This window comes from Crassostrea angulata, chromosome 5 (assembly GCF_025612915.1).
Source record: "Crassostrea angulata isolate pt1a10 chromosome 5, ASM2561291v2, whole genome shotgun sequence".
Lineage (NCBI taxonomy): Eukaryota > Metazoa > Mollusca > Bivalvia > Ostreida > Ostreidae > Magallana > Magallana angulata.
This window is the reverse complement of record NC_069115.1, coordinates 21,066,084-21,127,031: the sequence shown is the minus strand read 5'-3', so window position 1 is coordinate 21,127,031 and position 60,948 is coordinate 21,066,084. Positions and strand designations below refer to the sequence as shown.

Here is a 60,948-nt window from a genome sequence, read left to right as displayed (position 1 = left end):
AACAGAATATTTATTTCTAAAAATAGCAAATAGCCCAATTTTGGTATAAAACAACTTGTTTTCAAGCAGTTTTTCTTTCAGAAAACAGAGCGCATGCTTTAACAAACAAAATATTTTAATCAGAGATGTATCTAGCCAAGGCTAATAAGTGACAAAAAATTTTTCCTTGTTCAAGCATGTGCTCTATATTTCCCATTCATAAAAAGATAAGAAAAATATCAATTTTTGACTGATTTTGATTGAAAAAAAAAGAAATAGCGTCACTTCTGATGTCATATACATGTACTGCCAGTGAGTACAAATAAATCAATCAATAGGAGAAAAATATATTTTACGTCAACTCTTCTAAAATATAACATTATATAAATAGTGCCTGTTTGGGAGGGTAGGAATTGAAATTGACACCACGAGAAAACCATTGTCAACCGACGCGAAGCGGAGGTTGACTATGGTTTTCGAGGGGTGTTAATTTTAACTCTTACCCTCCCAAACAGGCACTATTTATTTTATTATACTGAATGTCTTAATTTCAAAGAAAACTTTACTGCTTTTATATAGGAATGACATGAATTCTATGGCGAACCGTACGCGCATAATTTACGCGCATGTAACAATTCGTTGCGATACCCGTTGCCAAGTGTGTTGCTAACACTGAGGGTAATAGAACGGATATTCAACCGCGTCTTAACCAATCAGATTTCAGTATTTAACATGAAAGTATAATAAAACATTTTATTGTACCAGAAACACTTAAAAAATGGCGAATTATGGGGGCCAAATTTCATATCTTACACAGTTCTTTAAAATTTTTAATTGGACAATAGCCATTCATAAAATAAAAGAATGATTAAATACATTTTTCGGTTTTTTACAAAGCTATTTGTCATTGTTAATACAAAAGAAAGAGATAAAAATGGTAGTGCCAATTAGGATTTAGATCTGCCTTTATTGCTTGTTCTCTAATAATTATTATAATAAGAAGTCTCGAACAATGCACCTCCACACATGGTTAACTCATAATATTTATAAAAAAAATCCTTTTCTTTTAATGTAAAAAGCAGTCAGTATTTTTTTAACAATCACCACTCCAAGCTTTAGGCAATGTACATATAAAAAAATAAGCAAGAAAAGTTTTACATCAATAACAAAAACAAGATCATAACAAAAAAGAAATAATATGCACTTTGAACTGACAAATGTTAACAATATTACAATCCAATCCACGTTTTTTACTTTGGAAATGTTCATTTATGTGGACCAAGATTTTGTATGGTTCTTTGTCCCAGTTTTAGACATTCATATCGACAAATACTAACACACTTAAAATACCAAACACGGATAATTTTTATTGCACAACCCCTTACATTTACTATTCAATAAACATAAAACGTGTCTAGTTGTTGGAAATGTAAAAGTATCATTATAGGCATGTATAAATAAAACAAAAATATGTATTATTTTAATTGTAAACAGCATCATTATTAAGAATACAATGCTCCCAAAAAATTGTATAACATACAGTTATATATGTTAAAAGAAAGAATGCAAGGTTAATTTAAATGAATGATCCTGAAAACAGGTGCCAATAAAAAAGTGAATAAGATATTGATGGAGAAAATACATTTACCTGCATCTATTTACAGGTTTATATAACTTCTTATTAAATCTCTCTATATTAAAAACAAACCCCAATTAATGTATAGCATCATGAGTATCATTATACAAAAGACAAACAACAGGTATCAGCACCATCTAACTCTAAAACAGATATTAAACTCTTACAGACAAAACAATGTAGTGACCCAATGCTCAATTTCTAAATTTGTTCCTTGTCTCAGGGTTGGGTTCATTAAAATAAATTGCCAATTACTGTAAATTTCTTATTTTACACACGTACTACTGTTTTGCATCAAATCACAAGAATACAAATTCGCGATTATCAATTTTTCGTAATGATTTCATATAGCTCAAAACTGTCAGAAAAAAGGGCGAGAATTTGAAATCCGCGATGACTACTTCTCGCAATTTTAGGCAGAAATTCATTCCTAGTGATTAATAAGAAATTTACAGTATCACCTTACCTGACCATTCTAAAGCTAATTTTGCCCACATCACAAGTCTAGCTTGCCTCTTCCCTTGAGCTACAGAATACTATAAGTGTACTATATTTGACTGTGTATTCTTTTAGAGCTTTTGGCTGAATGCGGCTTCTGCTAAATCAAGTACATCGTCAAATGCCATGCATATATGTATAAGATTAGTCATATTCTTGAATACGCTTTTTCAAATCTATGTCAAATTGTTCAAAAACTAATTTCCGCCAGATATCGTACACGCCAAATACAATAAGTTTACAGTAACTTGCCAATCACAAATGAATGTAGAGCATCACTACTCAAGTTCAGCAGTAAAATTGCCCATTATCTGTTTTCTTCCCCATTTTAAAGTTAATGTTTGCCCATACAATAAGTATACTTCAACAGCCCCCTGACAGGATGGATCAATTACTTGCTAATTGCAGAACTACTTGTCCAACAGGCAGATAAATCTAAAGATTCAATAAATATTCAGATTCAGCAGTAAAATTTGCCTATCATTTGGTTTCTTGTTAATTTTTAAGATAATTTTGACTGTACAATAGAGCAACTTTGCCCATTGCTATGAACAATCACTTGCAAATAAACTTAACAAATTTCCGCATTATCTGGTTTCTTAACCATTCAGAAGTGAACAGGCCCAGATAAAAAGTATACTTTACCCATTGCCATGAACAATCAGTTGCAATAACCTACCCAACGAACAGATATATATATAGTGATCAAATGCCTTGGTCAGGTATATACCGGTACATTAAATTTGCCCATTATCTGGTTTCTTGCTTATTCAAAAGTTGATATTGACCAGATACCCAAGGACATCAACATTGCTTGCAAATTAAACAATAACTGGCAAACAGATAGATGTAGAGATTAAATGCTCTGATCTAGTACTAAATATGCCCATATACTGGATTCTTTCTAATTAAAATGTTAATTTTGCCCATTCAACAATGTGAACAAACATTTGCTTAATAGCAATAACAATAAAATGCCCACTTTAAACATATACATATATGACTATAATGTCTACACATAGTTATCCTCAGCACTTTTGTCCATGTACACAGGGTTATTGATGGTGGCCGAGTGGGTGACAGTTCTGTAGGAGGGAGGGGAGTACATCTGTCCCCCTGTGGCCTCTGTGTAAGACAGTCTGTGACCCACGCGGGGAGGGGGGTGGTCGACAGGCAGGTTGTAGCCATTGCCCTGCCCCACAGGCCCTCGCCCCGGGGCACTGCCATTGCCCTCCACCCCAGGCTTCTTTTGTGTGGCCAGTCGTGCCAGTCTTTCCTGTTCTTCTCTCTGTCTCTGTAACGTCTGCCTTAATGTTCTTCTTTTCTAAATGAGAGGAAAAACAGCAAAGTGAGTTCAAAAGATATTAAGTACTAACACAATTTATATCATATATATTAAGTAGTGATGAAAATATTTTTCAAATAACTTTTGCACATGTTGTTCATATCTTTCTAAAAATGCACCCCCTCCCAAAAAAAACCCAGAAAACAAAAACAAAAATCACCCATTGCCAATTACACATCAAAACTTACAAAGAAAATTTGAACTTCCGTATTTTTTTTTTCAAATTTAATAGCACAATTGTTATCCTTTTTTATCTTCAAGTTGAAAACCAAAGGATTCTACTTTTATTCAAGGAAATGCCTTCAAAAATACTTTTTCAAATTGGTAAATACTCATTTGCAAAACCAACTTTAAAAGTTTCATCTATGTTTTTCCTAAAACTACATTAAACTCATTATCAAATTGATATCATTATCAAATTGATATATAGTGTCACTAAAGAGAGGAGATATATTTAAATAAGAATCAATATTCTTAAACTACAGTGACAGCAGTTGATTTTGTAAGTAAACTAAGATTTAGAAGCTTCAGATGTGCTTCATTTTGCCAATGGCTTTATGATCGGTTTGTTATCATTCAACCCTAGCTACTTCAAAAGTGTCAGGTAATATCTTCACCCTAGGCCTACACATTTATATGATTTCACCTTTTTCTGACTGAGAAGTTGTCATGTACAGCACACATCAAACACGTCTATACACATAAAAATCAACAATACAGGTACAGTAAACACACCTTAACAAGGCCTTTCAAAATATAGCATCAGCTAGGTACTTAATATTATTTGTTCTAAATATATGCTTAATGAATTTAATATTTTTTGAAGAATATGTAATGAGTAACTAGATGATCAATAGAGATCCTAAATGATAAATCCGTGCATGAAAAGATTTCTTTGCATCATGTAGAGATTCTCTGTTTTATATAAATATGTAAAAATGCTGTTACAAGGGGAATAACTCTCTCATAGTATTGAAATATTATGTATATTTTATGTAAATTGTATGCCTGTGAAATTAATTTTAATATTGTGAATTGGTCATATGTAACTGAATCATATTTATGTATATAATATAATAATTATACATAATTGTATATTTACAGGGTGATTTATTTTTAAATCATAAATAAATCATACCACAGCGAACCCTCTGGTGTCCGTTATTTATACTCCAACCATAAGGACCCCTCTTTCATTACTCCTCATGATAGTCTTATTATTGCTAATTTAGGCTTATTCTTCAATGCATAAGAAAAACTCTGAATACAGATATCTATGTATCATAGAATTTTATTCTGACATTGAACGTCATTATAATTGGTTTACATTTACAACAATCGGGAATGAACAACACCATCACAATGTAAACAAATAAATAAAAAAGGGAGTACATTACATGGGACACAGTTCACACCTTGACCTGATATATTTCAAATTGGAATTAATGCTGGATTGACACCATTTCAATGTTAACAAATAAATTAGGGAGTACATTACATGGGACACAATTCACATCCTGACCTGATCAATTCCAACAAAGAATTAATGCTGGCTTATTGTACCGGAAACTACTGCAAAATCCCTTCAATGGAGATCTAAATGTACTTAATTAAGGTACCGATATATATTCATTAAGGTATTGTTTTTCATTCTGAGGAAATCAATTCTACTAAATTATCCATAAAAGTCTCCTCTCTTATGGAAGGGTGTTTTTTGAAAGAGATACACATACTGTACATGTACATGGTGTATAATGCGTAGAATATGATACAGGTGTACCTGAATAAAAAAAAAAAACCAAAATACTATTCAATTCAAATATACAGGGAAATAAGTTAATTAAAGAGCATAAAAATGTCATGGTTTCATGCAATAAATATATGCAGAATCAACGATGTACAAAAAAAATTCCCAGATATTGTCAAGTTTCTGGCACAATAATCACAATGTAGCTCTTTCTTGCATAGAAATACATATCTAATTGTATTTAAGCCAATATATAACTTTACATTTTATTTAATACGTTTGATAAAAATTAGTTTATCAAATTTAATAAATATGTATCATATTTTATAAATTTCATTCTAAAATTGACGTAATTGAGTCAAAGCCTTATTGATACACACATACAATGTACACATAGCCTTGCTAACATCTTTAATTACACACATACATTTATTTAAATGACATTCATTGAGTTATCTTTTTTATTGAAAGAAGCTGAATTTTTAACAGCTAACAAACACAATTTTAATATTGCTATTTAGTCTACAATCAACAACATTTAGACTAATACATGTGTATTCCTTACATGTACATCACAAATAGACACTGCTATTTTGATTAGCCACCAACTGAGAAAAAAAGAGCTTTCTGGATGTGTACCAACAGCAGCACTGTCTCAGACTAAGACTACTACAGCATCAGCAGTACAGCAGCATTGCAGCATCAGTACAACAGCATCACTACAGCATGACAGCATAGAAGCATTCTGCTACTAATTTTTGGTTTCCTCTGCCATTTTCACTTTTGCTTCTCTGTCTTTGAGAATTTTGATGTAATCCCAGGATTCTCTTAATAATTTCCTTTTCTGCAACATACAAACATACAAGTAATCTTATTTGGGTCCAACTGTTAAACATATGATGCCATAAATGCATACATCACAAAAATCAAATTTTTAACCTTAAAAGTCCATTGAAAAAAAGATGTTAGTAATTACTGGTCAGCATTGAATTATTATATAATCATGAGGAAAATAAACAATCATATCAGAACAATATGCAAAAAATTACATAAATAGCAAAATATAAAATGTACCTGCTGTTGGTGTGTTATTCATCTTCAATCCACAAAATCCATGCGAGGGTAAGCCGCAATCCAAACAATCCAAGCATCACAGTCCATGCTGGTGTGACACACACACACACAAACTTCTTATTACTAGCACACACCTGTCATGTTTTGGAAGCACACTCGATCGACATGTCAATGTGTTACAAGCTCTAGATTTCATATGCACACACCAATCAGGGTTAGAAAGTTCTTGTTTTACTAATTCAAGTTTTTGCACATACATTGTGCATGACTATGTATAGTAATTATTCCTCATTATGTATAAGGTTTGAGTGAGTTTTAATAACTGAAAACAGCTTGCATATACCCCAGTTATGTCTAATATCCAATCACTCAGTTGTTAATGAAACTGTTAATTAACAGCGCTAGGCCCCAATTTTCACATAGACGTATATGTATACTATATGTGTTAAAAACTCACGTTATTATTTTTTTAATATGTTGCATGCATGTACATAACAATTTAAGGGGGAAAATCAATACAAATCAAACTGAACGTTATATAAACAATGCACCAATCTAGCTGACCACAATTGATAGTAATGAATCAATCGGATGTTAAATGTGCAAGTCGTTGATTATTTTGATCCTGATATTGATAAATGACCTTGACCTTTACCAGTCAAATGACCATTCCGGTCAAAATGTATTCATTTTTTATCTTAATGAGGGATACATTTAATGCAAATACAAAAAAACCCATCTAAGATACAGATTAAAACACCAATAATGATATATGAATCTACAATAATGATATATGAATCTACATTACTAATTATTGCAAACTAAATTTTATTCACATAATTTAATATATTGTGAACATTAACAATTGATTAGTTGTAAAATGGTGGACATTGCAAACCATTTAAACAAATAGTGAATCACCTAGTTAATGAAATTAAAATCACTGTGATATTGTTAATCTAAAATACTTTCTCATGCAGAGAAAATTTACTGGAAGGATTTCATCAGTTAGTATTTTTGATGCAGCAGCATGCAGTTTTCAGTGTACATAAAAATGGAGCTGACATAACTTGATACATGTATATACAAGTATGTGTGTATTCTCATCTACATGTAATACATGGCTTAAATGCATATGCAGCCCTATATGTACCTTGTACAATTGCATTTCCTTTAATACTAAATGTTGTTGGTCAAACAATATTCTACTGTGTTTTTGCTAATGTACTTTATAGAAAAAATATTGAAATAGCTCTTCATACTAACCAGTATGATACACATTAAAAGAGTTTATAATTATCTCTCATTAATAATTAAAAAGTGATGGCAAAGTAAATGGTTTAAGTTTCATATTTTCATTCACCAAAAAGCCAAAAGCCATAAACAGAGCAATAAATATAAATTTTCAGAAGTATTTTTCTTTGAGAAGGAATGTTATATAATTAGGTATAATTGTACAATTTTGGAATAAAATCAGTCTTTTCCTTAGTCGAAATTCAATTCATTCAACGCAATTACATGTAACTATGTACATGCTTTATTTTTTTTTACTATTTTACCATCATTTTTGTACACGAATTAAAAAAAAAAGATGCAAAGATTATATCAGCTATATTGTAAACAGTCTTCAAAAAAACTTTTAAAATCAAAATATATGACATCCACCGAAATTTATTTATCAGTTTAATAGTTTAATACAGATTTCTTTTATTTTATACAAAATTTGCAACTCCTGAGTAATCCCCCTCCCCTCCTCCCCCAATAAACAGACGAGTGTATACAGAACATGTTCATGCTTTGTGGCCTCTGACGGTGACCTACCTCAATGTTCCCCCTCCATCGGTCGGCTGCATTCCTGGCCAACTCCAGCTCCTTGTCCTTCAAGCCTCGGTGTCGTTTGTATGCGATCTCAATCACGATCAGAATGATCCCGGCGATAATGCCTCCCGCAACCATCAGAAACACACCTACAAAAACAGAAATACATTGTTTCAATGACCAATAAACACGATTCATTTGTATCTACTAAGTAGCACTTCTTTTTTTACTCTCAGACCTATTTATATGTTTAAACAAAAGAAATAGGGGTATATGCAACTTTAATTGTATAATTCATTAATTGTAAATTTTTTCTTTTAATTTTCTTTTCAACCACATCTATCAATTTCCTATAAGAAATTTAAAACCATAAGAGTAAAAGAACAAGTAAATCAAAACAAAATTATTAAGCTATATAAATAAAACTACAGTGACTGTCTTGCTTCATCATTATTACTTTTATCAAGTGCTATGAGTGATCAATTTGTCGAAAACACAGATAACTACCCAGTAAGTAAGTCTATACTTTAATGTTATAACGTACTGGCCATGTTGGTGAGCCCCAGGGTGGCTGGTGTGGTGTCTTTTTCAGGACAGTCGTTTCTACCTTCCAAAATCCATTTGTTGTCTAAATCCTCCATATTGCCCTCTAAATAAAAAGCAATTTATTTAAGCAAAGCTTAAGTCTTTCACGTGTAAAAATAATGACCTAAAAAAAACTTGAAAGACTGATATACATGTATATAGGCAGGGCTTGAGATATCTGGATGCTAGTGAGATTCAAATGATTCATCATTTTACTATTCAGACAATACATGCACAACTTGGTTAAGAAAAAAGTGTTCAGATTAATGAGCTCAACTGTCCCTCTAGTAATCTTAATCTCCTCCCTTCTTTTCTCACAATAACTGCAAACGCTGACTGATCTTAAAATGCTAACTTTCATGAAGCTTTAGAATAGCCATGGAAATTTTGGACGTCCAGGGACTCTTCTTCTGTAGCCCTACCCCTAGACCTGACCGCCCAAACAGGTCGCCCACGGTAATCAGGTCACAGTTCTGTCCCGCCTCGTACTCAAGTCGCGAGGAGTCCCAGATAAAGGCTTGTAGATTCCTGTAATTACATGAAAATAAAATGAATACTCGCTCACTTAAATTATCTAATTATCTGTAATCCTAACAGCTCAGTTTTTAACCAGCCATGGGCGATATAAAAAGCCACCATATGATGATTTACAGCCTTTTAATAAAATGTAATAAAGTAATGTTCAGCAATTTTTTTTCAAAATATGTCAGCTTGAATACTGTGGAATCATTAAAATTCATGGGGGCCAATTTTCGTGGATTGCTTAAATTTTACAGGTTTGTGGGGACGTAATTTCATGTATTTTTGTATACATACAAGAGAAATATGACTTTATAGCCTAATTTATTAATTCGTGGGGAATGTTAATTCGTGGATGAGAGGTACCCACGAATTCCTCAAAAATTGAGCCACCACGAAATCTAATGATTCCACAGTAATACTAAATTATATTAGTTGTTGAACCAAATACTCTAGCACTTACAGCATTAATTAATTGAGAAAACCACTGAGTTACAGTAATAGATGTTTTACTTTATATTAAAAACATCAAAGTTGAAAACTATGATTTTAAGTGAACATCTTTTCCATAGTATACATAACACGGGGAACGTACGCATTGACAATGTCTTGAATGGCCTCCTCCGCCGTCTTGTAATTGCGTGGCTCCATCTGTCGGTACATGGTGGACAGCTCCACCTGCCGCTTGAAGTACATCTCCACCGCGCTGTTCCTGACCGTGGCATACTTGAAGTCTTCATTGGGATTTCTCAGCTATTAAGAAAAAGAAAAACATTTTTATATTATTACTGTGGAAGATCATATTACATGTATTTTCATTGGGTTAAAATTTCGTGGTTTATAAAACAAATAGAATTTCGTTGGCATTTAATTTCATCATATTGTTGTCTTTAAAATGTATCATGTATCAACTCTGTATTTATGAATACTTGAGTTAAGAATTTGTCTTGGATTTAATTTCGTTGATTTAAATTTGTCTTGGATTTAATTTCGTTGATTTAAATTTGTCTTGGATTTAATTTCGTTGATTTATACTGTCAACCAAATTAACGAAATTAACTCCTCAACAAATATTTCTACTTCTTTAGTTTTCATGTATATTCATTGGGCACTGTTTTTATCAAAATAATACGGCCTTGTAATAAAATTCAAAACTTTAAGAAATAGATAAATTTAAGAACTTTTGTCCAAAAAGCTGATGTTCAACAATTTATAATGAAACCACAGTACAACAAGTACTTTTAATTATTCAAAGAAAAATAAACAGGCAACTTAAATTAGTTACTTCTCTGAGATAGAAGTACATGTACATGTATTGTGAACTTACTCTGGCATCATCTATTCCTGTGATGGAGGCCTCGGGTCTGTCCAACACTAGGAAGGCGGCCAGGTTAGCTGTGTAGGACGCCACGATGATCATCGCGAACCCCGCCCACACCATCCCCAGGACCCGGGCACTGAAACTCCGGGGGGTGCCTGCCAACACGTCAAAACAGGGCTTTCAATAAACTTAGAAACAATGTTACAATATTTATTATCGACACCAATAAGACAATCAAAGATACAAGGAAAAGATATAATTTTTCCAGCTCAACGCTAAAACTTTCCCCCCACCTTCACCAATGCCGCTGTTGAGCAGGACCCCCCAGGCGAACCACATAGCACTGGACAGGTTGAGGGCGTCCTCCTCAGTGTCATTGTTCTTGGCCAGCTTGAAGCGGCCGAAGGGGCTGAAGCGGTCCAGAAGGTAGAGGACCAGGGCCACCACATGGACAGAGAGCGCCACCAGGATCCACAGCGTGTCCTCAAACGGCTGAAGGAAGGAGTCCAGTTTGGACTCAGTGGCGGTCTGCAGGAGAGAGATAGTGAATAATACAAAAATGTTCATTTTTAGGATTAAAATTATCTGGGCATGCTATTTAAGGGCTTTGAGAGGGGTTTTCTGTTGCAGAAGTCCAAAGACCATGAACTGTGAATTGTTCTCAATGTTTGCATGGAAATCAAACTGTTCAAAACAATTATTAAATATAATGATCATTCATGTTGCTTCAAATGAAAGTTGGCAAATAGATAAACATGTCAGACTGTGTATATCTCATATACGCATTATAAATCTTGTCCTCATATTCATGTATTTGGCTGTCATAACAACTCAACATATTAAGCAGTATCAAATTCCAGACTTGCTGACCAAATTTTCAGCTTGTAACAAACCTTTTTGACTAGGATGGTCAGGCCCTGGTATTTGAACGGTTTGGAGAAGTCGATGTGGCCGGCCCTCTCTGGATTAATTGTCAGGGGGGCCACGATCATGTCAGCCTCTTTGTTGATCAGCTCCGCAATGACTCCGTTCCACTTCTTCTCACTCGTCTTGTTGACCTTGAATAAGAGTGATAAGCTTGTTCATCAAATTTTGTTCTAAATTTAACTTTCTCCTTCTAATGATAATTTCAAGCAAAGCTGCTCAGACCTATTTCAATGTGGTAGTGGGGTGCTCAGACCTATTTCAATGAACAGACAAACAGACATGGATGAACAGACAGCAAAAAAAAATAGGTTTATTCATTCTGGCAATCACATTTTATTTAAATTATAAAATGAATTAGATTTATATTATGTACATGTACCTTATAGAGGTTAATTTTATCAGTGCCACTGTGATTAATTCACTCACTGGTAGGTAGATCCAATTAAAAAAAAAATTTGTCATATCAGATAGTTACTCCAAGTAACCATAAATGAGCCCTGGGTTCAATGAGGTGATAAGTTGGGTCAAAATGTTTTAAAATATGATGGAACCATATTTCAGAATAACCTGACCTTTTTATAGGATCCAAATTCCCCGCTTGAGCCCAGGTGGATGGAGTAGGTGAAGTTGACCATGTCTGCGATCTGTATCAGCATGTCTATACAGTAGCCCCAACAGCAATAGTCTTCTCTTATACCTACAGCAATGAACATTCCACAGCTAATGATCATATTGTAAGACTACACAGCAAGAATCCTCTCTTGTACATGTATCTACAACATTCTGCAGCTACATGTAGTGGTCATAATGTAACACTTATACCAACATTTCAAAGCTCAATACCATACTGTGACACTTTACAGTCAGAGTCACCTCCTGTGCATGTGACATTTCACAGCAAAAGGTTTTTGTTCTTGTGTTAAGGTACAATCAGGGAATAAATATAGATACATGTATATTGCCATAATTAAGTGATTTAGAGAGTATGATGATAAAGATTGTAAAATTCAACAGTCAAATATTTCTAGTTTGAAAGTATAAAGCCTGATTTTATGTACATGTCTTACACTGCTGCAAATTTAATAGATACATTTCAAAAATTAAAATAAAATAAAAAAAAAAATTAAATATTACTCCACTATTTTCTAGTTTCTGTTAATTGAAATAGGTAAGAATAAACATATTTGTATCAACGGCTTACTACATGCACCTGACTCCTTTGACATGAAGATATAATGCCTGGACAATAGATAATAATAAGTTACCAAACTACTCACTGTATATATACTACAGAAAATGCAATAACTATGTCAGACCTGTGGTTTCATTAACCAAGGGACATAACCTCTCGTTCTTGTCCCAGTTGCATGAGTCACTCCCTGTCATTTTTCTTGTGTAGACAAAGGGGACCGACTCCAATGTGACAACCTGTTAAAGAAATGAACATTCAGTAATGGATACCAATAGTCACACACTTAAACAATACATTTATGTATTTCAAGGAAGAAAAAACAATTTTGTGCATATAAATCATAATGAATTATTTTTTTAAAAATATTAATGCATTTAAGTGTTGAACACATATTCATTCTCTCTGACTCTCTCTCTCTCTCTCACTGTCGAAACCCACAGGTTTTTTTATAAAGCAGTTTAACGTGGTTCTAGCGATGTTTCTCTTTCTCTCTCTCTCCTCTCTCTCTTTCTCTCTCTCTCCTCTCTCTCTCTCTCTCTCTCTCTCTCTGCCCCCATATGTCTTTGATAGTGTTGATAGTTACGTTAAGCACTGTAGAGGTGCTGACATGACTATACATATATAAGCTTTTCTTCCTCTCCCCCTTCATATAAAACTTTTCTCCATCTTTCTCTCCTTTTCTCTCACTCACTGCATTCTTCTGATACTCACCTTTAGCTCTGTAGATATGTTGATTCCACTTGGCTTGGTTGTCTTTTTACCTGGCCAGATAATTTTGGAGTCCTTTATTTCCAAGGCGTTACTGCTTACCTGTCAAACAAACCCCAAATCTTTATCCTGGTTTACAATCAGTACATTTCGCACATCGAAAACACTAAATAAAATGTCTCAATTGCAATTAAGTTTATATTGAAACAAGTTTTCTCTAACCACGATATATTCTGTCTACACCCATATTAAGTTAGATATGTAGATATGTTTTAACAAATATGTATCATTGTATCCAGGAAAGGTCCTTTAATTCTATAACAGTTACTCAAAAATAAACCAAAAATTTTGTGGTTTTCCTTTCATGTTATTTAAGAACATCTGCATTTTTTTTTTTCAAAACAAGTACCGGTATTAACAATTTTCAATATTGGGTTTTTTTGTGTCTGTTAAAACATATTGAAGTATGTCAGTAAAGATAAGCATAACTTGATGGGAATGTAATTTCATTGTTGAGGGCTACCCATGAAAATCCATTATAATGGAGGCACCACAGATTTTAACGAATCCACGGTATATTGTAGATTCCTTATTTATACAAGTACTTAATTCCACATTCCAACTGTTTGCATCAAACCACACAAATAAAAAATTGCAAACATCTTTCTATAATAGTTTCAGTTAGTTAACATCTGTCTGAAAAATAACTTTAAAAAAATGAATCGATCGAGATTTTAAAATCCACATCGGCTGCTTCTTGCAATTATACCTGAATATTCCTTGCAATTAATAAGGAATCTACAGAACCTAATGCTGAATATTCCACGCATTTAATTAGGAATCTAGAGTACCCTAGTTCTGAACATTCCATGCATTTGATTAGGAATCAACAATACCTAATGCTGAACATTCGATGCGTTTAATTAGGAATCTACAGTACCCAATGCCAAATGATAGAAACACAAACCCTGTACGCACTTTGACTGGGCTACAACAAACCTTGGGGTCGACATAGTATCCAATGTCTTCCAACTTCTTTTGACCGTTTTCGATTTTTACATTCTGGATGTAGTAATCAGGATTAAGGCGGTCCCCGTCAGAATCGAATGCTACCTTTCCAGTATTACCGTTCTCTAGCTTAGCGGCCAGTAAAGCCCTGAAAGTGTAGCAATTATCAGATGATGAAAAATACATTTGTACAGACAATGCAATAGGTAGTTTAATTTTAATGAATGAAATCTTAGCAAGAGTTACTTCCCTTTGACCACACTGGATGATTAAAATACATGATAACTGTGGTTATTCGTTGAATACCAATTTTCGTTGATTTCGTTTGTAAGTTTATCCACGAAATTAAATGTTCATTGAAATGCAATTTCTATTAACATTTTGTATTGATGGGGTCATTGACCACGAATTTACATATCCTTGAAACTGTGATTTTCTCTTTATCCACGAATATTGATACCCTTGAATATTAATGAAACCACAGTATACATTTGTCATGTTAGTACAAACTACACAATCATATTGTATAGTGTACAGTGTAGCCCTGTTTATTTGGGACACCTTTATTCATAACCAAATTGATCGAATTATCGATGCCCTTATTCAAAACCAATTTGTTTGGACTATTGTAGCAATCTAATGAATCACAAATGTAAGAACATTAAATAGCATTGTAGAACTCAGTTTCGTTAAAAAATTCATAAAAGATTTATAAGTGTCCGAATTTATTCTATTAATACTGTGATTTCTGAATCCCCACTATACACTTGACAGACTTCAGAAATCACAGAAAAATGCAATAAAAACAGCATTTGCCTAATAGTATTCAAAAGAAATATTACCAGAAATTGACAAATTTTACTGCCACATTCAGGAGAAAAATTTCAATTTTGCAATTTCAAATTAAATAAAAAAAAAAATGGTTTTTCTCAATTTTAATTCTAGCCAGATAAAAAAAAACCCTGTTTCCTCTCCCATTTAAATTTTGGCCTGAGATATTAAATATTTTTCTTGACTCAGTTCTTAACTTGCAATCATGATTTGCTTTGCTTCCCCTCGTCCCCCCCCCCCTCCCCCCCCATCCCATCCACCCCCCCCCCCTAAAGACACTCACTGTAGAATGCTGTTCCCTGCCTGCCATGAGGAGGAGGAGTTTTTACAGCTGGTGGGGGTATCGGTGATCTGTGTCAGTGTCCCATTAAACAACTGTTTGACCGTCTGCTTGATCAGACTAACGCAGTCCTGTATGTGGTCTCTCTCGCTGGTTCCGTGCAGTAACTTCAAACCCAAGGTACCTAGAACAAGGAGCAATCTACAGCATATACGATTGACTCAAAGTTTTTGGTTCTTAAATTGAACACTTCATTAAAGTGTTAATTTATTTCATGGATATAAAGTTTTCAAACCGATTTTTTAAAAACGTATTAAAATCATACTATATACTTGTATCTGGGGTTTTTTTTGCGTGTCACAAAATTTGCGAAAATGGCAAAAATTAGACCATCGCAAAAATTTCCTGATATATGGTATAAGAAACACAATGTCAAAAGCCATAAAAATAAATACTAGACTTTAGTCAGAAACTTTTTATAATATGTAATTTGGATGATTAAAAGAGTACTGCTCTGAGTGACTGTTTTGTGAATTTATGCTTAGTAACAATAAAGTTCTGCGAGCAAATACAGTTGAACTTCGATATCTCGAACACTGATATCTCGAATACAATGAATATCTCAAAGTGATTTGTAAGTCTCAACCACTTATTTTTTAAGTAGTTTACCCTCGATATCTTGAATACTCGGATATCTCGACCTTTTTAACAGTCCCATGAACTTCGACATAACGAAGTTTGACTGTATATTTTGGGCTGGGGGAAAACTTTCAATTTTCTTGCAACAAAATGACCTGCATAGGAGTAGTAATTTTTTATTGGGAAATATGGCTTTGTCAATAGAATTAACCACATGATCATCTTCCTATACTGTTTCCTCAGTGACAAATTTTCACAAATCTTGTTAAAAAGAAAAAATCTACCAGAAATAAATTGGGACCGTATTATAAGTAAAGTAGTGTGTGTGAATGCTCAGTCTGAAGTAGAGGTCCTTACCCTCTGGAACAGAAGCAGAGGTCAGCGCCTGCTCGCTGACAATCCAGGCATACCCCTCCCCGGTCAAATTCAGAGCCTCCGCATCTCGGAAAATCTGGTCAGCATCCTCTTCTCTTTTAAGTAAGAAAAAATATACATTTACATCTAGATTATTTTCACTTATTCAATTAATGTTTAGAGTACTACTAAGATACAAGTATATCAGTACTGTAAATTTAGAATTTTTCGAGTGTTGCAAAGTAGGTAGGTCTACAGAGAAAATATTAGCCGAAACATCATTTTGCAAATTTATTTATACCACACATTTAAAGCAGTAATTTTTGGATGATGATAGATTTTGAAACTACATATTCCCTATAGTTTTATGTGTGGGATGATGAATTTGGTGTGTCTAATTAGGCAGCAAACCAAACAGATTGTACATGTTGGAGGGCCAATCAGATCATGACTTTAACCATGTGGCAGACAACCAATCAGATAATTATTTGTCTGGCAGACAACCAATCAGATCATGACTTTGACTTATGCAGCAGACATCCAATCAGATCTTATTACACTTAATTCATGGCTAGACAACCAATCAGATAATTATTTGTGTGGCAGACAACCAATCAGATCATGACTTTGACTTATGCAGCAGACAACCACATCTTAATTCATGACTATGAATGAAGTGGTAGACAACCAATCAGATCATGATTTGTGTGGTAGACAACCAATCAGATTATGACTTATGTAGCAGACAACCAATCAGATTATGACTTACATGGCAGACAACAAACAAGATCATGACTTTGACTTACGTAGCAGATAAGAGTACCACTCTGGACTGCAGACTGTCTAGCTGTTGTAAGTACGGCTGATAGTCTTTGGAGCCAGACGGATACTTTATAACCTTCTCAATCTGTCAACAATCACATATTTATACATGTACATAGCATCAGTTTCACTGCAAAGTCAGTGGCATAACTTGCAGAAAATTTGCCAGTATTGCATTTCATAATTTAAAATCTGTGTACTTAATCATTTGTGTTGCTGCATAATCTAAAAGAAGCTCAACCAATGACAGTTTTGGTGTTTATTTCTAATGAGGGATATATTCAATGCAGTTTAAATTTACTTCAAATAAACAAGCTTCATATGATTCAAAATGATTAAAGATTTCAATTAAATTGTTTTTATTTTGGAAGCATACTTAAAATTAAGAAAAATAAGTCTGAACAAAAAAAAGAATATATATTTTTTTTGGCACTGGAACTGTGAACTAGGGTGTTATCACTTAAAAAAATAATAGAACTGAAGTACATATATATTCTTGTGAATATATGGCATGTTATATATATAACTTGATGTTTTTATTGTGCAGTGATATATCCCTTATGATAAGTCCTGAAATTTCGGAAATTATGGTAATAGTACATGTCCATCTCTAAGAGAGGATGTACATGTACTATTACCATAATTTCCTCGGCCTTTGACTGGAATCTATTCAGAATCATTCGTCCTTCTGTGTCCATGCTGTGGATGAAGACAACTTGATTCCAATCAAAATACTCCAGCATCTTCAGCCAAACGTCTGCCTGGTGAAAGTAGGGGGGCACGGTACGCAGAAATGTCTTGTGGACTGTCTGTAAAACATGTAAAACAATGGTTAAATGTACAGCAAGGCCTTTTTGCGAAGTTCCCTCTCATAATGCTTCATGCTTGCTTAAATAGTTCTCAAATTCTACTTGATTTTAGTTATCACTTTCAAGTAACTTCGGAGTAAGTGCCAATACAACAATTGCTTCTAAAGTCAGAGAAAGTTGATTTGAAGTACAGATTATACCTTAAGTTTATATTAAATAGATATGCTTTTACATGAATATATATTTATATATGTGACATCGATTTATTTTCCCTGGCATTTTACTGACAAAATGGAAAAAGTATTACAGGCATTGCTTTTAAATTCACATACCATTTTTTTTTTGGTGTCCCTACATGCATTATCTAGGACTTAATCATTTACAAAAAGAACTAAATGCACTTAATCTATATTTTGGCTATAAATCTCATAGCTTACTAATGGCATTTTTTTTCCAAACTAATTAATGCTTGAATTACATGTACAGCATTTCTTACCATATCTGAGAATGAACTGTCTCTCGCTGATATTCCAATGACAGGGATGGAGTAGAAGCCGCAAGTATAGGACACAGAAATCGGGGGACTGATGTCAGAGTTCTCGGGCTTACTAACGATCACCGTATGAATGCCTTTAGAAATCACATCACTGCACAAGTTCAAAGCAGACCGGATTGGGTTTGCGTCCATCTTGATGTATAGGGCCTGAAGTTGAAGATTTGATGGCATGTCTTGATTGGCTATCCTCACAGCGTCTTCCAGCGCCCTGCCCATTTGATCTGTACTCACAATGCCTGCTATTTTGAATGTCTGTTTGGCTGAAGATGTCACCACAATGAGACTTATGGCAATTAGCAGGTTCTCCATCTTCCACGTCATTTTAAGGAAAATTGTATACCTAGGTATGTTAAACAAAGAAGTTTGAACATTACAAATAGCTAACATTAATTCGTGTAAGTTTATTGATATGTAAATCAAGTTTTTATCAATTTATATGTGTAATAGGTACATGTATTAAATAGGCTCAGTATTGCCACAATCCTAATTTTAGCGCTAGCTGCAGGTGGTTTTACCCTTTAGTTCATTTGGTACAACGTTGGTTTTTAAACTGAAGGGTCCCGAGTTTGAGTCTTAGTTGTGGTCAATTCTCATCTTTTATTACACACATATACCAAAATGTTAAGGAGGGATGACTTTTCATGCTTGGGCTTTATGTACCGGATATGTATCATGGATATCAACAGGGCCTGGGAAGGGGCCGCGCCACGCGCCATATGCGCATACCACCGAATAATGGCGCAATGCACACATGGTGTGCTGCGCCAAGCGGCGCGCCACGAAATCATATCGTAAAATGCGCAAAACGCATTATTTCATAGTTTGTGATTTTATCGTAGTCAGTGTTTTCGGTAATCATCAATGGAATGATCGAAACGCCATTTGATTGTAGAGATGCCACCAGCAATGAAATCTAACATAAGATTTCACTTCCCCACGGACATAAAACATTGATATCTATGCAGTTCCCTTCGGTTTGTGTTTATTAGGCAGCTTGCACAGATGCACTCACTTTGCCCTTCACACTGCAAGTTGTGAACGAGTGTTTTTCCAGCAAAACTGTATTCTTAACCAAGCAGAGAAATTCTTTGGTACCCAAAATATCTGATTGGCTTCTTAAAGTTCGGTTAAACAAAGAAGAAAACCTTGATTATAGTGATGTTTTTCAAAAAAAAGAGGAATTCTTTGAAAAAAGCATATTTATTTATCTCTGTCCAGTGACAAACATCCAAACACGTTTTTATTTTGGATTTAATTACATAAATTTTATTGTCAAAGATGCATGTGATGACTGTATTATCGTAATCTGATAATATTTCCAGTTATGTATGACAGTTAATTTAAAAAATGGCCCACCCCATTGTATTTTTTCTCGGCCCCATAAATTTCAAAATGGCCCCATCATTTTATGAAGCATGGGGCCATTGGCCCAACCAGTTGTTTGTCCTTCCCAGGCACCGTATCAACCATGATAGCACGGTGGTAAAACACTTGACCAGGAACAAAGATGTACAGGGTTCAGTTCCCAGTCCAGCCACTGCAAAATTTTCCTTCCCTTTTATAGATGTTATTCAATGTAATGAAGATTAAATGTTCCAAATCCAGATTCAGAATCTAATTTTAATATGAAATATTAATTATATTTGATGTTACTCCTTGTTCTAAGGTAAAATACTTTAGCTTCTGTGACAAATACAATTTAATACATTTAGCTAAAATTCTTATGTTAACGTTCTATGCAAGAAAAGGGTGGGCGAATTGCAAAAAAATGACAAGGGGAGGTTATAGAATTAATACGGAAATTTAAATATCTATACTTGCTTTCAATACTATTTCAGTCATGATTATCAAAAGACGTGTAAATTCAATACAATCATTAAGATAAATGTGACGGAAAACATCATTCATTGTATATCTTGAGCAAATTTGCATTTTGTGTGTATCAACTTACGAATAACGATTTTTGGATTCAGATACAAATGTCTATCAGGTGGAATGGTTCCTTTCACAATTTCAGGTTGTTAAATCAACGAAATGCATCCGATAAAGAAAGTCAAAACAAAATGCACTATAAAGGTATCGGTCTAATTATCTGAGAGATGCAATCTGGTCTTTCAAGCCCATCTTTCTCCAACGATAATTATTCCATCTTCATCACCATTATGTGAACGCTCATTGGCTATCTCCATTCACGTGTCTTTAAGGAGACCCCAGAGAATATCCGAAAGAATACTTGTTAAGTTGTTCCTAAACTGATAGTTTCTTCGGCAATAATCAATTTTGATGTCACCATAGGCAAATTAAGAGTAATGGAAATAACAAAAAATAATTGTTTAATTCATTTTCCCAAAATACTCATACATAGAAAGGATTTTGCAGGTCTCTTAGATTTTCGCATCTTTTAATACCTGTACGAGTTGACATATTTTAAGTGAAAAGAGACCCGAACGGCCAAATGAAAAAACATAAACAAACGTGAAGTGAACGAACCAAATATAATTTAAAATTTTCAAGGTATTTAAACAAGGTGAGGAATATTCTGTTTGGCATTCGATAACGTGAATACACCATTTTCGTTAATGTAAAATAGAATTGACTTATACATGTGTGTAAGTTTACTCCGGGAGACCGGATTAACTATGGTTTAAAATTTCGAATTTTCTCTTACTACATAAGAAAAACGTACATTGATCGTTTTGTTTCAAGTGTGTGAACACATTGAGTTATAGCAAAGGCTGTTGAACAGGAAGGGAAGGTAAAAACTGTTTAGAATTCACTTCAACATGATTAATCAGCTGTGTTTGTCCATTTTATTTTTTTGTTGGAAGGCCTTTATAAATTTAAGATTGTATTGTATAAATTCAAGATTGTACTGACATGTCTGCGAACACTACATCCTTTCAATTTTTTATAAATTTAATTGTAACCAAAAGTATTGTCAGAGCAGAGTCTGTATCGCAATTTGGGAATATGATATTTTTAATACTTTTTACTGTTCTTCAGTCAGGATAGAGACATAAATGTTATTTATGTCTCTGGTCAGGATCTAAAAAAAATTCAGGTACCCAGTAGTCATAAAATTGTCTTGGTTTTCATTGCAGATGGCAGAGGAGGAGGAAGAGCTGTCTTTTGAGGAACAGCTTAAACTGGAAGAGTTGGAGAGAAGAAAGAGAGATGGAACCCTAACAAAGAAGGACCCTGATGGCACAGTTTACGAATGGGATGATGACAAGAAGGCATGGTTTCCAAAGGTTTGTACAACAATGAAAAATAAAGAAATGTTTTTTTCATGAATCATACAACAGTTTTTAAAAGTGTACAATCAATCACTTAAATTCCAGAAAAAAAGTGAAAATGTCATAATACATCTATAATTCTTTTTTTTTTTTTTTTTATTCATTTTCAATACAAATACATCTATACCATCATTCACACCACACCACTCCCACACAGATTGGGAAAGTAAATATAAAAATAATAATACAATAATGATAAGGTCTTACTACACATTATGCCACGTCAAAGAGGCATATCCATCTATAATGACAACCACGCAGAAAGAATGAATTTGGGGGAAAATTAACGTAATTGAAGCTACTTTTTTGCATAAAGAAAAAGCACAAGGACAGTTTGAGTAGAACTTAACTGATGAATAAAATATACTGCTTGACTCTCAATTCTTAAACAGAAATCCTTGGCTTTTAAAGATTGAAACTGCAGAAATGCTTGAAATATCAAAATCATTGACCTGTTTGGCTTTTTGTATTTCAGATTGATGAGGATTTCATAGCCCAGTATCAGATGAATTACGGAGCAGGCAGTGAACAGGCTAGTGGGACGGACGAACGGAATCAGAATAACAAAGAACACTGGGACGCCTACCATACACAGCAAGGGGAGGAGGGTGGGACTAAATACGTGGAGGGGATGGACATCAACAGTGAGGAATACTACAACTGGTACTACAAGAATTACTATGCCCAGAACCACCCCCAGGATCAGCCACCACAGGGTGAACAGCAGGGCAATGATGAGGGCCAAGAAGAGGGTGAGGGCAAGGAGGAGGGCGGAAAAAAGGGCAAAAAGAGAAAAGTCAGCAAGTTCCTAGCACAGAAACCAGTGGAAGGTACGCATGTACTGAATTTCATTGTAGAAATTGCACTCTTGTTTAAACCACTGGTGTCGGTAAGTTACTGTCACATTAACTTTAAATTCTATTATACATGTAGACCTGAGAATTGTTTGGCATCGTAACAGTTGTTTTTTTTCTTAATAAATTCAAATATACCAGTAAACTCATAAAGATTTATGCAAATGGATTATGTAGAGAGAAATTTATATTAAGGTAACTCCGTACCCTAAAAAATCATGGGTTCAAAGTTAAAAACTTAACTTTTTTTTAACTTATTGGACTTGAATTTCATCAAAAAATAAATAAAATATATATGTATCCATACTTTTTAAGATGTAAGGTAATAAAAACCAAAGGCAGAAATTATCATCTGAAAATCACACTTTTTTGTGTTTAAAAATTAAATATAAGTGGATGGATACTTGTTTGTCTATTTAAATTTTATTGCTTACTATGCCAGAAAACTAATTATTAAAAATTAATTTTGAAAAAGAAAAAATTGTTTACATTAGAAAAATTATAGCATTTAGATATATCACTTAGAGAAAAGTAGAAAATAGTTATTTCCCTTTGTCATTATTGAATTATGTAGACTATAAGGATGACAAACGCTTATTAAATATCTCCAAGTAAACAATGATTTGAGTTTTTGAAGTGCACCTATGATAACATAGAAATTACAAATCTACTTGCAAGAATTTTAATGAATTCATGGTATATGTAAAATGTATGACGTCACAGGAGGGTAGATTTACTTTAAGATACCATTTTTTTTACATGAGGGGAAAAAAATTCCAGGTATTTTTAAAATTGGCATTTTGGTATAGGAGCAATTAATGTTTAATTAATCAAGCAGAATACCAGCTAGGGAAATGAAAAGCATGGCTGTATGTTGTTGCTAGCTAGGATGAATATGGTAAAAAAGAATCAATTTTAATGATTTTTATATTCATCAATATAAATCACCTGTAATACGTTGACTGATGTTATTTAATCTTTGTCATCTTTAGGGAAAATATCTGTTATTTCATTGTTGTGAATGTTGCATCTAGGTCTCATATGTGCAATATGAACGACAGCTGTTGAATTTATCACTTAATTTTGATCAGTTGTGTATTGATATGAAAGGAAATACTCCATTATTCGACCCACTTTTCAACAACTAAGCTGAAACATGAAGTCTAAGATATCATACATGTACACATGGTACATGGGTTTTGTGAATATTATTGAAAAGAAATGCAAATTTTAAAAAAAACACACACATTTAAAGTCATTTACAAATACAAGAATATTCTTGATAAAAATACATGTAGGAAAAAAGTAAACCTTAACAAACATATTGATATATACAATCATCCATACATATTTAATTACATTTTTTTATCACTGACCCATACCATGCAGTTTGTACTGAGTACTGTTGTTTTTTTTTTCACATTGTACATCATTGTAAGTCAAAAGGAACAATCCACTTCTCTTTTTTTTTTCATGCTTGAAGATAGACCATGAATTTAGTTTAGAGAAAAAATGCCAATCTGTCATTATTATTCTATTCAGGTTATAGAATAAATAATACTAAAAGCCAATATTGATCAAATTGAATCTCTTTCAGTCCCAAAATGGTTCGACATAGATGAAGAAAAAAACACCAACGTGTACGTGAGTGGCCTCCCTTTGGACATCACGGACGAGGAGTTCAAGGAACTCATGAACAAGTGCGGCATGATCATGTTCGATCCTCAGCTCAAAGCTCTGAAACTCAAGTTATACAGGGACGAGAATGGGGGGCCAAAAGGGGATGGCAGATGTTGTTATATCAAGGTATGATTATATAATAAGGCCTAAAAACAAAGTTGTGTGTTTAGGGTAACCCGACCTTACCTACAAAAATGCCCCGATCCTACCATTTTTAGATGTCTGTTTTTATCCGATTGTGAATTTTATAGTATTTCTATTAAATAATCAGTTTTTAGATATGACACAAACAAACATTCTTAGGATTCATGCAGAAAAATTACGATAAAATTAAAAAAAAAAAAAAACACCTAATAATACCTAACCTAATTTTTTCATCAGTGTTACCCTAAACACACAATTTTTTTTATAGGCCTAGATAATGTATGATGAGATATTTTTTTCATTTAATTAAACTCGTAAAAGAATTCAACCCATTTTTATTTTGGGCTAAGAAGTTGTGTATTAAGAGATATAGAAATTACTAATTTTGATCAGAGCCAAGCGTTTATTTTGAATTTCCTTAACTAAGGCCATATACATTTATTATGAAAATGTTAAGGGTGGGGGGGGGGATAAACATGGTAAAAATAATTTATGTATATTAATATTATTCATTTAACTGTAAACAAGGAGAAAAAAGTCAGTGGGTGAAACAAGATTGTGTTAGAACATGATAATCAACTTTAGTTACATTTGATGTAACAGTTGATTTAATTTTGTTGGTATATTTTTTTTAAAAATTCTGATCAGCATTTGTACTGAAAACCTACTTTTATTCGGGCGACCTTATTTCTGGGGATAAACTGGTTTTTGGCAACTAATTTTCATGTTTGTGTGATGAAGCCTTTATCTAAACCATGCTGTGTTATTATAGCCATACGACAATGTCTGGTTTGAGGTGAGAAATATTGGCAATGAAGAGGCTCTTACGAAATTAAGCAAAAATTCTTGCAAGCTTACTTAATAGAAGTTCTCTTTGGTTTACAGTATTGGATCATCTGGTATACAAATATATTATACATGTTTTCCTTGACAATGAAGAGATAAAATGAGAATCAATTGTACTTGTTCAGTTTCAAGATCTGCTGGTCAGAAGTATGATACTTTATCCTGTAATTATAAGCTACCATCTTCGCTATCCAAGGTTTTTCGGTCCACATTGCTCCCCATTATGGCTAGCAAAGATGTAAGCTACTAACTAAGTTAAAAATAATAAAAGTGAAAATCAAATCAATAGTTAATAATATTACTTTCAAAACAAACATACATTGAAATTATTTAAAACAATATTGCACAAGATATTAAATTTCTTTCAGGAAAATATGTACATTTGTCGGAGTTATCTATCTTTACAAGTTGTTCTTATCAGTGATAACTTTTTGTGTTTTTTGTTTACAGGTTGAATCTGTTGAGCTGGCATTGAAGATTCTGGATGGTTACGAGGTGAGAGGTAACAAAATCCATGTGGAACGTGCCAAATTTACAATGAAAGGGAACTTTGACCCCAGCAAAAAACGAAAGAAACTCACAAACAAAGAGAAAAAGAGACTGAAAGAGAAACAGCAGAAGTAAGATATGAATACATGTATATTTGTACATTTATAGTTGTATATTTATATCTGACCTTTTCATTTAATTTTAGAATGAATTACAATTAAAAATTTAAAAAAAATCTGGAATTCCTACCATTGCAAATTTTTTTTTCATAATAATCAATTTGAAGATTTAACAAAATTTAAGTCATTTAAATTTTCTGTTTTATTGTCTACAATATTCAGAAATATTAATCTTTACAAGTTTAACGAATTTTAAAGTTAGTTGACTTTTTAAACAAATCTCGAACATAATGAATAGCAGCATGTACACGTACCGGTGTATTAACTGGAATAATCTTTGACATATGTGTGTATCAATACTTGAATAATTCCTCCCTGGAAATTTTCTTCAGTGAAAGCTTTCTCATTACAGCAAAAGCAGCTGTGGTTGAAATGCCTTTCTTTTCCAACATTGTACACTTTTGTCAGAATCTACGTACATTTAAGAGTTACCTCCCTTTTTTTCTCTGTGTGGCCCATGTAGATCCCTCACTATCTGGGGATTTTCTGTAATTTGACCTACCATGCAGCAGTCACATTTTTCAAAACCTATACTTGTAGCTATCTCACACTTTTAGTCCGGATTTCTTGCACTGTTTTGTTGCTGTACATGTACATGTTGATGTTTAAGTGTTTTAAAAGATGTACTATCATGTACATGTATTAAGAGTTGAGTTTGACTCCATTAAAGTCTATACTGTATTCCTATTTTGATTTCATGAGTTTCTCCAAATATCTGTTAAATTTCAATTTTCCAGACCGCTTCTTACTATAAAGACCCCCACCCCCACCCCCCACCCCCCCCCCCAAAAAAATCCAAAGTGGTAAATATATTTTTGTTTGGATATCTATTGAATGCATCATGATGCATTGAGTAAGAAATATTTTTCCATTCAATTTTGAGACTAGATTGAAGGTTCAAATTAAATGTACAGATGACATGGTTACTCTTACATGTATTAAAAAAAAAGTGTAAATGTATTCCTAAAAAAAGCTAGCTGATGCAAAAAAAGAAATAGATTTTGGCTTCCTCCCATCTTTTTCTGTGTTTTGAAACGACAGAAAATGTTGGAGTTATTGCGTCACTAATCACATGGGACAAGTGAGTAAACACTGTGTGTGTAAAGTATACATGTATTAGCTAGGTGTGCCTCAAGGTATATTTTTCCCAAATCGATGATGCAGTTTGGTGCACCAGTTTCCCGTAAATTTATTAGTCTACGAATTTAAAGTTACGATTCTGCAAATATACATGCCTTTGATATTTCCTAAATGATTCCGAAAAAAGCAAACAAACAAAACAAACAAACAAATAAAAAAAAACCACTTTGTTTAGATTCATCATATAAGTTTAATATGTACTTTGATTGTTAGTAATATATAGAAATTATAAATGATGATGAAGAAAACTCAGTTCTTATTGCATAATAAAATATTGCATACTGATAAAACTATACCCTAAAAATATATATTTATTTTTGATACACGTGTAAAATATTGCATTTATTGATAAAATAGCACCATGAGAAAATGCATTTATTGATTAAATAGCAACCTGAAAATATGTATTCGTAAAATACATGTAATTATCAAAAATGATAATTCATAAAATGCTCATTTATTTACTCTTTGAAAAATACATGTACATATTTTTACCTATAGCTGTAAATCGAAAAAAAAAATATACTATATGCTTGTTTAAATTTAGTTTTCTACAAAAATTGTCGCCACAAGTAAATTACGTAAATATGTCGGTAGTGTTTGCGACCTACCATTTCTCTCCAGTGCATTGTTACGTCATTTTATCAATACATAAAATAATAATTATACGAAAAAATGACGTAACAATGCACTAGCGATAAATTGTACTTGGCGAGAACTGGCCCCGGGGCCATAAAACTTAGGCGAGCTCACTTTTGATTTCAGTCTCACTTTTCCACTATATGTTCCTTTTGTAAAAGTGAGACTGAGATCAAAAGTGAGCTCGTCTAACTTTTATGGCTTCAGGACCTGGCCCCGGGGCCATAAAACTTAGACGAGCTTACTTTTGATCTAAATCTCACTTTTACAAAAGAAACATATAGTGGAAAAGTGAGACTGAGATCAAAAGTGAGCTCGTCTAAGTTTTATGGCCCCGGGGCCAGGTCGCACTTCAGTATAGCTATTGATAACTTTGCTGCAATGTAACAATTTCTTTTGCAGAAATGTAAAAAAAAAGAAAGAAAAAATATTCAAAATTTGCTAATTCTCCAAAATAAATCAATGTTTTAAGCATGTACATTTACATATGTATATATTATGAAATATGTTCCTTTATTCAATGGCGTGAAATAAGTAATATTTTTAGAGTATATTGAATTATATGATTTGTAAGAAAGTTATTGTCACAAATTAGTACATATTCTAATAGGCTTTATACAAGTTTTTCTTTCTCTGTTGAACAGACTGTTTGACTGGCGCCCAGAACGTCCTGTGGGGTGCAGGCAGAAATGTGAGAAAGTGGTCATCCTGAAAAACATGTTCACCCCCTCCGAATTCGATGTAAGTATTTATTATTTGTTAATTTTTTTTTAATACATTTTAACATTTTAACCAACCAGTTGGATGTTCATAGTTTTTTTTATTTTTACATCTCCACAAAGTATGATTCCAATTATTTCTTACAAAAATTGTTCATAGTTCCTTACATAGTGACAGGGCTGAAATCTACACGATCCAGTTCTAACCAGTTTCTCGGTCGGTCGAAACCTTCAGCAACCCAAGAAAAATCGCGCACGGACTGCACGAAATAGTCACATGATATTTGACTCAGGTTAATTCCCATATAAGACGATTTTACTAGATTTTACATGATCAGTTTATTAATCTTTTAACAGAAAGATTTAAGTTTAAACAATAAAATGCTTATGCTTTTTAACGTTATTGTTAAATTAACAATGCAGCAAAATTATCATAACGCGGGTTATGAATATTTTTGCTGCCGTGTCGCCATCTTTATATCCCGCATGAATTTAATCATTTTATTGTTGAAATAAGACTTTCTGGAAAAGTTAATTCAAACAGTTCAGGTTTTTTTTTTCAAGTATACTAAATAAAAGTTTATGGCTATCTACAATTGTATTAACATGCAAAGCAATTTTTTTGTTATGAGGTTCACAATGAGTTAGAATTTTTTTTTCAAATTGTCATTATAAGATCGACATGGTAAAAGAATTTTCTGTTAGCTAATAATATTTGTCTCCGGAGAAGCTTAAGGTACATTCCGCAACCTTGAACTGAAACTCGAGACGCATGTTTGCAAAAGCTCAGGAAAAAAAAGTAATGTCGTTGCTTAATTATGACAGCAAAATTAGATTTAGGACCGAGTTTAATATACATAATGTTTTCATTCAAAGTCCATGTCAAAAACCTAGAGACGTGAAGTCAAAACATCTACAAAAATGCCTCAGGTATTAGAATAATGTCGCTCGCAGTCACTTTCCATTTTCTTTGTTAGTATTAAAGTTAGCGCAGGCTCTCACAAAGTAGATTTATGTAATAAAACCATCATTGAGGAATTCTGAACTCCCTTGCAAGCCGTATAACGTTAGCCCTCCGCCATCTCAGAAATGTCCTAAACGCATTCCGCGAATGACGTCGTGTATTTTGAACATGTGTCACTACCCAAAATTCAATGCACCGCCGACCCAACTCGCTTCAGAACAAATTACGGCGGTGCTCAAAAGATGTAATTCAATTATTTTATTAATGCGTATGCAGACACCACGTGACTGGGATGCACGAACGCTGTTTACGCCTGGAGCACGCGCGCAGACGAAAGGAATTCGTGAAAACATTTTGATGTCACGCCTTGTCACTACCTGCTAAGGCTTCTATACCTGCAAAATCAAAATGGCGAAATCTTAAAAAAAATTTACCATAGTTAATAAGCAATTTTTTCTCTCTTTTTTTGTGGGAGGGTTTGTTAATTTTGATAATTTACCTGCAAAATCAAAATGGCGAAATCTTTAAAAAAAAATTATTTTCTTGGGGGGGGGGGGTCCTTAATGGGATTCCTTTCTATTATCCATAAACAATTCTTACCGTCGTTTAGAAGTCTTTTAATTATTTAGTATATATGCAAGAAAAATGCTTACGTTTTCATTTACAGAGTTGTACCTTTGATTAAGATATTGATTTTCAAGAAATTGATTTTATTTTTCAGGAAGATCCAATGCTGATCAACGAACTTCGTGATGACGTCAGAGAAGAGAGCTCCAAGTTTGGCGAAGTCAAGAATGTCAAATTATACGATGTAGGTGTCAATTTTTGCGTTTGAAGATTAATTAGACCATTTTTAATAATCATTTATCATTCCTATGGTGTTAAGGGTTCAAAACGTATATTTAATCCTGTCATTGTATTTTTAGAACCACCCAGAAGGAGTGATTTCCGTCTCGTTCAAAGAGCCGGAGATGGCGGATGCTTGCATAGAAGCCATGAACAACCGCTGGTTCGCTAAACGCCGGATCAGCGCGGAATCCTGGGACGGAAAGACAAAGTACGAAATCCAGGAATCGGAGGCGGAGCGGAACGAACGATTGAAGAAGTGGGAGCAGTTCCTAGAGGACGAGAAAGAGAAAAAGACGGAGAGGGAAGGGGAGCCATCGACGGCCGAAGCTAGCGGGGCGGCGGCCAGCGCGTGTGAAATAGAGACAAGTATGGCGTCGCCGTCCGTCTGCCAGACCGAGGAGCAGACAACACCTGGTGCAATGGACACGACGTCAGGGGCGCAAGGGGATTCGTAGTTTTGTAAATTACATGTGGGGAACATACCTCAATAAAACATCTCTCATTCTTATGTACGCAACATGGCTTTTTTCGTTCTTTTAATTTTCTCCTTGTAATGTCATTTTGACGCTTTATAAAATCATTAAGTAAAATAGGGGACTTGTAATCTTCATGCCTTCTTCGAAGAAGCGTGGGCATATTGCTTTGCTGTCTGTCGGTCGGTCGGTCCACTAACAGTTTCAGTTCATTTTCTTCGCAGAGGTTGTACATAATGAACGTAAATAAAATTGGGTATATATATATAGGTTTATCATAAGAATATCTAGATCAAGTTATTTTCTGGGTACGATCGAGCAATTTTTGACAAAGTTATGCCCCTTGGACATAGAAAAATTTTTATTCGCAGTTTCCGTTCATTATTTCTGCAAAGGTTGAACAAATTAATTACTGACATATCATATCGCCAAGTGATGTAAAAGATTTGTGCAACCTCTAATTCTAAAGCCTTTTAGTTTAGACACTTCGTACTTGATAGGTTGCTGCATTCCATATAGTACCGGTAGATGACACCTACTAGTATTCATTTTATGTTCAAAAGGTCAATTCTATATCCAAATATACTGCCCATAATCTATACTTCCCCCTTTTTTTTTTTTAATTAAAACACACTCTGTAAGAATGTTAATACATGGGTAATGCATTACTAAAATATATGAGCGCATTTTCATTAATAATTGTATTTCATTCAGAATTATTTTCATCAAGATGTACGTGTATGAAATGTATCTCTATGCATTGTTGTTTGTGATATAACATAAAAATCTATTACGTATTTGAACAGTTGGCATCTCTCTCTCTCTTTCTCTCTCTCTCTCTCTCTCTCTCTCTCTCTCTCTCATGAACGCCATCGATACTCATATAAATGCTACAATCACAATGATATTTATCACTAAAGACAATTTGTAAATATTGAATAACAGTAACTTCGACTCGCATATGTCGTCTGTCAGACAGACAACGAAAAACGGAAGGAAAAAAAAAACAAGGAACGAAAGAAAGCGAGCAGCCTGCTCCGATCTGTCAATCACGTCCTCCATGCTTGCCTTTATCAATGACATGTGTAGAGTATTAGATACATCGTGTTACCAAGCTAGCCGTATTATTTTTACCTCCCCGCCGTGGTGTGAAGTACGGGACTTATCGGAGATGATTACATTGATATAGAGGCGTCCCGCAGGGAGAAGCGCTTGATCGGGATCTCTCTTGACATTCCATCCGAATCGCAGTGTCAACGTGCATTTTACGACAGATTGTATTATGATGTGTCTATAACAAAGTCTTTCTTACGATAATTCATTCAAACGTTTTCCACCGCTCTAGTTACACACATATTGGATGCATATGTACATGCATGTAAGTATACTAGAAACTGTACAAACCGTTATCTAATGCAATATATTTACGCATGCAAAGTTCGTTGTGATAGGGTTCCGGAGGGATGAAAGGAGGACATTGCGAATTATGGGGTTTCACATTTTTTTAATAATTATTGTTGAAATTCACACACAAAAATGATGCTTTGATTGCATTTCAATCGCAAAATGATTTGGCCACAAAACATGCGTCTAGGTATTCTGGCGATATATCCTGCGAAAAATGCGATTGTTTTGAACAACTTGAAAAAAATTAGTTCCAATCTAGAACAACAAAGCCCGTGTCATATTATCAGGGCCTTAATCTTTTAGGATTACCTACAGGGGGGAAAACTGGAGTTTAATTTATTATATACAATTTTGTTGTTGAAAAAAAAAGAAAGAAATGGGCTGGCAGAGGCAACGGATTTGACAAATTACGCGAAGGAAACCCAAACAGCGCGGGATAAGGATCTCGGTCTAATTATCTTTGCCCACACTATTGGTAACAGTAAACGTTATAGATAATTAGAGACGAGTCAGCCTACCGCTCATCCGAATGAAGGATGGAGTAGAAGTCATGACAGCTGCAGAAATACGGAGCGCGCGGAGGATAATCCCGGCTAAATCTAACGTTTGTTTGCATGTATTAAAGACTTTGTTTTGTCACGTGCTAACCGCTAAACCTACTCACTTTTATTTTTCATTCAAGTATATCCCTTTTCCTAAATTTTTGTTTTTATCTTGCTAAATGATAAATGTGTGCAGGCGTCCATTAATTGCCTGGATTCGACTCAACGGTGTAGGAAAATTGGATTTATATAAGTAATTGGAACAACAAATACATGTGTAAATATAGATTTGACATTTTTAATGCATTTCGTACATGTATATACACATGTAACAACTTTATCATAATATATATTGCAGATCATATATCAATCTTTGTAGATACACATGAGAAAAATATATACAATTCACGAATCGAACATGAAGACAAAAAGAAAAATGAAAATGTATGCGATAAAAAAAATCTAAGATTTAAACTTCGATGAAGAAAGCCATGTACAATAGTTCAGAGCACTACAGAGATCATCCACCGGTTTATAAGGGTCCGATTTGGTCGGAATTTTCGACACACATTAATCAAGTTTGGAAGAACTTGAACCAATTTATCGTGCTCATTGATAATGGCAGTAGCTATGTACGACGTGAAGAAATGCAGGTCGATTTGCTGTCATAAATCACTTTCTGAGACTTGTTTCACAGTCTCCTTTTGGGGTTGTTGTTGTTGTTGTTGCAGCTAATGTTGTTTGTTGTCTTATTGTTGTGGGTTTTTTGCTTGTTGGAGGGGCTGTTATGTCACCAACACAACTCTCGCCTTGCCGACTGAAGCTGGTACTCAAGACCTGTGAAGTAGAGAGACAATGATAATTGTAATAGTAACGATTCCGACAATAATAATCCGAATCAGGTGAACGGATTATGCCCCCCCCCCTCTCCCACAAAGAGAAAAAAAATATCAACTGAAAAAAAGATGGATATATTCACATATAAGAGATATATATCAAGAATAATGATTTAGAAGCTAAGTTTTACCAACATTTTAATTTGAATTTAATGATAATTGGCGCCCCGGCGAAGCCAAGGCTTCGTTTCACAAAGAACCATATCAAAAAATGCAAAATTGTTCATACTTTAACAAAATTTCAATTCAATGCTAAATACCCTTCTAAGATTGAAATGTATAGATGGGATGTGATGGAGGGAGATGTACATGTATATACTTTTCCATCAAAGAACATTGAGAACGACTTAAATATATTTAGTATTTGAATACATCTTTTGTAAAACGCAGTGCTCTTTTGCTAATTGGTCATTTTATTCACAAGTGATTGGAGAATTTAGGAATCATATACATTTGTAATCATTTACCGAGGCTATATTTTTGGTATAAAACCGTTAATCTTATTGTACATTAACTTTTAGCTAATAACAGGACTTCTTTTATTTGACATTGATGAAAAAAATATTATTATCTAAACATTTTTAAATTATTACATAAATATGTACTTGCATATTTTGAATAAAATTGTGCGTGTATATTTTATAAAGTAAACTAGTTACAGTATACTGTTAATGTGGTTTTATATTTTTCGCCCTTAAATGTTGTCGTAAAAGTAATTAATATTTATGGAACATTTTGCCCGAGTTTAAAAATAGCCATGCATATAACAATTTTCAGCATATAGATGTGTTTAACGTGATTTAACTCGGCATCTCTTGAATTCGCTTACTGAGATGAATTGGGGTGAAAATAAAACGGCACCGAAATATTCCACACAAACACTATGTTTTACTGTTAAAATTTCTTGAACAATTTCAACAAAATATTTTCATACGAATAATTTATGGTAAACTTATAATATATTACATGTAGATTAGATTCATTATTTTGGTGAGGAAATATTACATATTGACATGTAAAAAACGAAATAAAATAATTGATTTATGCCAAATAAATAACTGGAAGCAGAAAAACCCGATCAATACATACAAAAGCTTCTATTGGTTTATATTTGAAATAATTAATTCGTAAGAACAATGACTTTAATATAATTATACAAACAAACATATATCTTTATCTGTTTGAAAATAAAGACCAATTTTTAAAAAATGATTTTATACCTGTTACTGGCGGTTCCACATTTCCTTTGCCCGTGAAATCCATCCCTAACCGGGACAATCCGTAATAACTACTTGACCCCGCTAGGGATTCCATGTTTTTTGCAAAGTCATATTTAGATTGTCTTGAGTCGTAACTTCCTGGAAACATCAACGACTGATAAGTGGATCCGAATTTTCCAGGGGCGTCGAACGAGGAGTACGGGAGCGACCCCCCGAGGTCGGTATGACTGTGGGGTGGGAGTCTGTATGGCCAGTTATTTTGGAGTGAGTACCATGAGGACGGGAAATATGGGTCACGTGAGTAGTCAAAGTTACTTCCGGTCGCCAGTTGCGGCGGTTTATACGCACTGTTCCAAAATGAAGGGGGTAATTTCCTATGGCACATCAATGGTTTTTCTGAACACAAGAAAAGAAAAATATAAAAATCAAACACTTTTTATATGAAATAAAAATTGAAAGATATTCCGTGCGAGTCAACGCCTTCTATATAGATATGAATGAGTTGCATAGAATTAAAGCTTACCCGTAGTTTGGTATATTAAAGAAGAGAAAAAATGTTTTTTGGAATATATTGCGAAAGGTCTGTAGGTTGCAAAGTTTCTTAGTGGGAACATTGCATGCACTTTGTATGGGTTATAAACCTTCATATAAACCCAACCTTCAGCCCCAAAATCTTTCTACATTGTAGTTTTTCCCGCAATCTAAGGAGTTTTAACGACAAAGGCCTAGGCTGTTATGAAAAATTGACGTTTGGATATCGTAATTCTGTGTTGTGTATATTATATTAAATTTGAATTAAAAGTTACATGTTATGTGAATAATTACTGGAAGAAGTTCAGTCGCGTGGTAGTTTCTAAAATTTACTGGATATATATTAGTAAATTCAAAATTTACAACATGTTGTAATTTTACAATTTTTTATCTACTGCTATCTGACAGTTAAAATGTACAACTTGATTGTACATTTACCCGTAGATACATACTATCATCTTATGAATTCTACTTATTTCTTGTCCAGTTTCTTGCGGAATTACTAAGTTTGAAATGACGAAAGTCTAAATTGCCACAGAATTCCAGTTAAATTGATAGTTACAAGTATAAATACGTATGAACTTAGGGTAGGGAATATAGAATACGCTTCTAAAGGGTCGGCCATTCCTTTGGTCCTTTTCAGGTAATTTGCAAAATTACATTCAAGTATCAGCGTTCAAGTTAAAGCTCCTTTTGTCCAATTATATGTGTTGTTTTAAACTTTCAATTCAAATAAAAAAATGTCGTATAAATTATAAGACACCAATATGAAATTTCTTTTCCCAATGTTATTTCCTCAAATCGCGGAAACTATAATTACACTTAACCTGTATTTGCATGAAGTCATAGAAATATGAGTTGAACTGACTATTATAAGAGTTTATTTCGTTAGCGAAAAAGTAACGACGTATCCAATTTTAGTTTTAAAAAGTTTCTCATCGTTTTAAAATGTTTCTCATCGTGCAAAACTTTTAAAATTCAGTATCGATACTATCATTTATTATATAGACAATTTTCGTATTTCAGACCTAAATCGTCTGCGTACATTTATGTACACTTTTTAGAATAAAGAAGGAACTGACAATTAAATATTCAAATACTTTAGCTTGTGTGACTGAGAAATACAATGTACAATCTTTAGCGATAGAAGGAGGGATAGAAGGAAAGACTTCTTAAAGAAAGCTCAAAGAAAGCTCATAAATTCAATTTATTTAGAAATGTCGGCTTATTATGTTTTTAGATAGCCGCGGCCGGAATAAATGATTCCTTCTCGGTAATTCTGAAGCTTAGTTGACAGATCGAGTGAGCATTCGATTGATCATACCAACAAACAAAACTTCTGGCTATTAACTACAGACATCGTTAATTTTGAAATCCGTCGAAAATAAGTAGAAACAGCTGCCGCGCGACGACAATTTATGTTTCTGAACGGTCGTCTGCATGCAGAAGAAATGTCAAATCGAGGCTGGGTACATTTTGAAGTAATACTAAAAATTATCGGACAAAACTGGATATATTAATAATCAAGTTAATGAGAAATAATTTTCTAAATCTTGTCTTAATCATTTTTCTGAGACAGTAACATGGGATTAATATTTTATCTAATCAAAGAGCGAATCGAAAGAATCAAAATTAGTACACTAGCTTATATGTTGCAAGTAACTTAATTTGAAAATCATATTATTCATTTTTTGAGTAAGTTTGTACGAAATAATGTATTTTTAACGGATTATTTAAAGGCGTGAAAGTTTTATTTCTTAATCATTTGTTAAAGTTTCTCATAATTGTTTTTGCAGCGCCTAGATGCCCCACTGCTTTTTAAAAGGGAGAGGTTTCAATTCGCGAAATGGTTAAATACATGTTTTATGTGTTAGCAATTTTCCGCAAGGTTGAATTTCTGATGCAGGATAAATGTTTTGGCACATTGGTTCAGATATCATTACCGACAAGCAGAAACCGAGCTGTAAACTTAACGCTTTTCTTTATTTTCAAAAACTATCCTTTCTTCGTCTCGCAAATTAATAGAAAATTAAGTTTTTTGTAGAATGGTTTTTGTAAAAAAAAAAATAATAATAATAAAGAGAACCGGATCATTTGTAAAGTTTCAGTTTCACAGAAATATTTAACAAATGTACAGTCATTTAATAGATTTTTGAAATGGGTACTTGCCTGCTTTGGATTTGATGGAAAACGACGAACTGCTAAAATTTCGATCCAGATTAAAACTGCTGGGTTGGCTCAACGCACGTGTAAAATGTTCATCCACAACTGTGGCCGTGTCCCCAGAGAAATAGCTCAGTAAGACACAGTTTGGGTTCAGGTACTGTGAGGACTTGGGCTGAGACTCAGGGTCTATCTCCCCTCCCTCCAAAGCATCGTGTCTCTCACCCACAGGACACGAGAGTAAGGAACTGTGAGGGTAAGCTCCGCCGGGGGGTATATGGTGGTGATCCGTTGTCAGCCCAGAGGAACCAAACTTCTGAAAAAAGGAAAATAAAAATAAATCAAATTAACTTCTATAAATTTTTTTTTTCAATCAAAGTCAAAGACGAACTTTAATTTAAAGAACTTTTTTTTGGATTCAAAATGATATTTAGATAAAAGTATAGTTAAACAAAATATCCTTGGAAATATTTAAAGAGTCAGTTGTCGAATTTCTATAACGTATTGTTTTAATTTATCCATCCTTTTGAATTAAATTTTTTAAAGAGATCTTTCTCGAAAAAAGACATCCTCTAGAGTGAAGATCAACCCGAGTGGCAAACTATTTTTCCTAGTCCAGAAAATACCGTTCTGTACCGAAACATCGGTAGATGCTCGTGGTATGTTTGCTTTCCTCTCTCTGGTATGTATGCCGGAAAATTCCAACATATTTCTCGGATTCTAGATAAATACACATCCGTCCGTCGCAATTCCAGTTCTTGTTTTTCTTAAGATTAGGTTTTTTTTTAAATTTAAAATTTTTTTTTCTTTAAAAAACAACAATTGTTGCTACTACTCACCGCAAAATCGCCGGACGGTGTTTTATGCGGGAAATACGGATTATAGAATTGATACATCGTATCGCAGGATGTCATAATGCAATGCTCAAAGGTAGATCGCGCGAGATGGCATTCTCAGGAGGCGATTTTTACCATCTTTTTGACATTCCTCGTGTTTTTCTCTGGAGTATTTGGAGGTAATAGAATGGTTTTGCTATCTTTCGTGGTTGTTGAAACACGAGCTGATTAAACTACGCCATACCCACGCGCCGTGGGCACGCCCACTTTTGCAATGCGAGGGAAGAGACAATCGTTGATTCAACCAATCAGAACCGTCCATTTTATTGTACTCACACGCGGAATGAGATGACCGATGATAAAAGTTCTCATCACCTCATACAAACTGTGCTCACTTTATGGAAAATGGTCCAGAAACCGATTGTAATCTTGCTAACAGATGTGGATAAGAATTTCAAACTCTTGCATGTTATAAAGTCGTTGTTATTTTTAGAGCTACATGTATATTTCGGTTTTATTTCGCTTCTTATATTAAATGCTATATACTGTTCTGTTTAAAATACATGTAATTTCTTCTTTCCGTAAAAATATATATTTTTTTTTCTTCTGGACTCGCAGAATGTGATGCAATAACCCTAAATAAGGATATTTTATCCACTTGCTAGAAAATTAAATGAATCGCAATGTTTCCAATTTCTCTAATTTGTTTTCTTTGACCTTGTTCAAAAACCCAATGTATATGCTTATAAAATTCAGTTAACATCGAAAGTTAAGATTTCTTTAAAAGCTTGATGAAGAATTACTGACTGAATGTTTTTAATTAGACCCTCTGTGTAGTGCTAGTGACCCATGCAGTACATAAACGTATATGTCAGCCACTAATATTAGTACATTGTACTATAATGTTGCGTCCTATATATGCACATCTTATTGATATGTGTTGATCTATTGTGGAGAAAGTGTTTTATAAAATTAAATTCGTACTGGGGGACACAGTATGATTTTTCAAAATGATAGAAATATCTAAACAAACAGTGAATTGAAAGACGTGTTCCTATAGTTATTTTTTCTAAAACAATTCATCAGTTTTACACCGTCAAATTTAATTAATTTCACATTTTGTAAATTTTATTGACAGTATATTTTAACTAAAAGTTTCAACGTAGTTGTATATTTCTTACAGAATTGGTTTAACTACTTGAACATCAAGTATACTATAATTCGGGTTTTTTAAAATCTATTTTGAATTTTAATCTTCCCAACGAGAGAGAGAGAGAGAGAGAGAGAGAGAGAGAGAGAGAGAGAGAGAGAGAGAGAGAGAGAGAGAGAGAGAGAGAGAGAGAATAGAAATGGTCTTGCGGAATTTGGAACGTTATAAAATTGGCATATCTCAGAACAAACATTTACTAAAAATATACAGAATGAAGAAAAATAATTCATTCGATTAGCAAGATTTTCACACAACATATTGGGTCGGGATCTATAGTAAGACATAAAGCACGCGCTATCACCGATAGACATCTCCCCCCACGGGATTTGAATCGAGAACCCTTCTCGTGCCATAACTGTCCGTTAATTAACATACCAAATTAACACCTCGGCTTCATTATCGCATCTTGTGCTGATAAATTACATTAATGAAATGGATGACCAAAGCGGAGAGTTCAAATTTTGGCAAATAGCATCATATGGGGTACATTTTTATCTTCGATAGTTATTCACAGGAATTGCTGAGCAAAAACCAAGAAACAAACTCACGAAATCTTTTTTTTTTTATTTGCTCTTAGATTTACAAATAGTCCACATTTTAGATGTCTTAAAATTTTAAAGTTTATGCATATACATGTATTAAGCGCAACATGAATGCTTTACGCAAATATAGTGGCTTGCATGTAGGACCAATTCTAGCAAAGTACAATTTCTCGCCATCGCAATAATGAAATGTCACACGCAAAACTCTGTGGTCGAAACAATTTGTCTCAGGCCCAAAGACACCAATATCTCTTGAATTGATTTGAACATATTTGTTGTACAAATATAATGGGGATTATGGAAAAGTTAAGAAACTTAGATCGCCTCCTCCCAGTCTTTACGGAGAACTAAAATTAATTCAACTCCGCAATATATTTTCTAACCATAAAGGTGGATAAGTAATCAAAAATTGGTTGGACTGCTAACTCCAAACATATCAATGTTTACTTCACGTTTTACTGCGAAGTATTTCAAAATTGGTGCAGTAAAATAACTTATTTACTCAATACTTTCTTTTTTATTTGAGGCAGTGAACTATTTAAAAAATTATGTCAACAACCACCAGCTTTATGTTTTATAATTTATTTAAATTTGGCCAAAAATATTATAAAATGTGTATAATAATGCGTTATAACTTAAAAAAAATAAAAAAGGCTATAAGTAGGAAACAAGAAATTGGCCCTGCTAAATCACTAATCACGGCTCGTACTTCCCGACTCCTGCTCTGATGACTGCAAAACAATACAATCTTTCGACAGAAGCAAAAACCAAATCCGCGACCAAACATTGCAAATGCACGGCGAGTGAATTTTCATCGGGCGGGCGGCGCATGTGCATTTCATTAAGAGTTTTTTTTTCCTGTGAAGACTGGGCGATATCGTGAAGCTATCAGTTGTGTTCCTAGATGTTTATCTATTTGGCTACTTGATTACAATTGTTTTCTAGGTTTACAAAAGAAACGGGACCACACTGCGCTATGGCGAAAGAGATGAGGGAGAAAAGAGACATTCATAATTTCTGTTATTGCAAGATACCACCCTCAAGCTCGGGTTACATTATAAGTTGTCCCCTTGTTTTAAAACGCGTAAAATAATCTCTTGGATCAACAACATTTGGAAGAAACATTTTGGTCGAAAGCTCCCTCTCTTCCTTTATCTTGGTACGATTAGCGAGCATATCCAACAGGCCCTTTCAGAAATATCGTAATATTTTCATTAAATGTTACGATGTTTGTGTACACAAACTTGTAAAAACTAATGTTGCAAACTCAGGTGAACGAGTCCTAGTGACTTACTATGTAGAATCAGTCAGAATTTGGTCAAACATATGGACTAAGTATATCTAAAGAGACTGGATGGTCAACATATTACTCTATACTAATTTGTGTGTGTATAAAATATTCATGCGATTTATTAAGCCATAAAGTATGGAATAGAGGGTTTTAGATTAAAAATATGAAGATTTTACTATATCTTTAAACAGAGTTCTTTTTTGAATGAGATTAGTATAGACTTGTCTAAAAATAGCCATGACCATTTAGCCTCTCAGACCAATATAATATGGCACAGTATTTTAAATGTAGTACTTAGTAAGACGATCTTATTTTTGTGTAGTTTCTGTACAATTGACGCTATACCTACTTCCGATACAAAATTAGAGGTTTTAATAGTAGATTGCATAACACCCCCTTAGTGATCAATGCTAGCTATATCGTTATTTCCTCGTCTGTATATATAAGAAAAAAATATTCTTATTTATTCAACATCCATGGACAATAATTATAATTATACAATAAACAAACGATTGATATTGTCCTTTTCGAGTTGACCAAAACAATCGCACTTTTCACGTATTATCAAGAGAAAGATCAAGTGGTTGCTATCAAGCTATATAGATACAACGTATATAATAGTTGATGATGTAATAGAAGAGAAATTCTCACCAAACGCATCGGAAGGGTGTTATCACATTGGTTTGTGTGCAGTCCTTAAAATTATGCTTTCTATATTTGTGAAAATACGTAAATGTTTATTTGGAGACCTTAACCTCCCCGGGGAGTTGCTAGAAAGACAGAGTCACGTACACAGGGTCGGTCTTGGGGACACAACAATTGCTGGAGGGATATGAATGGCGATCTTTAGAAGACGCGTCCATTGGAGCAGCGAAAGGCATGCATTCCTCATCTGTTGTGATAGAACCTCGTTGTACATTCTCACACATTTTTGCGGAGTTCCAGATATTTATCTGACAGTTCCATGTATTGTTTTGGACAATCAGAACGGAGATTAGCTCGTCCAACACGTCTAGAGAACTATACTAGACACATGGGCTTCTGCAGTAGATGCGTTGTACAGGTTTCGAGGGAAAACGGGGGGGGGGGGGATTATAATTACAAAGAATTATAAATGGACATTGTCAAATCAAAATCTTGCGGTCTTTTCTTCTTTTTTTTTATCTTCAAAATACGAGCATGGCTAGAGATTGAATCAAAACACTTTTGATGTCACCCAACGATTATTTTATCTTAGATTTGTACATCATTTTTCTAAAGTTCCAATACATCAAACCACTATCTTTTTTTTCTTCTTGCAGATTTGCCTATGTGACTTAGAACAATAAGGGCAGTGTGCAGTCAGTATTAAACAAGCAAAAGTAATGTTGGGCCATGAAAACGCACATTGCTCACGTATTCAGACAGGATTATATTTTATAATACATGTACATGCGACCTGTGATCATGTAAAAGTGCAATCCTGTAACGAATTAATTATAAAGTCTGTTGATTTTCTTTTGAAAATATTTAATATTGCAATTACATTTGAACATGTACATATATGTATGTATATCTAACAAAAATTGAGTGGAAACCATTTTAAAAAAAAAACGGATAATAAAAACCAAAACGCAAAAAAGAAAAAGAAAACAACATGCATAGAAATGCATAGTGACCAGACACAAACACATATATTATATTATATAAAGGTCATTTGCACAGTATTTTTGACACAGAGAGAGAGAGGAGCTCTGGTATATCGGAAATCTCGTTAGCAAAATACTTGGATTCTTGGCCATTATAAAGGAAGCTGGATTTTTATCGGAGTATTGCGGTTTCTGATATAGATCTCCGCAATTTGTCAACATCAAACTGCGCGGAAACTCCTTAATTTTATTACTAAGATATTTGATAAAAGTTTTCATCCACATCTCTATCATTTATCAAACTGATAATATCCTCGTTCAGTTGTTCTTCAGTAAATAATATAATTTTCCTGAATTTTCATTGTTTAAGGGTATTTTTATCACACATCTTTCCCAATGCTTTAAACAATGCCCCCTACCCCTTACTTCGCTTGCAAACAAGACTACTGGTTGTCTGGCAAATGATTATTTTTTCTTCACGTGATGCACATATTACCTCGTTCTCTTTCTTTACCTATATGTTGGAGATCCAATTTTCTGTTTGGTTGCAATTTTAAGAGGGTCGTAAAGCTGTCCGCGCTCGACATTCTCATACCGTGTTCGACATGGCGGTAATCTTAGCTATGATTAATTTACATGATTGGTCTGTGTTTTGATTCCGGGGATTCCAAGCCACGGGGGTCCATCCCTGACATTAGCGCCGTCCCTTGTCAGTGAGCGTCATAGGCGCCATCTTCATCACCTGTCCACAAATGTTCCAACTTGTACATCTCTCTCTCTCTCTCTCTCTCTCTCTAATTGTAACTTGATTTTTTTTTTACGAAAGACAATTGAAATTAAATCAAATGAAAAATAATCTTTTAAAAATCATATCAGTTTGACAATCATGTACATGTACAGTAGGTAAAAACATGGTTAACCAACTAATGAATTGAAGCAAGTGAACGCTAACTATACAATTTTTTTTTTCTACGAACTGCTGAAAACTTGAAGTTCTAGTAGCACAGAGGCTTGCTAACACTTGTCGGAATCACTGGCTCAAGTGTTCGATAGCTTTACCACTTAAGTCTGGAATGTCTGGTAGGGAAGGCTTATATATATGTATCGCAAGATATCTGTATGATATGTAAATAAATACTAAGGGTACCATATATATATATATATATATATATATATATATATATATATATATATATATATATATATATATATATATATATATATATATATATATATATATATATATATATTAGATCCGACACTTTAAAGATGCCTAGTGTTGTTAATTCTATTCAGTGATATATATATATATATATATATATATATATATATATATATATATATATATATATATATATATATATATATATATATATATATTATATATATATATATATATATATATATTTGCTTATATATAGATGGCTTATATTTTGTTCTCTATCTATAAAAATTTATACTAATCTTCGGTCAATCATATTCCGCAACTTCTTCTATCTTAAAAGATACAGGCGATCATAACATCCTCATTGAATTCAATAAAAGTTTCATTGTAAACAAAATTTCGATATAATCCAGTCAGCATAAAGAAACAAAATTAGAACCGTCTGCAGCTGCAACCTGTTAGAATAAATGCAAACAAACTTTTTTTTTATTATTAAAGTTAAGTGAGTTTTAGAATCTTAATTTGAATTGGAAAATTTAATTTTATTCGCCAATTCAATTTATAAATCATTACCACACATAATAATAAAACAAAACTCTGAAAAAAAAATCAAAGCCTAAAAAAAACAATTTCGTCGCGGTGGTTTCCTTGAAAACTTCAACGAATAAACCTGTGGATTTTCGTATTGTGAATTCAAATTTTTTTACAGCGAAAACTAACGTGAGAAAATAGGGTCGTTAATTAAACCCTGTGTGTTCAACTGGGAGGGGGGTGGGACGTGATAGGCCTCTGGGTCGGTGTCAAGTGGGGGCCCAGTAAACTTCATTCACTTTCCTTGAACTTTTCCACGGCTCTATATCCCATTCCTTAATGGCTTACCTGCCGTTTCTACAAATTTCTCGTCCGCAGTGCCGTCCGTGTTTTTATTATGTAACTTTATGTTGCTGTGTGCATGATGAATAATGGCTTGCAATGAGGGGGGAGTTTTTTTTATTTAACTTTGCACATCGAGTTAATTTATGTAGATGGTGGTACCAGTCTGAGAAACGACTGCTTCAAAGGTTCTCATCTAGATGCAGCTACAAATGAAATGTCAAAATGTGATTTCTCTAATTATGCATTTATTCTGTTTATTGTATTTCGCGTAATGTTGAAAAAATACTTTAATTATTAACTGCTTGCGATAGATTAACAAGCGCTAGCTGTTTTTAAAACATGAAGGACGGACGGAATTAGCAAAGTCACACACATGAAAACGAGGCTTGGCAGATGAAAACAGAAATCTAATAGGAATTTAACAGCAGACAAATTACTTTTTCATGGAGCAAGTAGTTTTTTTAATTAGATTTTACTGGGAAAACTGGTTTTCGAATAATATTTGAAATTTATTTTCTATTTGTTTTTGGGAGTTTATTTTTAGAAAAACAGAAACATTTGTTAAACATATTTTTTGTATAAACACTTTTTTTTTTCACAGATCCGATTTCTTTCCATAATATCATACATGGTTGTAATCATCAAAGATAAAGAAAAAAAAATGATTTAAGCAAGTTGGATGGTCAGCAAACTGCCCATCAGAACTACCTTAAAGTTTTAGATATAAAATTTTCAGTCATAAACTATCATTAAGTTATGAAATATTCCATATACATTTATAGTTTTAAATTTTTTTCCCTGTATCTTTTTACAAAGCACTTCTTCATAAGATGATTAATAAAGTCTGAACTTGACTATCATCATCAAGTCAAATCGATTTAATTGATTACATCATATTTTCCAGGTATTTATAAAATCGTTATTTAAGAACAAAAAATATTGGCAGCGTGTAATAAAGAAACAATAATAAACTGTTTTTCATGGATTTTTGGGCAAACAATCAAACATAGATATTAACTGACTTTTTCTCAAAATTTATATTTTCATTTGTCAATTAAAAAAAGGTATGCAGCAGTCCAAACTGATAGTTTGGAGATGTATATTTCGGTTTATGAGAGTCCTATTAATGATACGTATATCACAAACAGATTTTGATATGTCTTTATTTGTTTAAAAAAAGAACAATAAGCTTACTTTTATAGAAATAAAGTGCTTCTATAGCAATAAACATTTTACAATTATTTCCATTTAAAGTAGACTAAGTGCAAAGAAAAAATTTAGGGAAAAAATTCGGTTGGTATCCAGACATAATTTATTCTTCTTTCAATGATATTCGTGGTAATAAATTTCAGCGAGGATTTCGCAAAACGCAGTTCGTGGACTTGAATAACTTTTCCAATATAAATTGTTATATTTCTTGCATCGTAAAACATTTGTTTTCATGTACTCTCATTCAACAATGAGAATAATGACGAAACCACATTATGCATGTATGTATGCATGCCATTTGATAACTATAGGAGCAAAATTCCTATGTAGTAGCTACATGTAGGTGAATACAATTCACACAGTGGTCAGCCTCTAACCATTGACTGCGAAACATTGTCTTGAATGTAACAAAATATTGGCCACTCATGAGAAACACATGACAAAATCCATCAAAATGGCCGGTAATCTGTCAGCCTTCTCCAAGCATCGGCCCGTGGTAATTGACGAGCGATTTCACTCTGACACTCTATCAAAGACAACAATATCTCTGTTTGGTCAGATGTGCGAAGTTAATTAAAGATCATTAATTACTCCTATCCCTGCGTTTATTTCTATTTTTTCTCTTTAACTGCGTTAAGATTATACAGAGTAAAAGAAAACAAAGAATCCAGGAACTTAGTTACTTTATCGAAAGCGTGCATCACGTGATTTTGTCTTGGTCATTTGAAAGTTTTAAACGTAATTTTTTTGCAGAACCCACAGCGAGATTTTATTGAAGTTCACAGGCGTCTAATAATTAATCTCATTCAGGCTACGTTTGAGGCAGGCAGTTTTTATTTGCGGTTTATTTGCAACGGATATCTAAAGAGAAAATAAGAACAGAAAAGAAATGGACACAAAGGGAGGAAAAACCCTAATTCAACTCTAACTATGAAACATGGGCGAACGCATCCGCAATTGTGATTCTGATATTGTACAGTATGTATTTCTATGGCGGGACCATGCCGGGCCGACACAACAAACCCAGCAAGAGGCTCGATCTACGAAAGCATTGCCTACAAAATAATGGAAATGTCAGCACTAATTACACACACTATCCAATTTTTTTTTTACCTTCATCGTAGATCATTTGGACGCGAAGCAGTTCGCAATTCGACATTTCCCTGAAAAAATTGACCACAAGTATTTTTTAAGCAAGAAACCCCATTGCGTTTTTATTATTCGGTGAATGGCTTTTTACATGGTTTTAACCTTTTCGTCTGTTCATTTTGTATTCAGTTTGTCATGTTTGTTTTTCTGCTTTAATATGTTTTTTTCAAATTCTAGATTTTTTGTTTTATTTCCAACTATACATACATTGTACATTTAAAATGATTATTACATATTACTGAACATGCAAAGGTAATGTAAAGGTACATTTTCAAACTACATACATGTATACATGTACATGTTGTATACTTACATCTAAATTTTGAGATTTAAATGAAATTATGAAGTTACAATTGATTGTACGTCGATAATACATACTATAGTAAGACAAATTTCATGATACATTTATAGCTTATATGCATATCAGATACTTAAAAGAAAAATTCAAGCTAAAATTTTTTTTACATAATTTTGTAAACGTTGATTAGAGCACCCTGGAAAAAATATCAAATTGAATGTATATGTAAATATCTAACCGGAAATTGATGGAACATGTATAAGAATATCAAAGAACCGTTAATATCCATATAACATAAAATTAACTCTCAAATTAAAAAAACGTTATTTTTTTTAAAAATTCAATGAATATCAAACAAAGTAAAAAGAAAATAAGTCAAGTCTAAAACGCAATACATCTAAAAGGTCTTTTTAGACATGTCAAACTACAAAAAAAAAGAATATCAAAAAACCAGAAATGGTTATATTATAAACCCACCAGAAAAATATATTTTGTAACAAAATATCATAGTATATAAATGCCAGTCTTTGATAAAATATCAGGTTTATGGTCATGATGTTGTGCAAATCTATATACATATCGGAATTCAGTTAATGCATGGAAAACACCAGCAAATTAATTGCTTTTTCTATTAATAATATATAATACGCTTCTTTCTTTTTACTTTCAATTTCAAAGCAGTATAGTGTTTCTTATATTATACATATATATATTATACATATTGATAAAAATTTAAAAGATATCATCCTCGCAAAACATCACATAATGCACTGCCATAATAAACTAAATTTCTATACTGATCTATTTTGATATACAAGCACATTACGAAATTAATATTTTTCAAAATAATGCAATCTCAGCCATCAGGTCTAGCTATTATTCTGCTGTCTTGTCCTTCAAGAGGTTTCAAACATGTAATGATATCTACACATGGTATAATATTGGATCAACTTTAAAAAATAAAGTAACATAAAATTCTTGAGAAAATAAAATCGTCTACATATACTCTGCATAATTATGTCTTTGAGCATAATCTGCACTTATTACCCTGTATATAATCTGAATATTCAAAGCAGAGCTTTATTAATCAGAGAAAGAAAAGTTAATAGTGAATCTCGTTTTTATCCATCTTCTAATACGAAATCCTCCGCGGGAGTTTCAGATTCACTCCCAGTTGCGCGTAACGTCGGTGCATAGACTCTCTCATCCTCCTTCTTCCTCGCTGCCTCGGGGTGCGTCTCGATAAAAGCTTTATTGAATATACCGTGCTCGCAGTAGTCCTCTCCCTCGTACAGAATGTTATGTTTCGTTCCGTGTTCACTATAAAATTCATTATTGTATTTCAAGATCTCTTCCTTGTCGGAAGCTTTACTGCGCACGCTCGGTGTTGGTGAGACTTCATACTTGAACACCCGCTTCTTTTCACGTTGTTTCCTGGTGTATAAATAATATACTTTTTATCCATAAATCTTTATTATTGAACATATAAACAATTAAAATGATACATGTGATACACGGATAAATAAATAAGTAAATAAATAAAAATAATTTAAAATGAATAAATAAATAAATAAATACACAAATAAATAAATAAATAAATAAATAAAATCACCCAGGTGCTGTAGGATAAACGATGATAATCATAGACTTACCTTATACAAATAAACACAGCAATGATAAAGATGATCAGTGCTATGGCGAGAACAAGGGGGATAATAATCTCCACTACAATAAACAAACGGTTATATTTAGTAATTTTTCTCTGCACTTGTCTATAAGCAAATGCTATTCCTGTAGGTTTCAATTTTTAAAAATACATAAAAAATATCTCATAAGTATTGAATTTAAACAAATTATAAATACAGTATTGAACTCCAAAGTAATCAGCACACTTAGTCTCCCTCATCAATTGATTATCAAAATCATAAATTAAGGCTCCTGGAGAACATCTTTTATAGTTTATACAATCTCCTATACGTGGAGTTGTCGTTCGTCTTGCTCTTGGACATACTAGTATTTGTTTTGAGCATCATGAATATGAAAGTGTAGTTTATAGCTTACATTGTATAATTTAATGAATTGGTGCGAAGCGATGTTCAAAATGTGCCATTAAAATATTAGATTTCCGCTAAATTAAGTAGGTTAACATCACTGTATTAATAATAAAATATTTTTACGACTCAAAAAACCTCATCAGAGTAGATTACATGTGTTTACTTACGTTTTAGATCACTTTTTCTTTCTGATTTGTGTTTTGTCGTGGTTTCAATGTGTTCGCCCGTTGACTGGGCTGTAGAGGAGATTCCATACTCGACAGAAGACTTGATTGTTGGGGTCAACGACGGATTCTCGTGTCCGGAAGTTGACACCAGTTGTTGATTAGACGAGACTTCTGATACTCTTCTAGTTGTACTAGTTGTTGTCGTTGATGCATGATTAGAGGTTGATGTTTGTAGCTTGTGTGTTACAAAATCAGTTGTCCGAGTTACAGATGAAGAAGTCACGTGATTAGACGCAGGGTTTGTTGAGTGTTTAGAAGACTCGCTCGACTGTGTCGTAAAAACAGATACCGATTTGGACGTTGATTTGATTGATGTATCTGAGGTCGGGGTTTGGGATGTGTTTGATGTAAATGTTAAGGATGATGTTGACCGAGTCTTGGTTGATATTTCTGGAGTCTGTTGTGAACTTGTCGTCTGCTCTGAAGATTTATCAATGGTTGAAGTTATTGTTGGGCCAGTTGTTGGTCCGATGGTAATGTTTGAGCAATTCACGTCTGAATTAACAGAAAAATAATAATTATACATACATGTATGAAAATGCTACAATAGGTCAAATAATATAATAGATTCTAGAAATGTTCATCGTTGTTGCTTTAAAAAAGCAAACCACTACAAATCTTACACACTGATCATGAAAGCTCACCAAAATTGTTGTTGACTCCGGTGATGTTGACACGACAGCTATATCCGGGTCTTTGCACCCCGCTGTTGCTTACTATACGACATCCTTGATCGAAAAAACTCTGGATTGTGGGTATGTTTCTATCGCCGTAATAAGTCACATTCTGGATTGTGTAGCTGCTGTTTGGAAATCGACAGACACATTTGGTCCCTGTGTTGTTAACAAACTGAATGCTGCCGATTGTCTGGTTCTGCACGTGTATGTACCCGAAGTAAACTCCTTTTAAGGAAGAAATACGAATAATTATATATCAAAGTGTACGAATTTGTTTTTTTGAAGTGTTTGAAGTTACTATGAAGATGCAATATACCTGTACCTTTCAGTTGGTATGAGTTCTAAAAATATTTTTAAAACAAGATTGAGAGAAAACAAGAGGCCCATGGGCCACATCGCTCACCTGACGAATAATAGGTATGATAAAATCAGCTTAATGGAGTCATAATACAAACTATCTGGACAATGTACAATAATACATGTAGATCCTGTATAAATAAAATCCATTTTCCCCTGGATATTCTTATGTTTATAATCATTAGTCCCTTTTCTAACAAGATGATTTTATAGTCATATCATATGTTGAGTATTGCAGTTCTCAAAATGATCCTTAACAATAGTTTATATATTAGATATAAACGTACATCAAACTCTGAACCTTCTCGGGAGGCCAAAGAATTGTCCTGGGGCCAAATTCTTAACAATTATAAAGAAACATCTGGCTGATTAGTTTCTGAGAAGATTTTTAAAGATTTACCCTATATATTCCTTTGTTAAACTTTGACCCCCCCATTGTGGCCCCACCCTACCCCTGGGGATCATGATTTTCACAACTATGAATCTACACTACCTGAGGATGCTTTCACACAAGTTTCAGCTTTCCTGGCTGATTAGTTTCTGAGAAGAAGATTTTAAAAGATTTACACTGTTTATTCCTATGTAAAACATCGACCTCCCATTGTGGCCCAAACCTACCCCCAGGGTTATGATTTTCACAAATTTGAATCTACACTACCTGAGGATGCTTCCACACAAGTTTCAGCTTTCCTGGCTAATTAGTTTCTGAGAAGAAGATTTTTAAAGATTTACTCTATATAATCATATGTTAAACTTCGACCCCCCATTGTGGCCCCATTCTACCCCCAGGGGTTATTATTTTCACAACTGTGAATCAACACTACCTGAGGATGCTTTCACACAAGTTTCAGCTTTCCTGGCTGATTAGTTTCTGAGAAGAAGATTTTAAAAGATTTACACTGTTTATTCCTATGTAAAACATCGACCTCCCATTGTGGCCCAAACCTACCCCCAGGGTTATGATTTTCACAAATTTGAATCTACACTACCTGAGGATGCTTCCACACAAGTTTCAGCTTTCCTGGCTAATTAGTTTCTGAGAAGAAGATTTTTAAAGATTTACTCTATATATTCCTATTTTAAACTTCGATCCCCCATTGTGGCCCCACCCTATCCCTGGGGGTCATGATTTTCACAACTATGAATCTACACTACCTGAGGATGCCTTCACACAAGTTTCAGGTTTCCTGGCTGATTAGTTTCTGAGAAGAAGATTTTTAAAGATTTACTCTATATATTCCTATATTAAACTTCGATCCCCCATTGTGGCCCCACCGTACCCCGGGGGTCATGATTTTCACAACTTTGAATCTACACTACCTGAGGATACTTCCACACAGGTGTCAGCTTTCCTGGCCGATTAGTTTCTGAGAAGAAGATTTTTAAAGATTTATTCTATATATTCCTATGTAAAACTTCGATCCTTCATTGTGGCCCCACCCTACCTCCGGAGATCATGATTTTCACAAATTTTTATCTACATTACCTGATGATGCTTTCACACAAGTTTCAGCTTTCCTGGCTGATTAGTTTCTGAGGAGAAGATTTTTAAAGATTTACTCTATATATTCATTTGTTAAACTTCGACCCCCCATTGTGGCCCCACCCTCAGGTGAGCTAAAAAGGTTAAGGTTACAATACAATAAGTTGTTAAAGTTGGTTTCTGGAAGAACAGGCTTTGTAAATTTTCTTAATAAATATTGACAAATTTTTTAATTTTTTAAGCTTTAGTTTTTAAGATCTGTGTACAAACATAGAATTGTGAGCAAATCTCTGTATCTTGCTTATAATTCGAAGCTTAACACTCAAATATGGTTAGTAAATAGAAATTGTAAACAATTAAACACAAGAAACATGCACTACATGTATAACAAATAAAGAACACAATTTATTTTTTCGAAATGAATCATATATATACATGTATATACCTACATATTTCCGTCAGCGATATCAAACTCTATTTAAACTGAATAAACTCGAGAAAATGCCGAGCATCTCAACAAAACCTATTGCATTAATCTACATGTACCATTACGCAAAAGATTATGCCGAATTACCGATAGAATGAATTGTATTTCAGTACCCCTACATCCGATTTTGCTTAATTTGCGCAGGTAAACAGTTAACTGTTTGATTTACCGAAGTCTCTGTTTGATTTGATACGTAAAAATCACGAAATACAGACGATAGTTTCCAGGTTACAAAGCATAATGAGAACGAAACGAAAATCAGAACAAGCTAACACCATCGTCATGTGTGAAAACTATCAACGCATTGAAATATTTAGCCTCAATTTACTTCACAAAATCGGCACCAATATATTTTGTATGTTTCAAAATTTCCCTTCATACGCAAACTGTTGCACAACAAGCAAATTCATCATAGTCAGAAAGACCTTTTTCGTATAATGTCATGGCTGCTTTAAACAAAGAACCTCGTTTTAGAAGTATGGAATCATTTTACCGTATGCCGAACCCGAAGCTATTAAACTGATTGAAACACGCCTTTCCTTTATTATTATTTTCGTAATAACTCAGATTTGAAACAGAATTACCACTTAATTTTTGCAATTTATATTTTCCTTCCCATAAGGATAATTTATGCTAAACTAGGTTGAATTTGCCTCGGTAGTTCTTGAGAAGAAGATTTTTAAAAATGCACCCCCCTTTTTCTACAGTTTCAAGGTTTTCTCCGCTTTGAATACAGATCAAACTTTTATTTCTGCAATTTATATTCGCCCTCCCATAAAGATGCTTTGTGCCAAATTTGGTTGAAATTGGATAAGCGGTTTTAGAGAAGAAGTTCAAAATGTAAAAAGTTTACAGACGGACAGACGGACAGACGGACGGACGGACGGACGGACGGACAGACGGACGACGGACAAAATGTGATCAGAATAGCTCACTTGAGCTTTCAGCTCAGGTGAGCTAAAAAATTATCGAATCATCACGGTGAACTTGAAGAGCCTTTATTTATGAAAAAGCTATTTCATTTATTATTTTTTTAAATATTCAGCAACAAAGAATAAAACATATATTAAAACCAGAAATGTACATTCGTTGTTATTTTTTAAAACATCCTTGTTTTTCAAACACCATGTGAACCAAATAAGGCACACACTTTAAAGATTAGGTCACGTGGTTTTCAAATATTGTAAACGTATGACATTTGGCTGTGTATTCTATTTAGCGCTATTGGCGGAATGTGCCTTCCGCTAAAACAAGTACATTGCCAAATGCAATACATATATGTTAAAGAATATTCACATTCAGGAATACGCTAATTTCCGCCAAATATCGTACACGCAAAATTTAAAACGTTTACAGTATTATATAATAACAAGGACAGTGCTTTGATTTTGTGAAATAGATTTAAAGAGATGAGTCAAAGGTTAACCACTGGTAACATTTTTTTTAGTTTTATATTATTTTCAATATGATATTTAATATATATACTAGTATACCTTTACTAACGTTATACTAGTATTGCAGATGAAAAGGGGGGTACTGAAAAAATACCTACTGTATCCCAACATAACAATAAAAAACAAATCTCCTATAAATAAACAAACATTTATGCATGACAATGATTTGTATAGACAATGCATGTGTGATTTAACAAATACGTAAGAAATAAAGTACATATAGTTTTAATGCATCAAATAACGTTATTGAACATAAAATCATATATTTGATTTGGTCGGTCATCCTACGTAACAACTATAACAAATTTATTGTTTACTTTATTCTGTTTCTTTTTGTAAATCCTGCTTTTCTTATACTTTTGTATATAATTCTTCTGCACCTCATGTAACATTATATGTTATGAGTGAAAATAAATGAACTTGAACTTGAGCTTTAATATTGAAATCATTTTAATTTGGTACAGAAAAATGACAATAGTTGAAATTCTGCTTTTATGTTTAACTTTAACTTTAAAAGTCTTGACAGAAAGTAAGTATTATAGTCTTGCAGAGAAAGATTTTGGTGACATGCAGTACAGCACATATCTTTACTGTAAACAATTCTATTTTTATTATGCACCATTTAAACTCACAAATTAGTTTTCCTTCAAATTTGGAAGTTAGTTTATTGTACATTTATGTCGTTTAAACCATTTAGAAATCTCTTGTTTATTTTACAGACATTCTCGATATTAAAATTGCAGCTCATTTTTGTGTAGTATAGCACGGCTTTAATATAAAGTGTTAAAGCGTTTAAGTTGTTTGTAATATAAAGTAAGTTAAACGATAGCATATGGAAGTTAATTGATAACTCGATATAAAGCTATTAAACTGATCAATACATACAACATGTTAGAATATAAGAGACTTCGTAGGTCTAACAATGAATTTATTCCATTGCCTTAAGGGGGTCTTAAAGATGTACATCGATATTATTTTCTAAGAGATGCATAACGAAATTCTATGGAATATGGAAAGACAGACAACTCGTGAATATGAGAGAGAGAGAGAGAGAGAGAGAGAGAGAGAGAGAGAGAGAGAGATTACCATTAAAGAAATATACCACTTTACGTTTGGGAATACTTAGTTTAGTACATTTGTATATCAATAGAACTTTTATTATAATGAAATTTAATTCAATCGCTGGATTAGAAATAAATAAATTTTCTTGGATTCCATAAAATACACATAAATTCGTGGACATACACTGTAGGCTGTATCCATTATATTTTTTTTTCAAGTGTTTTATTGAAATTAAACTTGTATTTTGTACAGCGACACAACGACACAACCCACGAAAATTGTGTTTAACGAAATAATGACGAAACAATATTTAATTCAAAACGCAGAACACAATTGCTATGGTGCTTAAGCAAATATATATATACCAGCAATTTTGCATAGAATGAAATATACTGGGGTTACATTTTTGTTTGTTTTTGTTTGTTTGGTTTTTTTTTTCAAAACACCTTTTCCTCCTTTTGAATAGTTATATGAAATAATATATATATGTAAAGTCAGCATTTTCTTTTCAACTGCCACCGTACACGTTTTCTAAATATTTGCATTTCTCTTTCACCAATTCAATAACATTCATTTGATAACCATTTGTAACCGCATGCCATCTACATTCACAACAACTCTCCTGTATTTACCGTCTTGAGCATGAAGTCACTAATATTTCAGATAAGGATTCTACCGAAATTAAGATTAATCGCGTGTAATGAGTTTGTACTAGGAGCTGTGGGGAGCGAGAGCGAGTGAGAGGGGGGCGAACAGTGGATCGCCTTTAACATTACCGTTCTTGTTTCTCTGTGCCCCCTGATTTTGTCGAGTGGAATTATCTCATTTGATATAGATCCCCAAGTAAACACTGTCAAATATTAGCTAATCCGTCGCTTCCATTAATATCAAAACAAAGAGACAGGTAACGCCCATGCATATCAGGGTATATTAGGAGAACAGAACTCAAAAGGAAATAAAGTGCCCCCCCCCCCCCGCCCTTTTTTTAAAAATATTGTTTTAAATTGGAGTTTTTGATTAATAAAAACAAAAACCTTTAATTTCGTGGTTTAATAAATAGAATTTTTTAAAAATCGAACAAAGACCCACTCCGACTCGATCATACCAATCATGAAGAACTCAAGCAATATTTCTATTATTTAAAAAATGTTTTACTGGGTAAAACTTTTTTTTAAATATTGGTACTGCGTCATTTAAATTTTTTTCTACCTGGGTATTTGGAAACAGAGCAAAAAGACAACGCATTCCATCCATTTCTAGACAGTAGTAGTTTGTTTTTTTTGGTAATGACGTCACACTTTCATATTCCAAACAGGTAAAATATGCCATGTTAACATTTTTTTTTAAAAAGTAAGATCTTAATTCACATCAGATGTATTAAAACTAACGGTATATAAGCTAATAAATATTTGATCTCTGTTCAGAAGATAGAGAAAAGCGATATGTTTCATATATGATGTTTTAATTTGGTTTTATTGGTTCTGTCACAAGTGAAAATGAGGAACACTTATGTTAAATACAGAATTGCTTAACAGAATTGCAGTGTTTAATAGATATATTAACAATACAATAATATTATTAAAGAATACTACCGATAAATGTTGGCGAAATAGGTCAACAAAAATGCGCTAATATAAAATTGGAATACTTAGTCGTAAAAATGCTAGCTTTACAAATTCAGTGTATTCACTTCCAAATATTTAATTATATTAAAAAATATAGTTACAGTCTTGGTCTCTAAAATTACAATGATTCTGTTGGATAATATTCATGGACATAATTTTAAAAAAAAATCAACTACATCCATTGGAATTTATACGCTAGACGTTCAAGGCTTTTGAAAATAATATAGTAAACAAATAACAACAGGAGAATTAGCATACCTTTAACACTCGTGGTGCCGTCCACTTTGTAGCAATCATGGCTGGAACCACCAATACATTCCACTTCTGAATCGAGATATTAATAATCAATTTTTCATCGATCAAAATTTTTTCTTTAAACATTTAATGGCTTATCTACACGTAACAAGATATATTTCCACAAATTCCTGTGATGCTTAAAAAAAAGAAGCTTAAATACCTTTTTCAAAGCAGGTGAAAAACAGCAGAACCCAAACGTAGAATATTGCGGCGGCCATTGTATTTCATATCACCGATAAGAAGAAAAAATTGTCCATTTCTAACGTGTCATGTGTAGAGCCTGACACCGTTGGTTACCTGTTCTTTACCTGTCGTTTATGTTTGCCTCAGTATTCGTTTGGAGACCAAACCTCGCGGATCAATCGGCGGACCGACTTCCCCTGATAAAAACCTATCTCGCCGACCGCTCATAACGGAAACAAATCTCTTCAGATTCATTTCAACTCTTATTCTATCCCGCACCTTTCTCACCCCTAGTCACCGGCCAGGGTTTTCCCCCGTGTGTTTGTTGCTTTGAGCGAAAGAACGCGGAACCATTTATCTAACCAGGGATTATCTCATTTTTGTAATATATTAGATTGTGGAGAATATATTGGGGAAAGATCAGAGAGACTGGAAACTGCGATGTTGTTTGTGAGATGTCACGTTCAAAATAGAATGCTAAAAATTTTAAGGGGAAACTATGGCAAACGAAGGACATTTGCAACAAACACGTTTAACAACTGAGGACAAATGTTTTCAGAGTACCACTAAAACATTTTCAATTTAGTACTGTGTCAATACAACAGTTTTGTTGACGCGTTTTGTATTTTTTTTCTGAAATGATCGCCATCTTTATAATTCGCATGAATCATCAAAGAAAGTATTTTATTGTTTATATTTACAACTTTCTTTAAAGAAATTGATAAATTGATTGTAAATATAAGTAAAATTCACTAAATCACTCTTAAAGTACATTTATTTAGTACGTTAGCTAAAAGAAATAGCCTAATCATCTCCTTTGGAAGTTTGAGGGTGGCATTATCATGAATATTTTGTGCAGTCCGTGATTTTTCTTAGTTCGCTGTAGGTTTTTACCAATTGATAAACGGGCGTCTTCAGCCCTGTCAGTTTCTACAGCTGTTCTATTGTATTGTATTGTTTATTACCAAGAACCATACGATTCATAGGTTTAACATATATACATAAGTGAACAAACATATGAAAACATTTTTAAAAAACAAAACAAAAAAACAAAAAAAACAAAAACAAAAAAGAAAGACCATCACAATCTTGTATTAGACTGCGTGTGCACATAGCAGTCTGCAAAATGTACATGACCGAAATAAACAGGATAATGAGGAATATATTATCAAAACAAAAACTAACTATAATTTATCGTAATTTTGAGCAATTATATAGGTATTTTCCCAAATTGCACAACTCTTTGATATTCTTTGTTGAAAGTAATTGAATAAGTTTAAAAACAGAAGGCTTTTCATAATAATATTTTTTTACATACAACTTTCTAATTTCCTTATAAAATGGACCTAGATTAAAATAAAATGAAACTCATCTTCAATCTGTTATAGTGAACATAGTTTACAAACTCTCTCATTTCTATGGATATTTATAAAATCTGCCACGCTCAATCTTGAGTTGATGAGAGGATAAACGGTATTTACTTATAAATTGAACATAAACAGTTGGTTTTGGTTTTGTTAAATATTCTTGTACTTCAAAATTATTACATAGGTGCTTATACATTATACATTTGGGAGAATTTTCAAAGTAGCCATGTCCTTCTTGTATAAACATGTCGGTCAACCTCTGCTTCACTTCGTGTAGGAATACATGTTTATTAAATTGTTCTTTACAGTTCCATATATATCCAAGACCTAAATTGTTAATCAATTGTTTTATGTATGAGAGCCAACAATTAGAGGCTAACTGTGTTTCACATTCATTTACCATATCTTGGTATATATTGCTTAAAATACAATTATCACTATTCTTTTACTTTATCCAATATTTCAACATTCTATAATTTCTATCCAACTGGAGTGGTTTACGTCCCAATTCAAAATACACCATCACTGATGTAACACTTTTCTTAACACATAATAACTTCTTACAAAAATCTAAATGTATACTTTCTAATTCACTCGCTGGGTGCTGTCCCCATAATTCACAACCATAATGTACTATGCTACCAATATATGTATCAAACAGTATTAACATTCAATTGTAATGGCTTCATTTTGGATAATAAACAATACATCGCTTTTCTACTTTGTGATGCTAAAACGCTTTGCGTTTTATGAAAACTGCCATTAAAATTCAAAGTTATACCAATATAATTGAAGTTTTCAACAATATCAATAAATTCATTGTCATAATTCCAACAATAATTATTTTTTAACCTTCCACCTTTTCTAAATACAACAGTTTTTGTGTTATCTACATTAACTTTTAACTTCCACTTGGATGTACGTATATTGCTGTAAACAATCAAGCATATCTTGTAAACCTTGCTCTGTCTCTGAAAAAATTACAGTGTCGTCTGCATACATAATCAAAAATAAAGCAATATCTCTAATCTATAGAGCTATGAATTAACTATAAGTTTCCATTAGAAACAGAGGAAATCATACTCGGTAGATGTAAATATTTATTAATAAGTCTACACTATTAATTATATGTAATTAAATTAACTTTATTAACACCCCAAAATAAAATTCATGAATTCGTAAAAATTGCTTTTTGCTGCCGTTGGTTAGTTCTTGATTTGTTTGGTTTTTTTGGTAGATGTTGGCTCGAATAACAATCGGGTCTCTCTAGAAAAAAAGAGGACAAAGATACTGGCTCAGATCAAATAATGAAGACACTTTTAGCTATAGCTTTATGTTCATGCAATAGACGGGTTGCATGATCACACAGAGCATACGTTATGCTATACTCTTCCCTAAGTTTCTGCTTCCACCACTCTTTGCTCAATATCTCGATAATCATAAATACATGTACCTCTGCGCCCAAACTATATTCATTCATTAGAAGGAAAAAAGTCCAGATTAGCTGTTTTAAAACGCCCCCTCTATCATTTCAGGTTTTGATACACAACCAAAATTAGAGAGTCTACGGGGATTGCAAAATTTTTTACAGTACCCCGGATGATAACATTAAAAAATGGTGCGAGGTGTCCCGAATACTTCCGAATGGAAAAAGGATGTCAGCATTTCTCATTTCGAATCTCCGAACGATGTAATTTTTCGTTGCTGTGAAATTCTCTGGGTAAGAGCAGATGATGTATGGATGAAGAAATCTTGGATCCCCCCCCCTTTATCCATTTGAATTGTACTTCAT

The 60,948-nt window shown here is 33.3% G+C and overlaps 4 protein-coding genes across 7 annotated transcripts; 1 reads left to right on the top strand and 3 right to left on the bottom strand.

Moving 5' to 3' along the window:
- Positions 1 to 1,558: 1,558 nt before the first annotated feature.
- Positions 1,559 to 20,841, bottom strand: LOC128184147 (glutamate [NMDA] receptor subunit 1-like). Of its 2 annotated transcripts, none has more exons than XM_052853497.1 (18): positions 20,600 to 20,841; positions 18,589 to 18,988; positions 17,922 to 18,092; positions 17,268 to 17,368; positions 16,465 to 16,577; positions 15,472 to 15,652; positions 14,349 to 14,505; positions 13,353 to 13,451; positions 12,766 to 12,877; positions 12,022 to 12,146; positions 11,416 to 11,580; positions 10,816 to 11,050; positions 10,529 to 10,677; positions 9,797 to 9,954; positions 9,038 to 9,210; positions 8,642 to 8,746; positions 8,101 to 8,246; positions 1,559 to 3,437 (listed from the first exon to the last, which is right to left on the bottom strand). In XM_052853497.1, exons 2-18 carry the CDS (start codon positions 18,967 to 18,969, stop codon positions 3,126 to 3,128), a joined length of 2,883 nt encoding a protein of 960 aa, XP_052709457.1. In that variant the 5' UTR covers positions 18,970 to 18,988; positions 20,600 to 20,841; the 3' UTR covers positions 1,559 to 3,125. The 2 variants fall into 2 exon arrangements, with proteins under 2 accessions (XP_052709457.1, XP_052709458.1); XM_052853498.1 differs by lacking the exon at positions 1,559 to 3,437 and adding an exon at positions 5,057 to 6,049.
- Positions 20,842 to 21,027: 186 nt separating this feature from the next.
- Positions 21,028 to 30,955, top strand: LOC128186339 (HIV Tat-specific factor 1 homolog). Of its 3 annotated transcripts, none has more exons than XM_052856141.1 (8): positions 21,028 to 21,162; positions 21,750 to 21,899; positions 22,420 to 22,774; positions 24,396 to 24,604; positions 25,919 to 26,088; positions 28,560 to 28,656; positions 30,320 to 30,409; positions 30,525 to 30,955. In XM_052856141.1, exons 2-8 carry the CDS (start codon positions 21,750 to 21,752, stop codon positions 30,900 to 30,902), a joined length of 1,449 nt encoding a protein of 482 aa, XP_052712101.1. In that variant the 5' UTR covers positions 21,028 to 21,162; the 3' UTR covers positions 30,903 to 30,955. The 3 variants fall into 3 exon arrangements, with proteins under 3 accessions (XP_052712101.1, XP_052712100.1, XP_052712102.1); XM_052856140.1 differs by having other exon boundaries at positions 21,078 to 21,175; XM_052856142.1 differs by lacking the exon at positions 21,028 to 21,162 and adding an exon at positions 21,259 to 21,403.
- Positions 30,956 to 33,147: 2,192 nt separating this feature from the next.
- On the bottom strand, positions 33,148 to 38,705 carry LOC128184458 (transcription cofactor vestigial-like protein 2). The gene is made up of 4 exons (XM_052853944.1): positions 38,519 to 38,705; positions 37,686 to 37,995; positions 34,986 to 35,381; positions 33,148 to 33,706 (listed from the first exon to the last, which is right to left on the bottom strand). Exons 1-4 carry the CDS (start codon positions 38,591 to 38,593, stop codon positions 33,660 to 33,662), a joined length of 828 nt encoding a protein of 275 aa, XP_052709904.1. The 5' UTR covers positions 38,594 to 38,705; the 3' UTR covers positions 33,148 to 33,659.
- A 9,886-nt stretch (positions 38,706 to 48,591) lies between these two features.
- Positions 48,592 to 58,018, bottom strand: LOC128185603 (uncharacterized). The gene is made up of 6 exons (XM_052855191.1): positions 57,767 to 58,018; positions 57,568 to 57,633; positions 50,809 to 51,066; positions 50,105 to 50,659; positions 49,536 to 49,608; positions 48,592 to 49,317 (listed from the first exon to the last, which is right to left on the bottom strand). Exons 1-6 carry the CDS (start codon positions 57,822 to 57,824, stop codon positions 49,005 to 49,007), a joined length of 1,323 nt encoding a protein of 440 aa, XP_052711151.1. The 5' UTR covers positions 57,825 to 58,018; the 3' UTR covers positions 48,592 to 49,004.
- Between the last annotated feature and the right edge of the window lie 2,930 nt (positions 58,019 to 60,948).

What these genes read in the sequence shown, in the direction of transcription:
- LOC128184147 (XM_052853497.1), bottom strand. Translation starts at nt 18,969, where the DNA reads ATGACGTGGAAGATGGAGAACCTGCTAATTGCCATAAGTCTCATTGTG. An exon ending in CTCTGCTTCTGTTCCAGAGG is followed by an intron (nt 15,653 to 16,464) that starts GTAAGGACCTCT and finishes TCCTTGTTCTAG; the next exon opens with GTACCTTGGGTTTGAAGTTA. An exon ending in CTTGGTTAATGAAACCACAG is followed by an intron (nt 12,147 to 12,765) that starts GTCTGACATAGT and finishes TCATTGCTGTAG; the next exon opens with GTATAAGAGAAGACTATTGC.
- LOC128186339 (XM_052856141.1), top strand. Translation starts at nt 21,750, where the DNA reads ATGGCAGAGGAGGAGGAAGAGCTGTCTTTTGAGGAACAGCTTAAACTG. An exon ending in AGAAGGCATGGTTTCCAAAG is followed by an intron (nt 21,900 to 22,419) that starts GTTTGTACAACA and finishes TTTGTATTTCAG; the next exon opens with ATTGATGAGGATTTCATAGC. An exon ending in TCACCCCCTCCGAATTCGAT is followed by an intron (nt 28,657 to 30,319) that starts GTAAGTATTTAT and finishes TTTATTTTTCAG; the next exon opens with GAAGATCCAATGCTGATCAA.
- LOC128184458 (XM_052853944.1), bottom strand. Translation starts at nt 38,593, where the DNA reads ATGACATCCTGCGATACGATGTATCAATTCTATAATCCGTATTTCCCG. An exon ending in CACCGTCCGGCGATTTTGCG is followed by an intron (nt 37,996 to 38,518) that starts GTGAGTAGTAGC and finishes TCCTTTTTTCAG; the next exon opens with AAGTTTGGTTCCTCTGGGCT. An exon ending in TGTGGAACCGCCAGTAACAG is followed by an intron (nt 33,707 to 34,985) that starts GTATAAAATCAT and finishes TCTACTTCACAG; the next exon opens with GTCTTGAGTACCAGCTTCAG.
- LOC128185603 (XM_052855191.1), bottom strand. Translation starts at nt 57,824, where the DNA reads ATGGCCGCCGCAATATTCTACGTTTGGGTTCTGCTGTTTTTCACCTGC. An exon ending in CGGCACCACGAGTGTTAAAG is followed by an intron (nt 51,067 to 57,567) that starts GTATGCTAATTC and finishes CTTCCTTAAAAG; the next exon opens with GAGTTTACTTCGGGTACATA. An exon ending in AAGAAAAAGTGATCTAAAAC is followed by an intron (nt 49,609 to 50,104) that starts GTAAGTAAACAC and finishes TGTTTATTGTAG; the next exon opens with TGGAGATTATTATCCCCCTT.